This window comes from Zea mays, chromosome 4 (assembly GCF_902167145.1).
Source record: "Zea mays cultivar B73 chromosome 4, Zm-B73-REFERENCE-NAM-5.0, whole genome shotgun sequence".
In the NCBI taxonomy this organism is placed as follows: domain Eukaryota; kingdom Viridiplantae; phylum Streptophyta; class Magnoliopsida; order Poales; family Poaceae; genus Zea; species Zea mays.
In genome coordinates, this window is record NC_050099.1 from 142,032,207 (window position 1) to 142,104,295 (window position 72,089).

A 72,089-nucleotide genomic window follows, 5' to 3' on the forward strand; every position below is an offset into this window, starting at 1 on the left:
AGCTTTGAGTTGATGATCAAAGGCTCAAAGAAAATCATCGAGCTAGATGGCCCCTCCGCGCCCGAAGCGCAACCGGTTGCATTCAAGGCAACGGAGGAGAAAAAGGAGGAGTCTACGTCAAGTAGACAACCCATCGACGCCTCTAAGCTCGACAACGAGGAGATGGCGCTCATCATCAAGAGTTTCGGCCAAATCCTCAAGCAAACGAGGGGAAGGATTATAAGCCCCGCTCCAAGAAAGTGTGCTACAAATGTGGTAAGCCCGGTCATTTTATTGCATAATGTCCACTATCTAGTGACAGTGACAGGGGCGACGACAAGAAGGGCAAGAGGAGAGAAAAGAAAAGGTACTACAAGAAGAAGGGTGGTGATGCCCATGTGTGTCGCGAGTGGGACTCCGACGAGAGCTCCTCCGACTCCTCCTCCGACGATGTTGGGGACTTGTTCTCAAATGCTATGAATTAAGAACAAGGCAACATAGAATGTTAAATGTTATTGCCCTTCGTCCGTTGAAGCATTATTCCCTCAAGGATATAATGAGCTTTGGACGAAGGTTAAAGACGGTACAATTACGAAGGTTAAATCTTCATAATTGAACTCTCAGAGATTATATAAAGCAATGCGAGATATAAATCATTAAAGACAAGTAAATTATAAATAAAAGACATCATTTACATATTATATAAACATGATGTATTCAAATATTAGACGCATTTATACCTCTGCCTTGGCAAAGAATAATTCCCGAGTGATGCGATTGCAATTACAAGAATCCGTGAACAGTAAAGGAATAATGTTCACTATTTATAGGCACAGGACACAGCCTGTGAGAAATTACAATCATGCCCCTTATAAAAGTTTACAACATTGACTTAGACCTTTATGGACTAAAAGGTCATTCTATCTTTAAGTCGGTTCGACCCTTCATCTTCGGATATGTTGTAATACTGAAGCTTCATGAATGGTACCTTCGGCGTCACGTACGAGCAGCTTCAGCCGAAGCTGTCTCTTTCTGCAGGACCTTCGGCGACGAAGCATGGTCCCAACAGTAGCCCCTTCGTGGTGCTAGATCGTTTTTCGTAACGAGCTTGATCCGTGAAAAAAGTCTCTTAGGCTTCAGGAAGCCGAAGGTCCGAAAAACACCTTCCCTGAGCTCGTTGTCGAGAAACGATACAGTTTCCGAGCGCGTAGCGGTCCCACCCTGCAGGTTTACTATTTGGTCTCTACGGCCCACCGCGCAGCGGGTGTGAGCAGCTGTTTGCCTGGTGTAAAAATCCTGACGATTCACCTTCTTACCTGCAGTACTATATAAACAAACGGGTAGGTGTGAAGTTACCACAACATTCATTGCTATTGCACTGTTTTGCTACCAAAATTTTTAACCATAGCCGAAGCTTGACTCTCGCAATTAGACAAAGCTCCAGTTTAGAGCCTACTTCGTTAGAAGAAAAGCTTCGGGAGAGGAAGTTATTTAGTTCCCAAGAAATCTTTCAAGAATTTCAGAATTAAATGGCCAGAGTGCGCTCTACCGCTAGAGTTGAGCGTGAGGGAGGCGAAGCCGAAGGAGCGGAGACTGTTCCTATCTCCGAAGCAATGCGACGATCCGGATTGGTGACCTCGGAAGGAATCCCCACTGCCGAGACAGAACAGACTGTTGCCGATACAGAACAAGTTGCTGCCGAAGCGGAGGGAGGAGATATTAAGGAAGCTGCTTCCGATGATGATTACCATATCGCCGTACCGAGCAAGCCCAGCCATTTGGACTTCGGAAAGTCGACTGTCTCCAAGGCTGATTTCTCCAAAATGGTGAAGTCGGGCTATTTCAGTGAAAATGAGAAGAAGCTGCTTCGCTTCGGGGGGGAGGAAACTACCCCGAAGCCAGAAAAGGATGAAATAGTTATTTTCAAGAGTTTTCTGAAAGCTGGGTTGAGGTTTCCTTTGAATAGAATGATTTCTGATGTGCTGCAAAGGTTTGGGATCTATTTTCATCAGCTGACACCTAACGCCATTGTCAGGCTTAGTGTTTATATCTGGGCTCTCCGAAGCCAGGCGGTGGAGCCGTTCGCCGACAACTTCTGTCGAGTTCATGAGCTGCATTACCAGACTAAGGCCAGAAAAGATGGATTGCATGAAAATTTTGGTTGCTATAATTTTGCCTATCGGAAAACCACAAAGTTTCCTGTGATCAGCTACCGAAGCAAATGGCCGGCAGGCTGGAAGTCAGAATGGTTTTATGTCAAAGTTGATGAAGACAAAGAGAAGCTGGTACAGAGCCCTCTTGAACTGATCTTCGGAGAAACAAGACCCCGATGCAAAATGGCAGTAGAAGGTCCAACTTGGGCTGCACTGGCTGAATTCAAAATTATTGCAGAACATATTGGCACTAGAGATTTAGTGCAGGAATTTCTGGCCTTCAGGGTATTTCCAACTATGAAAGAGTGGACTATGCCGAAGCTTAAAGGGGAAAAGAAAGAGGGGGAACTTGTTCGGCTACCCTATTATTATAAGTTTAAGAAATATTTTAAAGCACCCTGCCAAGAATGGCTCGATACAATTGAAATAATGAGTAATGAAATTCTTGGAAATTACTCCAAAAAAGAGGACCAGCTGATGACAGCAGCCTTCGGCACTCGGCCGAAGCGAAGGCTGAACAGGGTGCTTGACGCTATAGGATTTGAATATGCTGATTATGGTCGACTGGGCGGGGATGCTGGAGGCCCGAAGCGAAAAAGAATTGCCAGCGCTACTGGCGAAGAGGTCGGCAAGGTAGCCAAAAAGAAAAAGAAAGATTCTGAAAAACTTAGCCCTGAAGAGTTAAACCCTGAGCCGAAGGTGGCCACTACAAGAAAGAGAAAAAGTGCATCTCCAGAGCCGGAAACGCTGGTTCGAGAAGAAGATACTCCTGCTACTCCTTCTGCTGTTGAAGTAGAAGAGATTATGAAGGTAATGACTGAACCTTTGCCTATCAGGCTAAGTCCGCTGGCACTGGAACTAACGAAGTTTTTTCAGAAGGACAAGGCAGCTTCGGCAGCAGAAAGTCCTGTGAAGCCGAAAAACGGAGAATTATTCAAGTGACAGATGTGATCCATCAGACGCCGCCAACGGCGACGGTGTCAAAAATTGTCTTTGCCGAGACTGCCGAAGCCGAAGGCGCCGCAACCGAAGCTACCGGAGTGGAAACCACTGAAGCTGAAACCGGCGAAGCCGAAGCTACCGGGGCCGAAGCCGGGACCACCGAAGAGTCGAACCTAGAAACCACACTTGAGGTTATTGACAATATACTCCTAAAAATGGCTGAAGAAGAAGCTGTTGTGGCTGCGGTGAACACGGCAACTGAAAAGGGGAAAGAGCATATTGATGAAATTTCGGAAGAAGGAGATTTTAACTTTTAAGATTTGCTTGGACAAGAGTTAACAGACGCCGAAAAAGAAGAGTTGAAAAATATGCCATATCTTGCGGATATAAATCAGGGGCTATGCTATTTGGTGGGGTCAACGAAGGGAAACTAAGATGCCTTCGGAACCGCACCGAGGCCAAAATTGTTAGAACCCTCTCCAAAAGCATTGGCTTGCCGAAGCTAGAAGCGGACATGTGCCGTTATCAACGACACCATATCGTCGGAAGCTTGCTTTATGCTAACTTCAAGGTAACGAATATTTTTGTTATTTTATTACTACTATTATTATCTTTTAGGTCATGTTCTAACGAAGATCGTTTCGACAGAGCATATTATTAAGCAAGGTTCTAAAAATGCAACAAGATCTGGAAGAAGAGAAAAACAAAGCCGTCATTCAAGATTTGGCTGAAAAAGTTGAAAATTACGAAGCTAATCTGAAAAAGAAAGACTTCAAAATCCAGGACCTTGAAATCATGGTCAAAGAGCACGAAGGTGCATTAGAAAAGAAAGATTTTGTTATTCAGACCATGGAGGGTTCTTTGGCTGAGGTCCAAACTGAGAATAGCAAGTTAAAGAATGAATTGCTCCGACAGTCAGAAAAATTCGAGCAAGAAAAGAAATATCTTGAAGCAAACCTGAAAACTGAAGTGGATAAAAATTCAAATTTGCAGAAATCCTTTAAAGAACTTCAGGAGAAATGCTTAAGCTTCGGCAGCCGATGCGTGTAGCGGCTGAAGGATGTGTTTCACTCTGTTGGAGCTAGCTCTGCGAAATTTACACCTTCAGCTGAAAATCTGCCCAGAACATTAGAATATATTGAAGGCGAAGTTGATGCCCTTGACGAAGTTATTGGTGGGCACGCCGACTTCTGCGCCCTGGTAGCTTCTCGGGGTACAACTACTGCTTTTTTGAAGGCTGGCTGCACACATGGAAACATTGTGAACAGACCAAACTTCAGCTTGTCAGCATCAGATCTGATAGATATCCCAAGCCTAGCCCGAAGCATTGGAAATAGATTCATGACCCAGATTTGGGTAAGTGGCGGGCGAAAAATGGCAGGTGACGAAGCTCGAAGCCATCTTAAGCCGGTAAGAAACTTATGTTTGTTACTTTTACCTTCTCCTTTGAAATTTGCACCTTTCTTATTCTGCTGTTTGGTATACACAGGATGACGAAGCTGAAGAATGACGAAGCTGAAGACGAAACCTAGGCTGAAGCTTAAAGTTGCTTACAATATGCTTTCCTGCAAAATTCTTGGAGAAACTCTTGTAATATAGCTATGGAACAACTCATGTAAATTTGTACATACCTTGTAATATATTCTATCTCCCTTATCCGCATTCAGTCTGCTTTGCTGTGGACGAAACTTCTCTTTTGAGCCGAAGGCGAAAAACACCTTCCCTTCTTTTCGTACACAACGAAGCATAAAAAAAATTTCCCTTCGAAGCTTTTCCTCATTTTCTGAAGCACTTGTCTTCTTTGTGTAGCATGATGATGATTCTATATATGTCTAGATGAATGTTTATGAATGCAAATGACATGATGACATGTACTGTGCAAATGAATATTAGGACACATGTTCAAAAACCATAAGCACAGCCCCTCATCCCCTCAAGAATGGCACAAATCTTTTTGCCGTTTACTTTTCGGCTTCACCGTTTACTTTTCGGTGTATCAGCGTTGACTTTTCGCTGTAAGCCTCCCTTGGGAGCTTCTTCGCCTTTTACTTTCAGCGGAATCAGCGTTTATTTTTCGCTGTAAGCCTCCCTTAGGAGCTTCTTCGCCTTTTACTTTCAGCGGAATCAGCGTTTATTTTTCGCTGTAGGCTCTGCATTCCCTTAGGAACGACTTTTGAGCTTCTCCCTGTTTCCTTTTCTTTTTTCCTTTGCGTTTACATTTACATTTTTGGGGGATGTCATTCTCATAGAATTGAAATAAGGAAAATTACATGTTATGGCCCCATTAAAAACCTTTCTCCCCCTTTGGAAAGGAAAAGGGTGCCACAAAAAAGAATATAAAAAATTACATCAAACTAAACATAATATCACCGAAGCTCATCCGCATTCCACGATCTAGGAATGTCGTTGCCGTCCATATCCTTCAATCTGTAGGAACCGGGTCTTGACGAAGATACTACTAAAAAGGGGCCTTCCAACTTCAGCTGTAGTTTGCCTACTGTCTCAGGATTGGCTACTCTTCGAAGTACCAAGTGTCCTGGTTCAATGTTCTTCAGCTTGACCTTTCTGTCACGCCATTTTATTGTTTCAGCTTGATATTTATTGATGTTTTCCACAGCTTGAAGTCTGATCCCTTCAATAGCATCTTTTTCTACAGAGCAATCAGCTTCGTTTTCGCCTTCTGCCGAAGCTACTGTCCTTATTGATCCTGTTTTGGCCTCTTCTGGGGTTATTGCTTCGTCACCGAACAATAGTTTAAAGGGTGTAAAGCCTGTTGATCTTGACATGGTTGTGTTATGACTCCACACCACTTTGATTAACTCGTCTGGCCACTTTCCCCTGGGCTGATTGAAGATTGACTTCATTATTCCTGTCATTATGATCCCATTGGCTCTTTCGACAAGTCCATTTGACTCTGGGTGTCGGACTGATGCAAAATGGATCTTCGTGTCGATTTGATCACAAAATTCTCTGAAGGCTTCAGAATCAAACTGTGTCCCATTATCTACAGTAATAGCCTTCGGCACTCCGAAGCGACAAACAATGTTTTGCCAGAAAAACTTTTGAATAGTAAATGAAGTTATTTTAGCTAAGGGCTTTGCCTCAATCCATTTGGAAAAATATTCCACTGCCACCACCACATATCTTAAGTTCCCCTGTGCTGGTGGTAATGGACCTAGCAAATCCAGACCCCACCTTTGCAACGGCCAAGTGGGTTGTATTAATTGAGTTAAAGACGAAGGTTGTTTTTGATCTCTTGCACATTTCTGACAACCTTCACACTTTTGAACTAAATCCGCTGCATCCGAAGCTGCCTTTGGCCAATAAAATCCTTGGCGAAAAACTTTCCCAAGCAAGGGCCTAGATCCAATGTGAGATCCACACAGACCTGCATGTATGTCCTTCATTAATTCTATGCCTTCGGATCTGGATAAACACTTGAGCAATGGGGAACAGACCCCACGCTTGTATAGCTCCCCTTCTATTATGACATATGGTCGAGCTCTTGCTTCTATTCTCCTGTTATAAGCTTCGTCGTCTGAAAGAAAATTACCCTGGAGGAAAGAGATGATCTCAGTTCTCCAATCTTCACTATAAACAGGGGATATGTTAAGGATTGCTCTTTCAAGAAGCTCGACCGAAGGTGCTTTTATTGTTTCAAAAAATACTTCCGAAGGTATAGGCAGCCCCTGGGCTGCTGACTTAGCCAATAGATCAGCGTATTCATTTTCTCCACGAGGAATATTTTTGACAGAGAAACCTTCGAAGGAAGCCTCAATCCTTCGGACTGTATCTAGATACTTTTCAAGCTTCGGGTCTCTTGCTTTGTAGCTCTTGTCAATATGACCAGAGATAACATGAGAATCAGTTTTAAGAATGGCCCTTCTGATTCCCATTGCCTTTAATTTCCGAAGACCCAAGAGCAGAGCTTCATACTCAGCGATGTTATTTGTGCAACTAAAATCAAGTCTTGCCGCATAACAAGTTTTAACTTTGGAAGGTGAAACCAACACAGCAGCCGCTCCTGCTCCGAAGGTTCCCCAAGACCCATCGCAAAACACTGTCCATGCTTCGGCATCTTTATTTGTTTCTTCCTCCTGATCCCCTGGCGTCCAGTCAGCAATAAAGTCTGCTAATGCCTGGGACTGAATCGAAGATCTATGAACATAATCAATACAAAATTCATTGAGCTCTGCAGCCCATTTTCCAATCCTTCCAGTAGCTTCTCGGTTTCTCATAATATCCTTCAGAGGTTGTGAAGAAGGAACAATTATGTTGTAAGCTTGAAAATAGTGCCGAAGTTTCCTGGAGGCCATCAAAACAGCATACAACACCTTCTCCAATTCTGTATAATTTCTCTTTGATAAACTAAGAACCTTGGATACAAAATATATTGGGGCCTGCCTCTTAACTTGACCTTCAAGCTTCTCCTGGACAAGTGCTGCACTTACCGCTGAGTGCGAGGCTGCCACATATAATAACAAAGGATCCCCTGGCGTAGGTGGAGTTAATGTTGTTAGATCTATCAAATACTGCTTCAGCTCTTCGAAGGCTTTCTGCTGGATTGGTCCCCATTGAAAGACTTCAGCTGACTTCAGCACTTCGAAGAATGGTAAGTTTCTCTCTGCTGATCTGGATATGAATCTATTGAGAGATGCCAGCCTTCCTGTCAATCTTTGAGCCCCCTTTTTTGTACTTGGTGGTTCCATTCGAAGTATAGCTTCGATTTTACTTGGGTTGGCCTCAATTCCCTTTGTTGAAACTAGGCAACCAAGAAATTTCCCCTTCTTTACTCTGAAGACACATTTTTCTGGATTCAGCTTTAGACCAGCCTGTCTAAAATTAGCGAAGGTCTCCTGTAAATCAGCAATGTGGTTATCTTGCTTCGTGCTTTTTACAATGATATCATCAACATAAGTTAGTACATTCCTGCCTATCTGAGAATGGAGAACCTTTGCTGTCATTCTGCTGAAGCTTCCTCCAGCATTTTTAAGCCCCTCGGGCATCCGAAGGTAGCAATATGTCCCACTAGGGGTTATGAAGCTGGTTTTCGGTTCATCCTCCTTCTTCATCCAGATTTGATGATAGCCTGAATAGCAATCCAGCAAACTCATAAGTTCTGATGAAGCTGCTGCATCGACTAAAGAATCTATCCTTGGCAATGGAAACTCGTCCTTCGGACAGGCCTTATTGAGGTCAGTAAAATCGATACACATTCTCCATTTACCATTGGCCTTCTTCACCATAACAGTGTTAGCCAACCATTCTGGGTATTTTACCTCTCTAATAACTCCGGCACTGAGGAGTCTTTTCACTTCATTCCGTGCACCTTCGGCCTTGTCATCAGACATCTTCCGAAGCCTCTGCTTCCTGGGTCTGAAGGATGGATCAACATTGAGCGAGTGCTCAATAACATCCCTGTTAACTCCGCAAAGATCATTAGCTGACCAAGCAAAAACATCTTTATTGTTGAACAAAAACCTTATCAAGGTTTTCTCCTGCTCTTTGGACAATTGAGATCCCAATAGCACCTTCTGCTCTGCTATATCCTCACATAAGAGCATGGGTTTCGGCTGGTCAGCCGAAGCAGCTTTTTCCCTTCTGAACTTGTATTGCTCACAAGCTTCAGTTCCATCTATATTATGGATTGCTTTTGAGTCTGTCCAATTTCCTTCGGCCCTTCTGGCAGCTTCTTGACTTCCATGAATAGCAATGGGCCCTTGGTCCGAAGGTATTTTCATGCAAAGATAAGCTGGATGCAGAATTGCTTCGAAAGCATTAAGAGTACCACGACCAATGATTGCATTGTAAGGGTATTCCATGTCAACAATATCAAACATGACTTGTTCAGTCCTTGTGTTGTTGATAAATCCGAAGGCCACTGACATTGAGATTTTGCCGAGTGCTACAATCTGCCTTCCTCCGAAGCCGCAAAGGGGATGTGTGGCATCAAGAATTTTATCTTCGGGCTCTTGCATCTGTCTGAAGGCTTTAGCAAATATGATATCAGCTGCACTGCCTGTATCAACCAAAACATTGTGGACCAGAAATCCTTTGATAACACAAGAGATAACCATAGCATCGTTGTGTGGGTAATCCTTGAGTTGAAGGTCCTCTTGGGAGAAGGTAATAGGAATGTGAGACCATCTTGACTTGATGAAGGGTCCTTGCACCCCGACATGCTGTACTCTTCTCTGTGCCTCCTTCTTATGCTTCTTGTTGGCTGGCTCTGAACATGAACCGCATGTTATCGGGAGTACTAGCTTCGGAGCCGAAGCAGCTCCAGCTTGATTGTTGAACGAAGCCATCAGCTCAAAAAAGTGGAAGTGAGTTCACCGGAGGTGGGCGCCAATGTTGGGGACTTGTTCTCAAATGCTATGAATTAAGAACAAGGCAACATAGAATGTTAAATGTTATTGCCCTTCGTCCGCTGAAGCATTATTCCCTCAAGGATATAATGAGCTTTGGACAAAGGTTAAAGACGGTACAATTACGAAGGTTAAATCTTCATAATTGAACTCTCAGAGATTATATAAAGCAATGCGAGATATAAATCATTAAAGACAAGTAAATTATAAATAAAAGACATCATTTACATATTATATAAACATGATGTATTCAAATATTAGACGCATTTATACCTCTGCCTTGGCAAAGAATAATTCCCGAGTGATGCGATTGCAATTACAAGAATCCGTGAACAGTAAAGGAATACTGTTCACTATTTATAGGCACAGGACACAACCTGTGAGGAATTACAATCATGCCCCTTATAAAAGTTTACAACATTGACTCAGACCTTTATGGACTAAAAGGTCATTCTATCTTTAAGTCGGTTCGACCCTTCATCTTCAGAAATGTTGTAATACCGAAGCTTCATGAATGGTACCTTCGGCGTCACGTACGAGCAGCTTCAGCTGAAGCTGTCTCTTTTTGCAGGACCTTCGGCGACGAAGCATGGTCCCAACAGACGAGGACGCCGCCAACATCGCCGTCACCAAGGGACTCCTCTTCCCCAACGTCGGCCATAAGTGCCTCATGACAAAGGACGGCAAAAAGAAGAAGGTGAAATCTAAATCCTCCACTAAATATGCATCCTCTAGTGATGAAGATAATGCTAGTGATGAGGAGGATAATTTGCGCATCCTTTTTGCCAACCTAAACATGCAACAAAAAGAAAAATTAAATGAACTAATTAGTGCTATTCATGAGAAGGATGAACTCTTGGACTCCCAAGAGGACTTCCTAATTAAGGAAACTAAGAAGCATGTTAAGGTTAAAAATGCTTATGCTCTAGAAGTAGAAAAATGTGAAAATTTATCTAATGAGCTAAGCACTTGCCATGATACTATTGTCAACCTTAGAAATGAAAATGCTAAATTAATTGCTAAGGTTGATTCTAATATTTGTGATGTTTCAATTCCCAATCTTAGAGATGATAATGTTAACTTGCTTGCTAAGATTAAAGAATTAAATAATTCTCTTGCTAGCCTTAGGATTGAAAATGAAAAATTGATTGCTAAAGCTAAAGAATTAGATGTTTGCAATGCTTCCATTTCCGATCTTAGAGATAACAATGATATTTTGCATACTAAGATTGTTGAACTTAATTCTTGCAAACCCTCTACATCTACAATTGAGCATGTTACTATTTGTACTAGATGTAGAGATATTAACATTGATGCTATTCATGATCATATGGCTTTAATTAAACAACAAAATGATCATATAGCAAAATTAGATGCTAAAATTGCCGAGCATGACTTAGAAAATGAAAAATTTAAATTTGCTAGAAGCATGCTCTATAGTGGGAGACGCCCTGGCATCAAGGATGGCATTGGCTTCCAAAAGGGGGACAATGTCAAACTTAATGCCCCTCCTAAAAGATTGTCTAACTTTGTTAAGGGCAAAGCTCCCATGCCTCAAGATAACGAGGGTTACATTTTGTACCCTGCCGGTTATCCCGAGAGCAAAATTAGGAGAATTCATTCTAGGAAGTCTCACTCTGGTCCTAATCATGCTTTTATGTATAAGGGTGAGACATCTAGTTCTAGGCAATCAACCCGTGCAAAATTGCCTAAGAAGAAAACTCCTGCTGCATCAAATGATCATAACATTTCATTTAAAACTTTTGATGCATCTTATGTGCTAACCAACAAATCATGCAAGGTAGTTGCCAAGTATGTTGGGGACAAACACAAGGGCACCAAGACTTGTGTTTGGGTACCCAAAGTTCTTGTATCTAATGCCAAAGGACCCAAAACCATTTGGGTACCTAAAATCAAGAACTAAACTTGTTTTGTAGGTTTATGCATCCGGGGGCTCAAGTTGGATCATCGACAGCGGGTGCACAAACCATATGACAGGGGAGAAGAAGATGTTCTCCTCCTACGAGAAAAACCAAGATCCCTAAAGAGCGATCACATTCGGGGATGGAAACCAAGGTTTGGTCAAAGGATTGGGTAAAATTGCTATATCTCCTGACCACTCCATTTCCAATGTTTTTCTTGTAGATTCTTTAGATTATAACTTGCTTTCAGTTTCTCAATTATGCAAAATGGGCTACAACTGTCTTTTTACGGATGTAGGTGTTACTGTCTTTAGAAGAAGTGATGATTCAATAGCATTTAAGGGAGTGTTAGAGGGTCAGCTATACTTAGTAGATTTTGATAGAGCTGAACTCGACACTTGCTTAATTGCTAAGACTAACATGGACTGGCTCTGGCATCGCCGACTAGCACATGTTGGAATGAAGAATCTTCACAAACTTCTAAAGGTAGAACACATTTTGGGACTAACAAATGTTTATTTTGAGAAAGACAAGATTTGTAGCGCATGTCAGGCAGGGAAGCAAGTTGGTGTTCATCATCCACACAAGAACATCATGACGACTGACAGGCCACTCGAGCTCCTACACATGGACCTATTCGGCCCGATAGCTTATATAAGCATCGGCGGGAGTAAGTACTGTCTAGTTATTGTGGATGATTATTCTCACTTCACTTGGGTGTTCTTTTTGCAGGAAAAATCTCATACCTAAGAGACCTTAAAGGGATTCTTGAGACGAGCTCAAAACGAGTTCAGCTTAAGGATCAAGAAAATAAGAAGCGACAACGGGACGGAGTTCAAGAACTCACAAATCGAAGGCTTCCTTGAGGAGGAGGGCATCAAGCATGAGTTCTCTTCTCCCTACACCCCACAACAAAATGGTGTAGTGGAGAGGAAGAATAGAACTCTATTGGACATGGCAAGAACCATGCTTGATGAGTACAAGACTTCGGATCGGTTTTGGGCCGAGGCGGTCAACACCGCCTGCTACGCCATCAACCGGTTGTATCTACACCGAATCCTCAAGAAGACATCGTATGAACTCCTAACCGGTAAAAAGCCCAATGTTTCATATTTTAGAGTCTTTGGTAGCAAATGCTTTATTCTTGTTAAAAGAGGTAGAAAATCAAAATTTGCTCCTAAGGTTGTAGAAGGCTTTTTACTAGGATATGATTTAAACACAAGGGCATATAGAGTCTTTAACAAGTCCTCTAGACAAGTTGAAGTTTCTTGTGACATTGTGTTTGATGAGACTAACGACTCTCAAGTAGAGCAAATTGATCTTGATGAGATAGGTGATGAAGAGGCTCCGTGCGTCACGCTAAGGAACATGTCCATTGGGGATGTGTGTCCTAAGGAATCCGAAGAGCCACCACATGCACAAGATCAACCATCTTCCTCCACACAGGCATCTCCACCAACTCAAGATGAGGATGGGGATCAAATTGATGAAGAAAAAGATCAAGATGTTGAGCCATCTCAAGAGGAGAGCAATGATCAAGGGGGAGATGCCCATGATCAAGATGAGGAAGATGAACAAGTTCCAAGACCGCCACACCCAAGAGTCCACCAAGCAATTCAACAAGATCACCCCGTGAACACCATCCTCGGCGATAATCAAAAGGGGGTAACTACTAGATCTCGTGTTGCTCATTTTTGTGAACATTACTCGTTTGTTTCCTCTATTGAGCCACACAGGATAGAGGAAGCACTTCAAGATTCGGATTGGGTGGTGGCGATGCAAGAGGAGCTCAACAATTTCACTAGAAATGAGGTATGGCATTTGGTTCCACGTCCTAATCAAAATGTTGTAGGAACCAAGTGGGTCTTCCGCAACAAGCAAGATGAGTATGGTGTGGTGACAAGGAACAAAGCCCGACTTGTGGCCAAGGGATACTCACAAGTCAAAGGTTTGGATTTCGGTGAAACCTATGCACCCGTAGCTAGGCTTGAGTCAATTCGCATATTACTTGCCTATGCTACTTACCATGGCTTCAAGCTTTATCAAATGGACGTGAAAAGTGCCTTCCTCAATGGACCAATCAAGGAGGAGGTCTATGTTGAGCAACCTCCCGGCTTTGAAGATAGTGAGTATCCTAATCATGTATATAAACTCTCTAAGGCGCTTTATGGGCTCAAGCAAGCCCCAAGAGCATGGTATGAATGCCTAAGAGATTTTCTTATCACTAATGCTTCAAAGTCGAAAAGGTCGATCCTACTTTATTTACTAAAACTCTTGACAATGATTTGTTTGTATGCCAAATTTATGTTGATGATATTATATTTGGGTCTACTAACGAATCTACATGTGAGGAATTTAGTAGGATCATGACACAAAAATTCGAGATGTCTATGATGGGGGAGTTGAAGTACTTCTTAGGATTTCAAGTGAAGCAACTCCAAGAGGGCACCATCATTAGCCAAACGAAGTATATTCAAGACATTCTAAACAAGTTTGGGATGAAGGATGCCAAACCCATCAAGACACCCATGGGAACCAATGGGCATCTCGACCTCGACACGGGAGGTAAATCCATCGATCAAAAGGTATACCGGTCGATGATAGGTTCTTTACTCTTTTTATGTGCTTCACGACCGGATATAATGCTTTCCGTATGCATGTGTGCAAGATTCCAAGCCGACCCTAAGGAAGCTCACCTTACGGCCGTAAAACGAATCTTGAGATATTTAGTTTATACTCCTAAGTTTGGGCTTTGGTACCCTCGGGGATCCACATTCGATTTAATTGGTTATTCGGATGCCGATTGGGCAGGGTGTAAAATAAATAGAAAGAGCACATCGGGGACTTGCCAGTTCTTGGGAAGGTCTCTGGTGTCTTAGGCTTCAAAGAAGCAAAATTCCGTAGCTCTTTCTACCGCCGAAGCCGAGTATATTGCCGCAGGCCATTGTTGCGCGTAATTGCTTTGGATGAGGCAAACCCTTAGGGACTACGGTTACAAATTAACCAAAGTTCCTCTTCTATGTGATAATGAGAGTGCAATCCGCATGGCGGATAATCCCGTTGAGCATAGCCGCACTAAACACATAGCCATTCGGTATCATTTTCTAAGGGATCACCAACAAAAGGGGGATATCGAGATTGCTTATATTAACACCAAGGAACAATTAGCCGATATCTTTACCAAGCCACTAGATGAACAAACTTTTAACAAACTTAGGCATGAGCTAAATATTCTTGATTCTAGGAATTTCTTTTGATGTCTTGCATACATAGCTCATTAATATACCTTTGATCATGTCTCTTTTATATGCTATGACTAATGTGTTTTCAAGTGAATTTCAAACCAAGTCATAGATTGAAAGGGATTTGGAGTCTTCGGCGAAGACAAAGGCTTCCACTCCACTCCATCGAATCACTCATTCTTCACCGTCGCTCCGAGCAACTCTCCAACTTTGGTATAATCTTCACTCATATTTTGTTTGCCAAAGGGGAGAAAGTAGTTACAAAGGGCTTATATTTCACTCAAAGTATCCGTTTTTGGCGATTCATGCCAAAGGGGGAGAAAGTATTAGCCCAAAGCAAAAGGACCGCACCACCACCAATTTTCAAAATTTAAAAAGGTCTTGAAATGATGAATTTTTCAATTGATATCTTATTTTTGATAGAATTTCAGATTGGATCACCCTCTTCAAAAACTAATATCTAAAACCCTCTTGAACACTAAGAGGAGGATTTTATTAAGGGGGGGGTTTGTTTAGTCAAAGGAAAAGCATTTGAAACAAGGGAGAAAATTTCAAATCCTGAAAATGCTTCTCAAAATCTTATTCATTTACCTTTGACTATTTGCAAAAGGACTTTGAAAAGAATTTACAAAAGAATTTGCAAAAACAAAACATATGGTGCAAGCGTGGTCCAAAATGTTAAAAATAAAAGAAACAATCCATGCATATCTTATAAGAATTTATATTGGCTCAATTCTAAGTAACCTTTGCACTTACAATTATGCAAACTAGTTCAATTATGCACTTCTATATTTTGCTTTGGTTTGTGTTGGCATCAATCACCAAAAGGGGGAGATTGAAAGGGAATTAGGCTTACACCTTTTTCCTAATTGATTTTGGTGGTTGAATTGCCCAACACAAATAATTGGACTAACTAGTTTGCTCTAGTCTATAAGTTTTACAGGTGCCAAAGGTTCACAATAAGCCAATAAAAAGACCAAGAAAGGGTTCAAACAAAGAGAGCAAAAGACATCCCAAAAGGCATCCTGGTCTGGCGCACCGGACTGTCCGGTGTACCACTGGACAGTGTCCAGTGCACCAGGGCACTCGAGGCTGAACTTGCCACCTTCAGGACAATGGGAGGCCGCTCCGCTATAATTCACCGGACTGTCCGGTGAAGCACTGAACAGTGTCCGGTGAAGCACCGGACTGTCCGGTGTGCCAGCGGAGCAACGACTACTTCGCGCGCAACGGTCGACTGCAACGTATTTAATGCGCGCCTGCGTGCGCAAAGGACAGAGCACGCGCAGTTGGCGCACCGGACAGTCTACAGGACCTGTCCGGTGCACCACCGGACAGCCCAGAGGCCCCACCTGTCAGAGCTCCAACGGTCGAACCCCAACGGTCTGCTGACGTGGCTGGAGCACCGGGCAGTGTCCGGTGGCGCACCGGACTATCCGGTGCGACATGCGACAGCAGCCTTCCAACGGCCATATTTTGGTGGTTGGGGCTATAAATACCCTAACCACCCTACATTCAAGGGCATCCAAGTTTTCCACCTTCAACACATTACAAGAGCTATAACATTCAATTCTAGACACTCCAAAGAGATCAAATCCTCTCCCAAGTCCAAAGACAACTCCAATCAATAGTGACTAGTGAGAGAGTGATATTTGTGTTTATTTGAGCTCTTGCGCTTGGATTGCTTCTTTTCTTTCTCATTCTTCTTGTGATCGAACTCAATTGTAACCAAGGCAAGAGACACCAATTGTGTGGTGGTCCTTGCGGGAACTTCGTGTTCCGTTTGATTGAGAAGAGAAGCTCATTCGGTCTAAGTGATCGTTTGAGAGAGGGAAAGGGTTGAAAGAGACCCGGTCTTTGTGACCACCTCAACGGAGAGTAGGTTTGCAAGAACCGAACCTCGGTAAAACAAATCATCGTGTCTCGCTCTTTATTTGCTCACGATTTGTTTTGCGCCCTCTCTCGGACTCGTTTATATTTCTAATGCTAACCCGGCTCGTAGTTGTGCTTAAGTTTATAAATTTCAGATTCGTCCTATTCACCTCCTCTAGGCGACTTTCAGTGTGACGTCGTCGTAAGAGCATCTCCAAGAGACTCTTCATTTTTTGCTCTCTATTTGACTCTCTATTTACATTTTCATAAAGATTATACTCTATATTAGCATCTCTATTCCAACATATTATCTATTTAGTTTGGCTAGCCAAATTTAGATATTGATGGAGCTTATTTGGAGAGTCGGATAGCTTGACGAGTCAGATTGCTAGTCTGTTGTAGAGTTATTTTATTGTTGAATAGCTACAATTTAGACTAGCGGACTATTTAGCTAGTTTGTTAGAGATGCTCTGACACTGACACTAGCAGTAAAAGGCTAAGAGCAAAGAGCTAAAGTCACTCTTCGTTGGTGTGCATCAGATAATTCCTCAAATGAAAAACTTCCCCGGGCCCATTAGACAGCCCACCGGCTGTGAGCTCGAGGCCGCCTCTTCCCCGCAGCCCCGCACCCACAATTTTCGTGACCACAAAAAAGTTCACTGCAATTGCTAAAAAAGAGAGGAAAATTTCATTGCAAAACCGTTGCGGTGAACACTCGAGCACCCCCGACCCCCGTTGCTGCGCTCCCGCGACATGGTTTCCATGGCGGCCGCCGCGGCGGCCGTGGGCGTGCTGCTGCCGTTCCCGTTCTACTACGTGCTGTGGACCCACCCGCAGCGGTGGGTGGACTTGTGCGGCCGCAGTGCCGACCCGTGCCGGCGGATGGCGCAGGTCTCGCACGCCATCAAGGCGCTTCAGCTCCTCGCGCTCGCCTCCGTCTCTTCATTCTCCTGGCCCCCGCCTCTGTACTGCCCCATCCTCCTCGCCGTCGGCCAGTATCTCAACTTCAGGTGAGTGACCGATTCGTCCTTGTCTGTCCCACTTTCCAGTTAGCGAGGCACTCTACATCATCCGTCCTGCGTTAAGCAATATTATTAGCTGCAGGATTTTATAATCTCTACAGCTTGCAACTGTTGTTGCAAATACACATTTGATTGAGAATCTCTTGTATTGTTGTCTGCCTGACTGAATTACGAATTGTAAGGAGTCCCTTGAATGAATTGAGCTACCGGCTATCTGAATGATAGATGGCCAAATATATATCTAAGCTCGCCTATACCTAAAGAAAAAAAATGCATACCAAGCATGACGTCTGTTGTTCATCTTAGGTGAATCAAACTAAGTGTATTCTGTTCAATGGTTCTTAGCGGTAGGAATCGGACAATTATCTTTTTCTCCCTTCTAACACTCATGGGTTTAGGGCTTTAGGCACACTGGTAGATTAGTGGAACACCGTCTCTTGGAATTTTTCTTGTCTTCATATAACCAATGGTTTGCGTCATGGTGCTATCTTCATTGATAGATTTTTATTTTAAATTTTGTCTCTATTAAATTGTTGATGAACCTTGAAAATGCTGATAAGATCATGTTGTAAGGCTTGGGGACTCAACTAACTGTTGTAACAGATGATTGCAAATTTGGGTTTTTTATCACGTATGGGTAACCTATTTGTTTCTTTTTTAAACAAGCAGGTTAATGCTGACCAATCTTAACACTGGTTACCTGTAGGTATCGTCTAGTGTAAGGTGTGAGTGGAGTTAGGCCCTGTTTGTTTCAGATTATAATCTCTCCAGATTATATAATCCAGCGCAAATAATCCAGTAGGTAAACAAACACCTAGATTATTGGTTCAGATTATATAATCTAAACCCCTGATTATGATAATCTCATAATCTCCTCAAGAGTAGCTTATTTAAGATTATTTTGGCAAAAGACCCACTACACATGGTTATGTAAATAGAAATTACAATATATGTCATCCTTTTTTTCTCACCTCAAATAAACAAATAAGGGTATTGTTGTCTTTATGAATAATCTACATTGTATAATCTAAACTACCAAACAACTACATGTAGATTATAATATATCTAGATTATAATCTGGATTATATAATTTAGATTATAATCCAGATTATATGATCTATAACCTGAAACAAACAGGCCCTATGTGGTATGCCGAATGTGTAACATTAAGTAAATTCATTGCTTGCTTATTTCTGTACGCGTTGAACTTGAAATCTCTTCCCTGAAGTTTCAGTTGTGATTGTTGATTTAGTTTAAGTGCAAAACGATGGTAGTGCTGAGGTGAACGATTAGGAGAGAGGTAAATAGATTGGTGCGCTCAGAATGAGTGGAGCTAAATGGCTTGCTAGTGGTTACAAAGGTGAAATAGACTTCCAGCCATAACACTTGTTGAATAATGATAAACAAGAGTAGCAGAAAATCTTGCTATGTGAGCTAGTATAAAGAAGATCCTGATATCTTCGTATGCATTCCATTCTATCAATATTGTAATACTTCTACACTACATGGACATAGTACTATAATGAGGGAGTTCATAGTCATCGAAGCTTTGAAGTTTGTTTGTGTTCCAGTGTGTATATGCTGCTAGCAGTAGCAGCCATTATATTATATATGTTCTGCTATGTTTCAGATTGGCCATGATAGTGCATGGAATTTGAATCTTTATCCCTGATATGCCATCACGGTGTCTAAAAAGACATTGGTAGAACACAGATGAAATTACTACTATTCTGTATCGAACACATGCAAGCTGGATTAGGTCAGAGATGGATAGCACCAAAGATCGGGCCTCCAGTAAATGTCGTGCTGACACTGCTGCATGGGTCTGGTTGTTGTGGTCACAGAACTGGTAGAGTTAGATGGCTGGCTAAGGGTAACAAAAGTGAAAATTAATTTCAGTGGCACGATTAGTTAGAAAAATGATAAGCACATGTAGCAAAAAATCTTGTCATTTGAACTACTACAAGAAGATCATGATCCATTCATGCACATTATGTTTTGTCAGTCTTCCATACTACTTGTAGACCGTGTGGAAATTGTACTGTGTTGCCCTGCTTTCTTTATAGTATTGTGAGGACGTGAGGGAGTTCATAGTGCATCCTGTCTCTAAAGATTGTATTCCGGTTTATACGTGCTGTTCACAGTATCGGCCTATGCCTGTTCTGCTATTCTGAAATTGGCCACCATATTGTTTTTCATTGTCTGGTTACTTAGCACTCATGTCTTGTTAGAGTTGCAACTAAAATTTTACCTAGCCGGAAAGAGCCAGCACTGTGTTCAACGTTATCAAGGACGCACAGTTCATTGCTTTTGTTCCTCAAACCTTCGTTTCTTTTCAGGGTGTATCAGCTGCTTGGTGAGCCAGGTACCTACTACGGCGTTCGATTCGGAAAGACGATCCCGTGGGTGACAGAGTTTCCCTTTGGTTACATCAAAGACCCACAGTATGTTGGGAGCATGCTTAGCCTCGTGGCGCTTCTGTGCTGGGTTCCGCTTCAGTACGTGTTGCTGTGGTGCCTTGGCTATGTTTTCATGATGTGGGTCGAACACAAGGAAGACTCAGCCAGTCGTGCCAAGGTCATCTCCTAGTTACTTGGTTATTGCAGCTGATAGTTTCCTACTGGTGTCCTAGTGACATTGCATAAACATTCTTTCAAAAAAATTGGTGCATGATTGCTGAGATGTGACCTGCCGTGATTTCGTACATTATATCAAAGTACTGTGGCAACCTCTATTCTTGAGTAATTCATGTCAAGCAGTATTGGTTATGGACTTCAGATGTAGCTTATTGGCTACGAGATCATCTTGTACCCTGGGCAAATGTGCAAATGTTGTTGTCTGAGTCCGAGAAATCTCACTAGGCTAAGTGTTCAACCTCTAGCGCTGGTGTGCACAGGGCTGAGCTTGCCGGGCGGCCCAAACCCCCGCCTTGGTTTGGCCTGTCACGACATGTAGCGAATCAGGACTGTGCCAGCCTGCCTCGATCATCGGGCCGTGCCTAGATCTAAGGCGTGGCACTTCGAGCTAGACCTGGCATGGTCCCTTTTTATTTTTTTCCATCTTTTTCATACAAATATATGCTATACTTGAATATAGAGTATAAAATATAAAAAAACATATGTTTTTATTGGTTATCTAGATATAAATAAATGTTTAGAGATAAAAGCTATGGTTTAAACCCTTGTACATGTATATTTTTAATATGTTTTTGTCATTTAAACGCTCCTTAGGCCCAGTAGGTCATAGGCTGGCCAGGCACGGTTATTAAACTAGGTGGCCGAGGAGGGGGGGGGGGGTTATTTTGCATCGCCCGAGTACCGGCATGACGAATCCACCTTCTAACCTCAAAAGAATCATTTTTATACGAAATCGGATGAAAATAAGTAAGAGTCTTCGTTGGATCAATTAGTAGTAGTTATTAGCTGGGGCTTAGTCCAAAGTACATGAGTTTTGCAAGTTAGTTTTCTAACAACTAGTTGAATGTTTTGGCAAAAAAAAAAAAACTTAGCCCAGTTAGTCTTGCAAGTTTTGATTTCATCCTCTAAACTTCAGAGCTCATCGCCTTTAGAATAGTTTAGCTCACTTTTGAGCTCTAAACCTCTAATATGAGGTGGACTAAAGTATAAGAGTAATTTTGCTGTACATTTTAGAGGTCGAAAGTTTATAAATGAGAGATCCAAACAATTCTTTGAACTAAAATTTGGTTATCTAACAATTATCCCTATACATTAACCATGCTTTAAAACTGTAGCTCATAATAAATCTATAATTTTGTAGTTCTGAGCTTTTTCACTTAAATCCCTTCAGATGCTTAAAAAGGTTGATACAAACATTCAACAAATATTAAGCGTCACGGCTTTCCATATTAGTGATAGCACTGTTTTTCCATACAAGTTGGATAGAGATGCAAATTTATTGAAAACTGTAGCTCCGATCTATAACATTTTATTTTGTGTTTTTTCCCTTGTGAAGCCATTAGAGCATCTCCAACAATGCCTCAAACTAGTGTCTTAAATTGAAATATGGAGCTCTACACAGGAAAAACTACTCCAACAGTGCCCAATTTTATAAAATTTTGTCAAAAAACTATAGGGCACCCTCTCAAGTGATTCAAATATACTACACCGTAGTGAGCTGTCCTATAATCTAGATTTGAGGCTTTACTGTTGGAGCGGGGTGTTTTGTTGGTGCCCTAAATTCTATAAAATATACTTATTTTCAAATTATAGGGCATTTTTATAGGTCACATTGTTGGAGATGCTCTTAGCATGCTTAAATTATCGATACGATCTTTCAGTAGTATATATGGAATGTACAGATAACTTGCCGCGCCAAACAACTGTAGCTAGTATACGTGTTCCCTCAAAAAAGGAAGTATATATTGCTTACCAAATATATACTACTAACTTCGATTTTTTGTTGATAAAAAATATCGGAAGTACACAAATACACGGATCGGGCTTACGGATATACGGAGTATACAAATACTACTAATTTCGATTTTTTGTTGACAAAAAAGGAAGTATATCCCTGGATCGGACTTACGGATGGGAATCGATACGCCTACGCAGATTTCCTACTAGCTGGGCTGGCCGCTGGTCTATAAAATACTATATGGTAATGGGATGTCGTCCTTACAATTGTTTCCCAACCCCGTATACTATTACTACCAATCTCGATCGATCGGGCGCACCATGGCTGCTCGCTACACCTACACCTACGGCGACGGCCCGGGCGGGAGCTCCTGCTTAAGGATCGGGCTGACCGCGCTGCCGTGCTCCGGCGTGGCGCTCCGCCTCAGCGCCGTCATCGACTGCACCCCGGGCAAGGACCGCATGCCGCCGGTCACCGTCGACTTCCTCAAGAACCTGCCGCTGCAGCAGAGAGAGGCCGAGGCCCCGGCAGCCGTCGCCGCCCAGGTGACGACGGGCCGCTTCACGTGCAGCAGCGGCGACTTCCTCCTCGTCAGCCAGATCCAGCGGGTGGAGGCGATGGTCGCGGCCGCGGGGCTGCCCCGGGAGTGCGCTCTCAGCGTGGAGGAGTTCTTCCGCCTGTCCGCCTCCAACGCCGTTAACACGTTCTACAAGGCGATGGCGATCACCGTGGAGGCGGGCGCGCTCGGGAGCATCGTCGTGGACGAGCACCAGCACGAGCACGAGGAGCTGCCGCCCGGCGCCGTCGTCGGGGAGTGCGCCATATGCTACAATGAGTATCTGGTCGGCGGAGCCACGTCCGTGAAGCTGCTGTGCGGCCACACGTTCCACCGCAGGTGCATGGACCGCTGGACGGCCGTGAACCGGACGTGCCCCTACTGTCGGGCGCCGGTGCCGGAGGAGAAGCAGGACTGCTGGGACGAGGACGATTATTGCGACGACTCGGTGTCGGAGTACGACGAGGAGGACGACGGCGCCTCGACGGTGCCCGGCCGACCGCAGTAGCCAGGAATTCACGGCCTCTCCGCCTTACTCGACTTGGAGAAGAACATCAGTGTCCCAACTTTTGTTCATACTTGGAGAAGAACATCAGTGTCTAAGGCCTTTTCAGGAAAAAAAGAAACATGAGCTAGTTTAATTAGTTTGATGCTTGTTGCGCGGCTGAAATATTTCTACTGCACGGAAGGCCGTCTATCGGTACTGTTATAGTATATTTGATAGTCTAGATATTATGTCTAGTACACTACCATCGATATATATGTTAAAGTATATTCTGTATTCTATATATTGAGTCTCTTGACTGTCTTATGTATCCGTACTTGTCTTATCTCCTAGACTCCTACGTCACGTGGTTGTATCCGTACTTGTCTTATCTTCTACGTCACGTGGTCTTAAGTTTGAATCCGCGACTAATAAATTAAGTGAGTGTTTAAATGCACTATAAATAATAGTTAACTGTTAAAATTAGCTGAAGACATTCAAACAGTCTAGCTAATAGTTTAGCTATTAGCAATTTTAGCAAATTATCTAATAGTTAGCTAGCTATTTGTTAGTTAGCTAATTCTGCTATCATTTTTTTAGCCAACTAAGGCCCCGTTTCAATCTCACGGGATAAATTTTAGCTTCTTGCTAAACTTTAGTCATATAAATTTAAGTGCTAAAGTTTAGCTCCTTAGGATGTTTGGACTACTCTAATAAAATCTAGCACATTGTAATAAAAAGACACTCATGCCCCTAACGTGGAGAGAGAGAATAGGGTTAGAGGGTATGGATGGAAAATGGGGTTTCGTGACTCACGTTTAGCTCTTTTTAGCACCCCTTGAGCAGCTTATGAGATAATATGTGCTAAATTTTTATCACACCACCATTAGCTCTCCTGTTTAGATCACCAAATGGCTAAAAGTAGCTAAAAAAGCTGCTAAAGTTTATCTCATGAGATTAAAACAGGGCCTAAATATAAGCTCTAGTATATTCAAACACCCCCTAAGGTCTAAGAGCGCCTCAACATATTAGCACCTCAACGTCTTTGGCTACACTTAATACCTAGTACCTCGACAACAACTCCACATGGTGCCTACCCATAAAGGATATTGATGTCTCGATTTCACTTCCAATCGCCTCATTGCCTTTCGACTATAGATGGCCAAGTGCACTATGCTAAATAGACCGTATAAGGGATGCTAAATAGACCGTAAAAGGGAAATGAAGTTTGATTCATCAAGATTTGTTTTGGTGCTTGATGGCCATCACAATCATTTGAGTTAACTAGTTTGCTAAGTGTTTGATAACAGATCTATAGGATTGACAATTTAGATTCTAAGTCAGAAACAACTCAAAACCAGCAAAAAGGTATACTTTGGAGAAGATAAACTATTTGTAGTTCATTATCTTGGGTAAGTTCTAATCATCCCTATGGACCTATTTAAACCAACCAAAGATGGAAAGCTTAGATTTCAGTTCTGACACTTTTGGAGCTAAGTGTGAGCCAAATTTGGAATATGAGTTAGTGGAAATAAAATAATCAAGTTTCATGTCTAAGATTGGTTGGATAATCTATAGATATGTTTGTCTAAGTCATAGGAACACCCAAAAACACAGTCAAATCAAATTGAAGAATAATTACTCATAAGTCTGTTATCCTATATAGCATCGGACCAGTGCATCGGACCGAGTACGTAGAGAGATCGTAATTGGCTTTGGTCGGTTTAACTAGGTGAAAGTCGCCTAGAGGGGGGTGAATAGGCAAATATGAAATTTATAAACTTTAAGCACAACTACAAGCTGGGGTTAGCGTTAGAAATAAAGTCAAGTCCGAAAGAGAGGGCAAAAACAAATCAACCAAAGAAATATAGTGGATGACACGGTGATTTGTTTTACCGAGGTTCGGTTCTTGCAAACCTACTCCCCGTTGAGGTGGTCACAAAGACTGGGTTTCTTTCAACCCTTTCCCTCTCTCAAACGGTCACCTAGACCAGGTGAGCTTTTCTCTTCAATCAAATGGGTCACTTAGACCTCACAAGGACCACCACAACTTGGTGTCTCTTGCTTTGATTACAAAGGTGTTGAGAACAAGAATGGAGGAAGAAGAAAAGCGATCCAAGCGGCAAGAACTCAAATGAACACGAAAATCTCTCTCTCACAAGTCACTAAGTGTTTGGAGTGGTGTTGGACTTTGGAGAGGATTTGATCTCTTGTTTGTGTCTTGGAATGAAGTCTAGAGCTCTTGTATTGAATGCAAATTGCTGGAAACTTGGATGCCTTGAATGGTGGTGGTTGGGGGTATTTATAGCCCCATACATCAAACCAACCGTTGGGGTTGGGCTGCTGTCGATGGGCGCACCGGACAGTCCGGTACCCCACCGGACACTATCCGGTGCGCCAGCCACGTCACCCAACCGTTAGGGTTCTGACGGTTTCGACCGTTGGAGCTCTGACATCTTGGTGCACCGGACAGGCACTGTTCACTGTCCGGTGCGCCACTGGCGCCTGCTCTGACTTCTGCCGCGAACTGTAGCTCTGTCAGGGCACTGTGCAGTCGACCGTTGCGCGAATAGCCGTTGCTCCACTTGGTGCACCGGACAGTCCGGTGGCACACCATGCAGTCCGGTGAATTATAGCGGAGTGCTCCTGGAGAAACCCGAAGGTGAAGAGTTGGAGGTCGATCCACCCTGGTGCACCAGACAGTCCGGTGCGCCAGACCAGGGTTCTCTTCGGTTTCTTTTGCTCCTTTCTTTTGAACCCTAATTTAGATCTTTGTATTGGTTTGTGTTAAACCTTTGGCACCTGTAGAACATATAATCTAGAGCAAACTAGTTAGTCCAATTATTTGTGTTGGACAATTCAACCACCAAAATCATTTAGGAAAAGGTTTGACCTTATTTTCCTTTCACTAGGGCCTTGTTGTACCACCTATCGGGCTATATCTCTTTATATTATACTAATAAATATGGTGAACTGGCCCAAACTAAATGTGTTTGCCCTCAACAACACCCACTTGACATCATCCCATTTATTTTTCCACCAAAACCAACTCACACTAAAGTAGAAAACTTCACAGTAGAGTTGTTCTATCTCAATTTTGGAACGGAGCTACTCCAAGGTAAAGCAGAGTTGCTTTAACTAAATTTTGAAATAGAGCTACTCTAAGGTAAAGCAGAGCTATGCCAAACAGGCACTAAATCCAATCCAACCAAATTTAGCACGTCAAACCATAATTTCAAAACATAAATTAGTGTGTTTGGTTGCGGGATAGAGACAACTGGGATAGCTATGCCCCAGCGTCCCATCTCGCTCGTCCAATTATGACAGACAGTTGGAGAAGGTCCTATGCTAACCCTAACTCTGAATCAAACAACCTTATTTAAAGATAGTCTCATTCCGCCCTATCGAATAAAGCGTAGGCAAAGAAGATTGATAAAAATGGCGGAGTTAGCTTATACGAATTTATCCAAATCCATTGTTCTGTATGGTACTTCTATTACAATAACTGAGCACATTGATACCATGTTCGCTATAGCTTGCTGCAACTTCTATATTATTTTATCACTATAAATTACAGCTGCAGGGCAAGCTGTGAGCCGTGAATGAAAATTGGTGTCACTATTGAAAACTTCAGGACATCGTATCGAACGCCAGCGGCTTCAACTGTTAGGCCTTGTTTGGTTATTGATATTACATGTGTATTGGAGTATATTGGGTAGGATTGAGATATATTTTGATTTATTATATATTTAAACCGGCTCAATCCCACCTAATATATGTGAATTATTACCAAAACGAACAAGCCCTTAGGGTCTGTTCGGTTGTACCGGAATGAGTTAGGATTCATTCCAGCTCATCAAAATCTATATAAATTAGAGAAGTAATCCGGCTAGGAATTAATCCGGTGCTCCAATCCGAAACAACCGAACAGGGTCTTAAGGCTTGTTCGTTTGTATCGGATTGGTGGATCGGAACGATTCCTAACCGGATTGCTTCTCTAATTTATATAAACTTTAATTAGCTGGAACGATCCCAAGTGTAATCCGACAGAAACGAACAAGGCCTTATTGTGCAAGAAACCGGGTGTAAACCTGCGACTACCACGGGTGTAAACCTGCGACTACCACCGGGCGCTCGGACGGCCCAGGCCAGGCCGCGGCAACCGACAGCTCCAAGCGGATCGCACAACCAATGCGCACAAGTATAGCATAGGGCCTACTAGGGTTGTCGGGGAAACAGACAGGAAAAATTGAAGATTGGGTTCGGTAACAATCTGTTAGAATTAATATATGCACTGGTCTCAAGCTTCATCAGCAGCAAACGTACAGATAAGGCTCATTGTATCTGTGAGAACAGTGCCCCACTTGGAGCACATGTAACACCGCGCACATTCAGATTAACAGATGATAGGAGCACTAGAAAAGGAGGAATGGCCGACCGAAGAATTAAATCTGTTGTACAACAGGGCGAGATCCGGATACTGCTGCTAGCTGTGGACTCTTCTGCAACGTCTGGACACCAGAACAGCTGCATGTAGTAGCAACGGCTGTTCCACAGCTTTAGCGACGACGTTTGCCGTCGTAGTCATCCTCTTCTTCGTCAGAGTCACCTTTCTCACGGAATCTAGGATTCTTCTCCTGTAAACGAAATGTCGAATGTTTCATGATCATCTCTGGTCCACAGAGGCATAATAAGGGGCCGTGGCATAACAAGGAACAGTGCTAATACCGCTGGATCAGAGTCCGGTGCTCTCTTGGACTCCTCTGGTGCTGACCGGTCATCGTTCCGGTAGCGTTTCCGCTGGTAATCTGGAGACTCCTATCGTGTTAGTGGGCAAAAATAAACAAACAAAAGAACAATTTTGACATGTGTTTACCTCCTCTGTCATTCCTATGAGAATCTCCATGTCCTCTCTTCCGCTCACTTCTCTCATCTGCACATTAAAATAAGATAGCAAATTTATGTCCCTACATATGGTTCAGGTTCAAGCATATTTAAAGATAAGAATAGAATGTGCAAAATCTACTTAAATGACTATGACCGGCAAACTAATGATCGGAATGGTTGTGAAACATGCTGCAAAGAATTGAATCGTCAAAATCATGGTCCTGACAGCAAGTGAAACACCCCAACTTATGCAAGTTCACTACATCACAAAAGTAAACTGGTGAACTAAAAGAGGAGTTAAAGTGTCCACCTAGTGGTTGCCAATAGGGTAAAAGAGAGATTGGACTGTGTAAAGAATGCTATGCAGAGGTAAGAGGAGTAACAGCCTAACACAACTGAAAAAATGGTAAAATTGTTTCAGATATTCCAGCAAACATGACATATTGAATCAACCAAAGTTGTTACTAAACAAACCCCTAAGAACTCAATCAAAGACCAAAATCATAGGTGTCACAAAACAAATGTGAATTTATGGGAATTGGTTCTCGAAAGAACATAATCCAAATAAATCAAACTTACAGGGAGGTGGTGCATTCGGTTGAAAAGATCCACCATAGTCAACTAATTCTCGCTGTGCTTCTAGTTCCCTCAGAACCATCTTACCGTAACCACCTCTTCGTTTGATTCATTAAGGAAACTTGGGAACTCCTGAGAGCAGTTGTTGAACAAAGGGAACATGCAAAGGCACACCAGAATCAAAATTGCAACAGTAAAGACAACAAGCACAGAGAAACATGTCATTATGCAAAAGGGTCTCTAGCCTAGTGGTTAAGGGCTTCCATGTAGCACATCCAGGTCCTAGGTTTGATCCCCCTCGGGGCGAATTTTTAAGCTTGGTTAAAAAAATTCCCTCGTGCCCCATCCGCTATCGGGTTACGATGCCCTGTGCGCCACCCTCCGGTTGGGCCGTTGCAGAGTGGACAACTGACGCTGGCCTGTTAGTAATAGGGGGCCAAGGTTCGGGGATTTTCTCGGCCAGAACCATTGTTTCGGTCTCTTCTTAATATAATACCGGGAGGGCGGTCTTTCTCTCACCGGCCGAGTTTTAACATGTCATTTTATAGGTGAACTTAAGATGACACATGGAGGTCTGGAGCATGTATGGAAACATGTTATGACTTTCTATGTTCTATATAGCACCAAATTAGAATGGAGTAAACTGTAATAGAATAGCATCAAAGGATATCAGGATCATAATCTGTACGGTACTCATCTCTGACCTATGAAAGAAACAAACAATATATAAGCATAAAGCATGTAGAAACCCATGTATATTTGTTAGAATAAGACCAAGGCACTACTTGTCCACCACTTCGTCCACGGCCCCACTGTCTGCCTTCTTCAAAGCCCCAATCGAAATCAACGCGGATTGGACGATCGTCAAGCATCGTTCCACTAATGTATTTGACAGCATCTTCAGCATCCTCCCTAGAGTAGTACCTGGAAAGAGAGAATCAAATTGCATAGGCGTAAGTATGGCCATTAAAGCAACAGATACTAACAGTCAAACCAGACTAATGCAGTATTCTTGCAATGCACAGATACATGCGTGCACAGCAGAATTCCTTTTTTCAAAATTGACAGCTGATGAATGTGTAGCTCCTATGAACCTAACAGAATAGCGAGTTTGTCCAGAACAAGACAGACTGACACACTGCACCCAACAAAACATTTTGCATCTCTAAATTCAATAAGCTATGCTCTGGTTACAAATTAAAAAAACGATGATTCTCATCTTATGAATATAGAATGAAACACATGAACCACATCAAACTAAACATGGAAACAAAAACATAGAAACCTTGCAAGCAGAGAAAAAAGCAGACTAACTGCATAGTTGTTATCGGTTTAGCAAAACTTAAGCATAAATAACATCATATTCTCATTGTAACCCTTGATCTCTCACTCTATAAATAAGGAATCAATCATAATTGCAACAACCCAATAACTCCTAAGGAAAATTTACACTCAGACTATAATAAAATGTGCATACCTAAATATCAGTGCCCATGAACTCACATCCTAGGCTTCTGGTGAAGGGCTCAGAACCAAGCACAGAAAACAGCTGTGGTACAAGCTTTTACATATAAAAATTCCCAAATGGCCACTGAAATCACCAGTTTGGAACATTATATGTTACTAAATTTCAACTCTCATCAAAATTGACAAACTATACCACACCCTCACTAGAGTGCAAAAATCAACAGTGACCATAGGAGCAGTTGAAGATAATTGTTTAGGGGTGGGCGGCAAGATAAGAGATAAATACATATACACTATGATGAAATGCAGCATACAGCAGAGGCAAGCGCCGTCGCCCATGGCGTTCTGCTGCGGGGTTGCCCTGTCCGTACCCATTGCTTTTCCATAGATATGCATGTACCACACCACTGCAGAGAGCTAATAAATGTATGTCATGTCGCTAGCTAGCTAAGTGCCATGTCCATCAGTCATTGCATCATATACACGTCGTTGCGCTCATAATCGTCATCAATGATCAAGCTAGTACTCAGCTCTTTACTCCACCTCCTCCCCCCCCCCCCCCCCCTCAACAAGCAGTTGGGCTCCATCCAATCTATTGCAATATCCTGAGGAATGTACATGCTGAGATAGCACAGTTCTCTATTCATGTTCTAGGCATCTCACATGTTCCTGGCAGCAAATAAAATTTCACGAAGCAATGTCCAATTGCAACTAGCAGATGAACAACTCACACTACTGAGGAAACAAATCAATACATAAACAGGTCTGGAACCCATCTACTCAGCGTCTAATTGCATCAAACTACATTCCAGCAGAACAATTGGGACTATCTCCCCTTCTAATTAAACTAGGGCGAAGGTTATGTTCCTGTAGATTGAAGGAAACTACAGCACCGAATCCAAAATCAAAGAGCCAATTAACGCGACGTATCAAGGAAGGGAAGAGGCCCGCACAGTACAAAGCAGAAACCGCATGGGGTCTTGGAGTTCTTGTCGAGCCCCATGATGATCTTCTTGATCTCGCCGGCGCGGGAGAAGAGCTCGTAGGCCTGCTCCTCCGTGGTGTAGAAGGACATATTACCGATGTACAGCGTTGTCGACGCAAGCAGCGCCGCCTCATACTCCTCCTGCGTCCCCTTGAACCGGCGGTCCCTGTACGCCGAGAGCTTGCTGGGGTCCTGGAGGCAGCAGGGGAAGCTGCGTCAGCACCGCGAGGCGAGGGGATCCGATGCTCGGGGAATTAGGGTTTTGGGATCCGTACCTTGAAAAGGGACGCCATTGCGGGCTGCGGCGGCGGCCGGGCGTGCTAGGTCGAACTCTCCGTTCAGCAGTTGAGGGGGCTTGGCTCGACCGTAGAACCGCCGGGCGTGGGAATTTTGGTCGAACTCTCCCGTTCAAGTCCCAACCAACTCCGTATTCGTATTTGTTCAAATCAAATTTTAATGGCAATTTTAATATTGGTTTTTAGTATTTTTTTACCAACAAAACCGTAAAATATACTATACTATCCATAAAAAATATTTGATAAAATCATTTAAAACTTAAATTTTATTACTAATTACAAATAATTTTAGATTGAATAAATATACTAAAAGATGATGTACACCGTTTAAAATGTTAAAAATTATTTATATAATAAATAAATAATTGTGTTAATCTTATATTACTAGTGATATAAAATGATAAAATTTTAATTAATATTAAAAAGACTAATTTTAAATACATTAGATATATGGGATTTTTAATCTAAAATACAAATATAGCTTGTATAAAAGTATATTTAGAGTCTATAATACAAATATACCTGGTATAATAATTTTAAAATAATATAATATTCAACTAAGATTCATAAACATTCAACTACAAATCACCACTTTATACTATATAGATTAATTTATTTATCATTTTTGTTTAAATTTTGGTACACACATTTATATAGGGTATTTATCAGCACCCTTGGGTGCGGATTCCCTACGTGCTATAGTCAAACTAGATCTGCGTAGAAAGGACAGGCTACAGACTCCATTCTCGATATGGTTCAAGACGACAAGACCCCACTGCGGAGTCAGCAGAATACATGACTGGGACCCCTACCACGCGGAAGCGCAATGGGCCCCTCGCCACTTAGGCCTTCGAAAAGGCACCCTCCTGAAATGGCTCTCGCGAGCCCGCTGGCAAGCTTCGGTTGCACCATGTGGCCTCCTTGCCACCCGTGGGGTCCGACGACACCACATGCCCCTAGGGTCCCGCCAGGGCCCTCGGACCCCTTAGGAGGCTTCTGGACCCCTAGTGTAGGCCCCTCAAGCTCCTGCTCCATCGGCTATTGCGTGAGACACGGTAGCCCCAACACCCAGGCTCTAGGCACACCACATGTATTCTAGATGCCCCTCGACGGCCTCGGACGGGAGGGCTCTAGAGGCACCACATGGGCCTGGGGTTTGATGTTCGTGGTGGGCTCTAGGCGTGCCATGCACCCGAACCACCCATACCACATACCTGGTCGGGCCTTGTTCAGTTAGGGGTGGATTGAGGGGGATTGAAGGGGATTAAACCCCCTAGAATAGGAGGGCATTTAATCCCCTTCAATCCCCCTCAATCCACCCCTAACTGAACAAGCCCTTAAGGATTGGTTGAGTCAGAAGACTCATGACATTTTTGTAACCACTATGTGTCCATCGTCTCCTCATAATGAGGACCCAACATTTCTGGTTGTGGCAATAGTATGTCACTATAGCGACACATGCGAGGTGCTATGCGTCCTACCACGTGATATTCGTCTAGAGGGGGGTGAATAGGAAGCACCTGAAAATTCAATACTTAAACAAAAACTTGACCTGATTAAGTTTTTGAATGATAGAGAATATAGTCTAAGTGAGGGGAAATAGTTTTCTTTCACTTGTTGCTCTTATAAGTGCCAAAATAAGATCGGAGAGCAACACAAGCGAGTTAGAATTACATCGAGGCAAGAGAACTTAGAAGTGGGGAGAGAGGAACAAATTACAATAGAAAGTAACGACACACAAGCATGTGATTTTTTAACCGAGGTTTGGCTCCGAAGAACCTATATCCTCGTTGTGTTGTCCTACAGGACTAGGTCTCTCTCGACCTTCTCAAGTGATCCACCGATCAACTTGAGCCCTTGGATCCACTAGATAGAGATAGAGACAAAGTCTTCGCAAGACACTCCATAAAAAGTATAGAGTCTCTTGCTAGCCTTTACAACAAAATATCACTCACACAAGAGCAAGTACACAACACCAAGAAATTATATCACAAGAGCACACCCTCTCTAAATCACTATCTCAACTCAAATGGGTGCTTGGATCTCTTTAGAAAGAATTGGTGGTGTTGCACAAATGCTTTGGAATGATGCTTAGCTCTAAGAGTGATTGGTGACTCTAGTAGGCTAGTTATTTGGGTATTTATAGCCCCAAATCTAAAAAATCCATTGAGAGAACTACAAAAAATTGCTCTTTTGCACTAGCGGGCCGAGTATTGTAGCATAATCTTCGAGATCCTAATTGGTGTTGTCGGTGTTTTGAATTGAGGGTCCTAACCAACTAGTGTATTTGTGCTACATGTCCCGATCTAGATGGATGATGCAAGAAGACACAAGATTTATCCTGGTTCGGGCAGTAGAAGGCCCTACTTCCAACGTGGGGGGAAGAGTATTATCTTGCACCTAAGTGCTCATAGTAGGGGGTACAAGCTGGTCGAGAGAGGGAGTGGATCCCAAGTCTCTGTGAGTGATTGAGGCTAGTGCCATTTATCGAAAGTGGAGGGCGAACGATCAAGTCTTGTCCACTGTCCTCTAGAGGCCCTAGACTCCTCCTTTTATAGCCTTAAGGAGGGAGTCTAGGAGTACAAGGGTTGTCGTAGTGTTTGAGTGGTGGCGAACTCGAGCCCCTGTAGTGATGGATTATGGGGAGGCTACACTAGCGCAAAACAAAATTTTTGACCCCATAAAATTAGAAACCACCACAGTTATAGATCATGGAATTACCACTAGACGCGTAGGGCAGTGGAAGACGTCTTAATGTAGACGGACGCGTCGAGCAGTGTTGTGCAGTCGTCGACGACCTTCACGTCCTCGTGTGGTTCATCCTAGTGCTCCAGATGCAGCACCTCTGAGGTATCCACATGTATAGGGAGGAAGCGCCGCGTTCCGAACTGCTAGGTTCACGATGGCGGCTAGGTGAGGGCGAGGGGCGGTCGGCTACTCGTTTAATGGTGGCGAATTAGGGTTACCTTAACCGCGCTCATGCTCCTCATTATATAGTTGTTCAGGTGAGCTTCTAACTTCTAGGCCCATCAGTAACCCTAAAGCCCTGTTTAATTTTGGATCTAATCCGAGTTTGGCTTCCTTCCCCTTAAGTGTGTGACCCTATAGGTTCACGTACATATAAACATGGCCCAAGTACTCTTACTTGGCCCAATAATTGACAGTGGCCTGTAGCAAGACATGTCAACTCCTATATGCACGTAAAGATCATATCAGATGAACCATTGCAATGTTACGTACATGTTGTTCCCTTTGTCTCATGATATTTGGTCTGGCTCTAATCTGACCTCTCTTTCTTGATACTATGAATTAGAATCCTTTCATTGGTTAACACTTAACCCTAGCACGACCATGCATTTCTTGATCCAATCACTCGAGGGGCCTAGAGATATCTCTCTCAAGAAGAGAGGGACAAATTCCATCTTGACTGACCATGCCTCACAGCATGCTTCCTAACACACCCAAAACTACTTTTATAACTACCCATTTATGAAGTAGCGTTTGATAGTCCCTAAGTAAGTCAATTCACATCTTGAGAACATGCGACAATCTCAGGTCTAAGAATACAATATACATGTTGCAAAAAGAGAACTATATTACAATATCTCATGTTGGGTTAGTCCAGCCTCATGTCATACATGCGCCCACATTATTAGTTTAACATCTCCATGTCCATGACCTGTGAAATGTAGTCATCAACTAATACATGTGCTAGTCATCGACTCTGACTAGGGACATCATTTAGAATAACCATACAAGTAAAGAATCTCACAAACAGTTCACATAATTGCTAATAAATACAAGGTGTCTTTCATGGATATTCAATTAAGCAATATATATCATGGATACAAAGAAATATGCTCATCTCTATGATTATCTCTAGGGCATATTTCTAACATGTAGAAGTATGGCCACTGGGATGGCCCCTGTCCTGGTTGTTGCCTTTGTTTAGGAGGAGGATGTCCCCTCCTATATCCCGTATTTTGACCAAATAGAGAGCCGAGGCCAGGGTCGGGGGCTCGGATGTGTACCCGAGCCCATCTTGTGGACGAGACGACTGAGACATAGTGGTTGAAATAGCGATCAGTATGGCAAAAAGTGCATGGTAATCCGACCCATGTGTCATGCGGAATGGTGTAAAGCGGACCTGACACCAACCCTGTGGTTTCTGTAGCCATCCCGGTGTCATCGGTTTTTGCGGGAGGGTTGGTGGCGTTGGGCGTTCTACTGTTGATGTCGTGGGCCGAGGCCATGCTTGGGCAAGATGGAGACTTCTCCCAAGGCCAAGGCCGGACTGTGCATGGGCGCACAGCCATGCTGGGAGTGGTCAGAACAGTAGTCGGAGTGGTACCCCACAGGATTCATGGGGAGTTGGTGGCATTAAATGTGCCATTGCCAGGACAGTTTGGCCGAGACTGAGCTTGGGTGAGGCCGAGGCGGACCTCGAGTGAGGCAGAGTTTCCTCCTGAGGCTGAGGCTGTGCCTAGACATCGTATGTCCCGTCCAGAGTTGTTGAGAATAGTGACAAAAGCGGGGAAGTAGTGCCCGATATTCTTGGGAGTGCATCATTGTGGGTGGTGAAAGTGATGGGACCATGGTCCCATCATCCTTTGTTGACTACGACATCATTGGCAGAGCAGGTGTTCGTACCGGTCGCATTTAATCCACTCGTTTTGAGGTTCCTGAGAACTTTGGCCGAGGCCAGGCTCGAAGCTAGGCCATTGCCCGAGATGTCCTCGGGTGAGGCAAATTTTTCTTTCCATCTAAGGGGGCTCCTCGGGCGAGTCGAGGGTCCACGCGGGCGCATCCTTCCACCCGAGGATGGGCTCGGGTGAGGCGTAGTTTTGGACAGTCGTCAAGTGGGGTATCAAGCAAATCGTGATTCGACCATGCGTGACCTCAGGGAGCGCGTTTTATGCCTTATGATTCCCTGGTACTCGGGTGTCAGGTATGCTTAGGGGCATAATCTGGGTACCCCTAATTATGGTACCTGACAGTAGCCCCCGAGCCTCCAAGGGAGTTCATGCACTTGCTTGGAGGTTCTACCGAACTCTCATAGGTGCGTTGTTTAGCCCTTTTTGGAAGGTAGTAGATTTGTTCTGATGGGTGCACACGAGCGCACTCGTCGGGTGTAGCAACCAAGGCCTCAAGGGGGGTGGTTACTCCTCTGAGGTCTTTATATTTCTCTCCGCGAATCTTGTTGATCTGTCCATTACATGTGACCTAGCCGCAGCCTAGTTGGAAAGGCAGCCCCCAAGTTTCTGCATTGGTTTGTTGGTGCTACCAACAATTTTGCCATAGTGTAGGTGCAAGGGCAGCTCCTAAGCCTCTGCACAGGGCTAGAGGGCAATCAGGGAATGCCTTGACTTTTGATGATATGCCTCTTCGTCGCCTTTCCACAAGGAGGAAGAGGGGGAAAGCACCATGCTACCCTCAATAGGCAACGAGCATGATGTCTCTTGTGATCTATTAGCGAGTGATCCGAGTAGAGGCTCGAGCCCCGTTTGATAGGGGCTGGCTAGCGGTCTGGAACGCGCCCCAATATACCTGTGGGTGATTCATCGATCCTAGACCAATTCGATAGGATCCGAGAGCTCGATGCCTCCCTCCGATGGGATACCATTACGAATCGTTCTCACGGGTCTCGAATATGTCCTAGGGTACCTTGTTATTGTAGCTCGAGCCTCGACCATGTACGGACGTACCCTTGGTAATCCCTGACTCTATGCTCTAGGGCGGTTATCAAACCCTACCGAGGGACAAGCTTCGAACCCCTGATCAGTAAAGGGCTCGAAGTCGTGTACTCTAGGGCGGTTGTCGAACCCCGCCAAGGGGCCAACCTTTGAACCCTTGATCAGTAAGGGGCTCAGGGCCTGTTTCCTTCGTTGGGAAGGAAATCTAAAGAGATATCCCTTTCCCATCACCTGTGGACAAGCAGCTTGCTAAAAAGCGACTTCTAGGATTCACTGTAGTGCCAAAATGGACTGCTTGCTCGAGCAAACAAGCAGCTTGCTAAACAGAGTGCCGAAGCAGCGGGTCTTCAGGCCCTCTACTCAAAGCTGAGGGACGAGGCTGCCTTGACGCGACGAGAAGCGGCTCCTCTAGGCGAGAGGGTTTGTGATCTGGAGGAGGACCTTAAGAGGCTATCCAGCAAACGAGAGAGGTTCCAACATCAAGCCGAGGAAGCCTCTTCTTGAGCAGGGACCCTTGCCAAGTAACTCGAGGCTCAGCAGACCGAGGCTCAGCAATGGAAGGCTCGGGCGGGAGGTATGCATTTTTCTACCTGTGTTTTGTCTGCCTGGGCTACTTCGGTTGTGCTTACTGTTTTGTTTGGTTTGTTTTAGAGTTTGAGCGGGACCTCCATACCTCTATTGAGACGTCTCAGACGCTCTCCTGAGCTGTCGACAAGAAGAGCACCGCGTACGACGCCCTGTCCGATGCGGTTGCCGCCTTCGGTTAGGCCTTCGGGAGCGAGGACATCGCCTAAGGCATTTCCCCACAGAGTCGCATGCTTGCCCTAAGTGGCCACATGCGGAGCGAACTCCGCGAGGCTTTACACACGAGAGTGAAGCGGGCGCTAGCCGTTATTGTAACACCTCTGGTGTTACTGTCACTAAAATTTGAGCATAACATCATGAGCATTAACATATCATGTGTTTGTTACACTTAGAGTGCATTTAGTAGGCAAAAATTTCAAACAAGTTGTATTGATGTGACTTGGTATGTGAGTAACCCTAGGGTAGAGTACTTAACCCTAAACTAGGCTTATGAGTGAAAATGAAGCCCAAATAAGTTAAACTCATTAGAAATGATCATAAGATATCACATTTAATGGACTTGGGTAGCACCAAAACCCTAAAGTGTTAAAAACTCTGAAAAGACCCCTAGAAAAACCTAGATTGGAACCCTAGGGGGCTAAGTGTAAATTTGGTGCACTTTTGGACCAAAGTGCAAAATACCAAAGTAATACAACACCACAAACTATGTATTTCTGCTTGTTGCCTAAGTGTAAAACGCTTGATGATAAGCGCCATCTCATCTTCGTTGAGCCCGACAGCCTCCACTTGTGCTACCTTGCTTGGTAGCGCCTCCTTGTTGCTTGTTGCCTTGAGCGCAACGGGCTGTGGCTCATAGACGGGTAGTGGACCGTTCAAGGCGTCATCCACATATCATGCCTCCTTTACCATCATGCGCCTGCTCACGAATTTTCCGAGTATCTCCTCGGGCTCATCTTTGTGTACCTGGGATTTTCACGAATAAGATTCACAAGATGGGGGTCAATAACTGTAAAGGACCTGAGCATGAGTCGGACGACGTCGTGGTCCATCCATCTTGTGCTTCCATAGCTTCTAATCTTGTTGACCAGGGTCTTGAGCCTGTTGTAGGTTTGTGTTGGCTCTTCTCCCCTGATCATGGCAAATCTTCCCAACTCGCCTTCCACCAACTCCATTTTGGTGATCATTGTAGCATCGTTTCCCTCATGTGAGATCTTGAGGGTGTCCCAAATTTTCTTGGCGTTGTCCAAGCCACTTACTTTATTGTATCCATCCCTGCAAAGCGAAGCTAACAAGACAGTAGTAGCTTGGGCATTCTTATGAATTTGTTCATTAATGAATACAGGGTTATCAGTGCTATCAAAATGCATCCCATATTCCACTATTTCCCAAATGCTAGGATGGAGAGAAAATAGATGACTATGCATTTTATGACTCCAAAATGAGTAGTCCTCTCAATCAAAGTGTGGAGGTTTTCCTAGTGGAATAGAAAGTAAATGTGCATTCGAATTGTACGGCATGCGAGAATAGTCAAAAGAGTAATTTTGATTAACCGTTTTTTCTTTGACGAAGAATTGTCATCGTCGTCGTCTCTTGGTGAAGAAGAAGATGCATCGCTGTCGTAGTAGATGATCTTCTTGATGCGCCTCTTCTTCTTCCCATCCTTCTTCTTGTGACTCGAGCCTGAGTTAGTGGGCTTGTCATCTCTTGGCTCGTTGAAGATGGACTCCTTATCCTTGTCGTTGACCACCATCCCCTTTCCCTTAGGATCCATCTCTTCGGGCGATTAGTCCCTTACGTGAAGAGTACAGCTCTAATACCAATTGAGAGCACCTAGAGGGGGTGAATAGGTGATCCTGTAAAAATCAAACACTAATAGCCATAAAACTTAGTTATGAGTGTTAGTATGGCTAAATAGCTTGAAGTGAGTTCTTGTGAACACAAACAATCACAGAGAGATCAACACAAGACACACGATTTTTATCCCGTGGTTCAGCCAAGTAACACTTGCCTACTTCCACATTGTGGCGTCCCAATGGACGAGGGTTGCACTCAACCCCTTTCAAGTGATCCGATGATCAACTTGAATACCACGATATTTTCCTTAGAGTATTTTCCCATTTGCGAGGAATCTCCACAACTTGGAGTCTCTCGCCCTTACAATTGAGATCACAATGAAGGCACAGAGTAAGGTTGGGAGAAGCAACACACGCAAGACTCAAATACGCAGCACACCCACGCACACAAGTGAAGACTCGAGCTCAAATGACAACACAGGGAGTTTGCAACTCGAATGGAGCTCAAATCTCTAACACAACAAAGCAAATGCGCGGAAGCAGAGTCTGGATGCCTTAGAATACTTAGTGAATGCTTGGGTAACTCCTCCATGTGCCTAGGGGTCTCTTTTATAGCCCCAAGGCAGCTAGGAGCCGTTGAAGACCAACAAGGAAGGCTATCCTTGCCTTCTGTCGAGTGGCGCACCGGACAGTCCGGTGCCCCTCGCCGACCGTTGGAGCTGCCACACGTCGTGCGAAGATTGCGCGGCCGACCATTGGCGCAGGCGACCGTTGGCTCACCGGACAGTCCGGTGAATTATAGCCACACCACCCCTTTGCTTTTCCCGAGGGCGACTATATCGCCGCGGATGACTCACCGGACAGTCCGGTGCACCACCGGACGGTCTGGTGAATTATAGTCGTACGCCGCCGTCGAGTCCCAAGAGCGGCCTTTTCACGCGGACCAGCCTGGCGCACCGGACACTGTCTGGTGTGAAAGGATCACGATGCCCAAGAGGGGGGTGAATTGGGCTTTTCTAAAAATCAACACTAATTAAAACCTAAGCAAGAGCTAAACAAGAGACAAACTTCACCCCAACAACTAGCACTAAGATAATAATACTAGAAATACAACAATGCTAAGACAATACTTCAAATACTTGCTAAACAAATACACAATGTAAAGTGCTCGAATTAAGTGCGGAATGTAAAGCAAGGTTTAGAAGACTCCTCCAATTTTTCTCGAGGTATCGAAGAGTCGGCACTCTCCACTAGTCCTCGTTGGAGCACCCGCGCAAGGGTATCGCTCCCCCTTGGTCCTCGCAAGAACCAAGTGCTCACTATGAGATGATCCTTTGCCACTCCGGCGCGGTGGATCCATCGAGACCGCTTACAAACTTGAGTTGGGTCACCAACAAGATCTTCACGGTGATCACCGAGCTCCCAACGCCACCAAGCCGTCTAGGTGATGCCGATCACCAAGAGTAACAAGCCGTAGACTTTCACTTGACCAAGAGAAGCCTAATGCAAGTGGTGTGTGCTCTAGGTGGCTCTCGCTAGCGCTAATGAGGAACAAATGCGGGATTAAGATTCTCTAATCTCCTCACTAGGCTTTTGGTGCTTGCAATGCTCTAGCAATGTGCTGGAATTAATGTGGGGTGCAAGACATTGAATATGGTGGGTGGAGGGGGTATAAATAGCCCTCACCCACCAACTAGTCGTTACAGGCATTTTACTGCGCACTGGCGCACCGGACAGTCCGGTGCGCCACCGGTGCGCCAACGGTCGTTTCCAACGGCTAGTTCTGACAGTTAGCCGTTGGACTCATGGCACACCGGACAATGAACAGTCACTGTCCGGTGCACTGTCTGGTGCGCCACTATAATTCACTTCTGAAACAGGCGCGCTCGGGTTTTGCTGCCCGGGGAGGCCTTCCCCTGGGCCAGCCTGGCCCACCTGGCAGATGGTGCACCGGACAGTCCGGTGCCCTAGGGCCAAAAACCCTATCTCTTGTTTTTCAGCTGATTTTCAAATCGGTTTTCGTTCTAACTTGTGAGTGAGTTCTAGAGTGACACCTAGCACTGTATGTGAGTGTGATTGTGCACCAACACTACACTAGAACTCTCTTGGTCAAACTACTCATCGACAACCCCTCTTTATAGTACGGCTAAAAGAGAATAAAAGACCTAACTAAATCACGAGTGTCCACATCTCCTTGACACTCGGACTCCGTAGTCCTTCACCTTTTGTTTCGTCGTTTTAGCCGTCGCTTCGAGTTCTTATCTCTGGGATTGTTTTCACCGTTGTAGCACTTCTACCTGTAATGCGACCTAACTTACCATTTGTCTTTACAAAACACATGTTAGTCACATATAACATTACGTTGTCATTAATCACTAAAACCAACCAGGGGCCTAGATGCTTTCAATCTCCCCCTTTTTGGTGATTGATGACAACCCTACAAGATTTGTGAGAGTAGTTTGTTTTGAAATTTCTGTCAATTGAAAAGATGGTTAGTTATACTCAGTAATCTTTGACAGAAAGAACGTGTACCATAATAATAAGAATGAGCGCATACACATCGTAAGTTTCTTGTTCATATAAAAGTAAAATTAAATCAATGAATCAAGAACTAGAAGACTGGTGATAAATATAAGGTGAAAACATAATACACACAGTCAATCATAAGCGTCGAGAGTATATATAGAGTTTGTGAGCCAAAAGCACCAAGCTAGTACAGAGAGTAACAAGTACATATATTACATCAAAATGACTCTCTACTAACTCTCTAACTCCCCCTAGCTCTCACAACTCATATCTCTCCCCCTTTGGCGTCAAACACCAAAAGGGTACCCGAACCTACACATTTGAAGCGGGAGGAGGCGGCGAGGGAGCATCCGGTCGCGGTCGAGGCAGCAGAGCGAACGCCAGCTGGGGGTCAGAGTCAGTGTCGGATCTAGGATCTGCTGTAGAAGCTAGAGCTGGTACTGACTCGGACTGAGGCCGCACTACAGAAGCTGCCGGAACTGAAGTGGTCACAGACACCGTCACAACAGTAGTGGTAACAGCAGAAGCTAGTGGCACTGGCGGCTGAGGGTAGACAGAGCTGAGAACTGGTGACGTGAAAGCCAGGGTGACCGGCCGGAGCGGAGAGGAAGAAGGACCAATAGAAGGAAGAGGGGGTCCTGACTGAATCGCTGGCACAACAGGAGCCTGAAGCGGAGGGGGTGGTGCAGACTGAACCGGGGGAACCGAGACACCAGAATGCTGTAGCATAAGAGCCATGAATGCCCTGCTCTCAGCCCGATCCTGAAGAATCTGCTGCTAAAGAGAATCCTGCCTGTCTTGTATGGTCTGAAACATCAAGAGCATCCTCTCGGATAATCGGGTCTGCTCGGCTGCCAAGTGAGCCTACTGCTGAGTGAGAGACTGGAGAATCGAAGCAATAGCAGGGTCAATAGCCAGAGGGGCAGCAGGGGTAGCACTAGAACTCCCAGCCTCAAGATCCTGTGAGCGTGGAGGCATAGGAGGCGGAGGCGGAGGTGGAATCCCAAAATCATCATCATCATCATCATCAACAACTGCTGCATCCTGAGCTTCGAACTGATGAAGAGCAGCATCCTCGGCCTGAGTGTCAAAAACTAGAGCAGAAGCTGGCACAGGATCCTCAGGCGCTGGACGGTAGGACCCAAAGACAAGGCGTGAGGCCTCAAGTGTGCCCTGGAACTGTGGAGGCCGAATCAGCTGCGCAAAAATGTGACACAGGTAGTGAGCATATGGCAACTGTCGACGAGCACGCATGCCATCCAAAACGGTGTCCTCGATCTCACAAATAAGGAAATCCACAACGTCAAACTCAGAGTGAGAGACGAGGGCACCAAGGAGCCAGAGCTGGATATGTGTGGTAGCCTCCCTATATCCCATCCGCGGCAGAAGTGTCCGTCTCATAAGCTGAAATAGGAACTTTGCTGCTGTAGTGAAATCTGTCGGTGAGCGTTGCGACCCATCTGAGAAGGGCGGTCGGAACAGAGCCGCGACGTGAGCTGTACCCGGAGCCACACCGCCGTGAGGGCGACGAGGAGGGTCAGAGGTGCCGTAGCATAAGCTGTGAAGTCGAGTCGACGACTCGCGAAATCCAAAGAGCTGGCGAATCTGGCTGGCAGAAATAGTGACATCCTCTCGCTCAAAACGAAACCTCATCCAGTGGTGATCTGGGTCTATCCATACAATCGCGTAGAAAACTCGGACCCACTCCTCAACATACCTGCCGCTGGTAGACAAAAGAGTCAGAAGACCAGGCAGATATGAGAGGTGCACCTCAGAGTCAGCACCGACAGCTAGCAGAAAGGCTGGAAGGTCCAAAAGCTGATGCACTCGCAGAGCAATCTGTGCAGACATCTGTGCCCTGAAGAAGGATTCCTGAATCCTGGTGCTGAAGAGGTCAACTGCAGCAGGGTCCCTCTGAGCCGGTAACTAAGACTCCATGGGTACGTATCTGAACCTACGTACCTGTGCCGCTGTAGCACGCTGAAGGTCAAACAACCGGGGATCTGCAGCCAGAGGTCGCACCTCAGTCTCATCGCGCTCCCGGAAGCGAGCAGGTGGGATAGGAGGAGCGGAAACAAGAGCGGGAGGAGGAGTAGTGGAAGCTGGTGTAGTGGAGGTGGTGGATGGCGCAACAGGGGTGACAGGAGCAGGCAAAGTTGGTGGTGGAGTGGAAGCTGAAGCAGTGGTGGTAGTGGAGGAGCGAGGCTGGGAGGCGAGACGACGAACTCGGTACGCAATTTGATCTGAAGGAGTCTGAGGCTGATCTCCTAGCTCGGCCTGCTCAGCGGCTGCTGCCGCTGCTCGGCCTGCTCTGTCCATACGCTGCTCTTGCGGCCTTCCTGCTGCTCCAAGTATATTGTTTTGCCCTTGACCTGCCTGAAGGGGCGACGAGGATCCTCATCATCGCCTCCCCCTGGCGCCGACACATTCTTCGTGCGCGACATCCTGACCTGACGACTGCAAATGAGAGAGAGAGGCTAAGCACAGGTCAATAATATCCGATAGAATATCAAAGGAGGAGATGTCTACCTGGAAAACTCACACGACAGGTGGAAATCCAGGCAGGACAGGAGACGGCCCACGGGCAGGCAAGGTCACTGAAATTACAGAAGAGGTGAGCACATATTAGTCACATAGTCATAAGTATATGAAATGTGAATAAATACATACACAGAGAAATATGGCACAGAAAACGAGAGATAAGGCGACCAAGAGGTCAAACGACGTGAAAACGGCGTTTGAACGATAAAAAGTGCCATAGGAGGTTTGGAATTCGAATTGAGGCACGAAATGATGTGGAATTGAGTCGATACTTCACAAATAGGTTTATATGGGTGAATAAGAGTGAAGTGTGTGCTTGGTTTGAATTTAGGCGAAGAAAATGAAATTCGGGCACTCGGCTCGGAAACGATCGCTCGAAACGAGGAATTTGGTGAAATTAAAGCCTGGAATATTGGATTGACGTGAAATTTGGCGAATATGTTACTGGAGGTATTGTGAAGGTGCATGAAAAATTTGGGGTCAATCAGAGCATTTTTGGCTAGTTTGGACATTTCACCGAACACGTGACGTGCGAAGTTCTAGGGTTTTGGAGAAATGGCTATTAGAGGCTGTGAAACCCTCCCTAAGGAGCTAGAAACCTGCAGGGATACACAATGGGCACAGAGCAACATTTCTCACCACATGAATTCACAGAATTGGATAGGAAATTGAGTTGGGCACAAAGGGGTGGAAAGGGTGTTCACTGTCCAGAGAAATGGAGAGAGAGAGGGAAGATAGTGGAGGGAGGTGCTCACCAGAGAAGAGGAGGCAGAGGAGCCTACGCAGGAGAGGGTCATGGGAGCACGACGCCGTCGATCACCGCCAGTGAGCAGAGGGAGGGGTGATCGCTAGGGGAGCTGAGGAGAGGCAGAGAACAGAGAATGAAAGGCCTCTGGCTCAGCTCGGGCTGGAGGCCGATTTTTTTAAAACACGATATGGGCGCACCGGACAGACTACAGTGCCTGTCCGGTGCACACCGGACAGTTGCCTGTCCGGTGCACACCGGACAGCGCACAGTAGCTGTCCGGTGAGCCACCGGACAGCGCAAGGAAAAAAGGATTTGAAGCGCGCGGCTGCTGGTGCACCGGACATTGCACAGTGCAGTGTCCGGTGCACACCGGACTGTCCGATGAGCCCAGACAGAGGGAAGATTTGAAATTTTTTATTTTTTCTATCTAATTTCCAACCAAACCAAATCCCAACTTATAATCACACAAAATAACACTTGTTGGGACAGGTATTGGTACCCTCATATATTTTCTCATAATTTTCAAAATATTTTGCCATAGGCTAGATAATTTTTAGAGAAAATAGGCAAATGGTGAAATTTGCATTTTGGCTTGCACTAGGGGTTTTCAGAGTGATTTGAGTTTTGAATACTCCCCCTAAGTGCAGAACCTCATGCATATTTCAAGAACCAACAATTGCATAAAAAAGTAAGAATTTAAGTGCTAAAAGCTTAAAACTAAGACTTGTCAAGTTTGACACGAGTTAAGCTTTTTCACTCGCTTTGTTGGCGGTTATCTCAACTAGGTTAGACAAGCCCTAGATGCAATACAAGAAATTTAAACATGCAATGCAAGCTTGACAACACCATTTGACATCTTACATAAAATTTCTGAGATCAAGAATATTTAGTTCATTTCTCAACATGCAAAAGCGGGTCTTATCAAGTGGCTTAGTGAAAATATCTGCTAATTGATCTTCCGACCTCACTCCTTCTAAAATGATATCTCCTTTAGCAACATGATCTCTAAGGAAGTGATGACAGATATCAATGTGCTTGGTGCGAGAGTGTTGTACAAGGTTATTAGCAATTTTAACAACACTCTCATTATCACACAATAAAGGTACCTTTTCTAGAACTACGCCATAGTCTAGAAGAGTTTGTTTCATATATAAAATTTGTGTGCAACAAGCACCTGCGGCAATGTATTCCGCTTCGGCAGTTGACAAGGCAACACTATTTTGCTTTTTGGATGTCCATGAAACTAGTGATCTACCAAGCAGATGGCATCCCCCAGAAGTACTTTTCCTATCAATTTTGCAACCAGCATAATTCGAATCGAAATAGCCAATTAAATCAAAAGTAGCTCCTTTGGGATACCACAGACCAACGCTTGTGGTGTGCCTGAGATACCTAAGAATTCTCTTGACAGCGCGAAGATGAGCTTTCTTAGGATTAGATTGAAATCTAGCACACATGCAGACACTAAACATAATATCGGGCCTAGATGCGGTAAGGTACAATAAACTACCAATCATAGAACGGTAGAGAGTTTGATTAACCGAGTTACCTCCCTCATCTAAGTCGAGATGTCCATTTGTTAGCATGGGGGTCTTGATTGGTTTGCACTTCTCCATGTTGAACCTTTTCAACAAGTCTTTGGTATACTTCTCTTGTGAGAGAAAGTTACCATCTTTCATTTGCTTGACTTGAAAGCCGAGGAAGTATGTTAGCTCACCAATCATTGACATCTCGAACTCCTTCGACATCAACTCACCAAATTCCTTGCAATGATAGTCATTTGTCGAGCCAAAGATTATATCATCAACATATACTTGACAAATGAAAATATCACCATTATGTTTCTTTGTGAATAGAGTTGTGTCGACGGTCCCGATCTTGAAGCCCTTTTGGATGAGGAAGTCGCAAAGGCGCTCATACCAAGCCCTTGGAGCTTGCTTTAGCCCATATAGCGCCTTGGACAACCTGTAAGCATGGTTAGGATATCTAGGGTCTTCAAATCCAGGTGGTTGCTCAACATATACAAGTTCATTTATGAAGCCATCTAAAAATGCACTTTTTACATCCATTTGATAAAGTTTTATATCATAACATGATGCATATGCAAGTAGGATACGGATGGCTTCCAGTCGAGCAACCGGTGCAAAGGTCTCTCCAAAATCTAAGCATTCAACTTGAGAGAATCCCTTTGCAACAAGTCTTGCCTTGTTCCTTACAATCACACCTTGATCATCTTGTTTGTTTCTGAACACCCACTTTGTTCCAATGATTCTTGCATCTTGTGGGGGCTTCTCCAGGGTCCAAACTTCGTTACGGGTGAAGTTGTTAAGTTCTTCATGCATGGCATTCACCCAGTCCGGATCCTGTAGCGCCTCATCTATACAAGTAGGCTCAACACAAGAAACAAAGGAGTGATGTTCAATAAAAGAAGCATGTCTATGTGATCGAGTAATAACCCCTTGTGAAGGACTCCCGATGATTTGGTTTTGAGGATGAGCTTGAAGTAGTGATGAGTTTCTCCTGTCAACCACTTGGGAAGAAGATCCTAGAGCATCAACATCTTCGGCTTGTACCCTTGCTTGTTCATGAGAGACAAATGTATCTTCATTTGCATGCCTCTCATCTTTTTCATCATCTTGTGGTATATTTGATGAAGAAGGCCTGTCAATGTTTTGCACCCCTTCTTCATCTTCTTTTGGTTTGATAGGTCCAATTGGCATGTTCTTCATTGCTTCCCTAAGTGGCTCATCACCTACATCATCAAGATTTTCAAGTGCTCCTTGGGAGCCATTAGTCGCATCAAATTCCACATCATATGTTTCTTCTACCACGCCAGTGGCATGGTTGAATACTCGATATGCTTTGGACTTTAATGAATAACCCAAAAGAAAACCAATATCACAACGTCTTTGAAACTTCCCTAGATGATGGCGTTTCTTGTAGATGTAGCATTTGCACCCAAACACCCGGAAGAAGGAGACGTCTGGCTTTTTCCCATTTAGCAGTTCATAGGGAGTCTTCGCAAGTAGCCGGTGAGGAAATAGCCTGTTTGATGCATAACATGCGGTGTTGACAGCTTCGGCCCAAAACCTCTCCGGTGTGTTATACTCATCAATCATTGTTCTTGCAAGTGTGATCAAGGTCCTGTTTTTTCTTTCAACAACTCCATTTTGTTGAGGTGTGTATGTTGCAGATACTTCATGCTTGATCCAATTTCATCACAGTACTCATGAATGTTGGTGTTGTCAAATTCTTTGCCATTATCACTTCTAATCTTCTTGATCTTGCAATCAAATTCATTTTGAGCTTTCTTGGCAAACTTCTTGAATATAGATGCAACTTCAGATTTGTCATGGAGAAAGAACACACAAGTGTATCTTGAGAAATCATCAACAATCACTAGACAGTAGAGGTTGCCGCCATCACTTACATAATTTGTAGGTCCAAATAAATCCATATGAAGTAGTTCCAGTGGCCTTGATGTTGACATGAAAGCTTTAGTAGGATGTGTATTAGCAACTTGCTTCCCATGTTGACATCACTACATGGCTTGTCTTTTTCAAACACCACATCCTTTAATCCTCTAACCATGTCTTTCTTTAATACCTTCTTGAGTGTGATCATCCCAACATGTGCAAGCCTCCTATGCCAAAGCCATCCAAGTGAAGCTTTGGTGAAGAGGCAAGTTCTTAAGTCTGCATCTTCTGAAGTGAAATCCACTAAGTAGAGATTGTTGTATCTAAATCCCTTGAACACCATTGATTCATCATCCATCTTTGATACAATAACCTCTGTTGGAGTGAATAAGCATTAAAGTCCAAGATCACAGAGTTGACCCACTGATAATAAATTGAAGCTCAAAGGTGCAACCAAGAGAACATTTGAAATTGATAAGTCATTTGAAATTGCCACCTTGCCAAGTCCTTGCACTTTCCCTTTTGAATTGTCTCCAAATGTGATTTTGTCTTGTCCATCAACATTCTCATCAAGTGAGGTGAACATCCGTGGGTTGCCTGTCATATGTTGTGTGCATCCACTGTCAATAACCCAATGGCTCCCACCGGTCTTGTAGTTCACCTACATCCACAGACAAATCAAGCTTGAGTTTTGAGGGCCCTATATTGCATAGGACCAGTGACTCTCTCAATCAAGGACTTTGCAACCCAAATTTGTCTAGGTCTACTCTTGTTTGGTGGACCTAGGAATGTAACTTTGACCTTCATTTCCACACTCAAAGCATTTGATAGGCTTGTGAGTTTGCTTTGGCTTGTATTGAGTAGTATCTTTCTTTTGCACAAAAGCATTGTATCCAATACCACTCTTGTTGTTTTTCATGACAGTGTTCATAAGCAACTCATTTTGGAGGTATTGGCCCTTGTTGAACTTTTGCACACTTGTTGCAAGATGTTCATTTTCACTCTTAAGTTTCTTGACCTCATTTTTAAGCCTTTCATTATCCACTGCCAACTCGTTGTTGAAATCATTGTTCTCAATAGCAACCTCATGTGATGATTTGAGTCAAGGAGAGCAAACTAGTCTACATGCTGAATTGACTGAAAAAGTTGAAGGACTACGGAGTCCGAGTGTCAAGGAGATGTGGACACTCGTGATTTAGTTAGGTCTTTTATTCTCTTTTAGCCATACTATAAAGAGGGGTTGTCGATGAGTAGTTTGACCAAGAGAGTTCTAGTGTAGTGTTGGTGCACAATCACACTCACATATAGTGCTAGGTGTCACTCTAGAACTCACTCACAAGTTAGAACGAAAACCGATTTGAAAATCAGCTGAAAAACAAGAGATAGGAATTCTGGCCCTGGGGCACCGGACTGTCTGGTGCACCATCTGCCAGGTGGGCCAGGCTGGCCTAGGGGAAGGCCTCCCCGGGCAGCAAAACCCGAGCGCGCCTGTTTCAGAAGTGAATTATAGTGGCGCACCGGACAGTGCACCGGACTGTCCGGTGTGCACCGGACAGTGACTGTTCACTGTCCGGTGTGCCATGAGTCCAACGGCTAACTGTCAGAACTAGCCGTTGGAAACGACCGTTGGCGCACCGGTGGCGCACCTGACTGTCCGGTGCGCCAGTGCGCAATAAAATGCCTGTAACAGCTAGTTGGTGGGTGAGGGCTATTTATACCCCCTCCACCCACCATATTCAATGTCTTGCACCCCACATTAATTCCAGCATATTGCTAGAGCATTGCAAGCACCAAAAGCCTAGTGAGGAGATTAGAGAATCTTAATCCCGCATTTGTTCCTCATTAGCGCTAGCGAGAGCCACCTAGAGCACACACCACTTGCATTAGACTTCTCTTGGTCAAGCGAAAGTCTACGGCTTGTTACTCTTGGTGATCGGCATCACCTAGACGGCTTGGTGGAGTTGGGAGCTCGGTGATCACCGTGAAGATCTTGTTGGTGACCCGACTCAAGTTTGTAAGCGGTCTCGAGGGATCCACCGCGCCGGAGTGGCAAAGGATCATCTCGTAGTGAGCACTTGGTTCTTGCGAGGACCAAGGGGGAGCGATACCCTTGCGCGGGTGCTCCAACGAGGACTAGTGGAGAGTGCCGACTCTTCGATACCTCGGGAAAAATTGGAGGAGTCTTCTAAACCTTGCTTTACATTCCGCACTTAATTCGAGCACTTTACATTGTGTATTTGTTTAGCAAGTATTTGAAGTATTGTCTTAGCATTGTTGTATTTCTAGTATTATTATCTTAGTGCTAGTTGTTGGGGTGAAGTTGGGCTCTTGTTTAGCTCTTGCTTAGGTTTTAATTAGTGTTGATTTTTAGAAAAGCCCAATTCACCCCCCTCTTGGGCATCGTGATCCTTTCACACCGGACAGTGTCTGGTGCGCCAGGCTGGTCCGCGTGAAAAGGCCGCTCTTCGGACTCGACGACGGCGTACGGCTATAATTCACCGGACCGTCCGGTGGTGCATCGGACTGTCCGGTGAGTCATCTGCGGCAAACTAGTTGCCCTCGAGAAAAGCAAAGGGGCGACGTGGCTATAATTCACCAGACTGTCCGGTGGTGCACCGGACTGTCCGGTGAGCCAACGGTCGCCTGCGCCAATGGTCGACCGCGCAATCTTCACGCGACGCGTGGCAGCTCCAACGGTCGGCGAGGGGCACCGGACTATCCGATGTGCACCGGATAGTGTCCGATGCGCCAACCGGCCCGAAACTGCAACGGTCATCTGTGTCCGATTTGGAAGGCAATCGCGCACCGGACCATCTACAGGACCTGTCCGGTGGCGCACCGGACTGTCCGGTGCGCCACTCGACAGAGGGCAAGGATAGCCTTCCTTGTTGGTCTTCAACGGCTCCTAGCTGCCTTGGGGCTATAAAAGGAACCCCTAGGCGCATGGAGGAGTTACCCAAGCATTCACTAAGTATTCTAAGGCATCCAGACTCTGCTCCCGCGCATTTGCTTTGTTGTGTTAGAGATTTGAGCTCCATTCGAGTTGCGAACTCCCTGTGTTGTCATTTGAGCTCGAGTCTTCACTTGTGCGCGTGGGTGTGCTGCGTATTTGAGTCTTGCGTGTGTTGCTTCTCCCAACCTTACTCTGTGCCTTCATTGTGATCTCAATTGTAAGGGCGAGAGACTCCAAGTTGTGGAGATTCCTCGCAAATGGGAAAATACTCTAAGGAAAATACCGTGGTATTCAAGTTGATCATCGGATCACTTGAAAGGGGTTGAGTGCAACCCTCGTCCATTGGGACGCCACAACGTGGAAGTAGGCAAGTGTTACTTGGCCGAACCACAGGATAAAAATCGCGTGTCTTGTGTTGATCTCTCTGTGATTGTTTGTGTTCACAAGAACTCGCTTCAAGCTATTTAGCCGTACTAACACTCATAACTAAGTTTTGTGGCTATTAGTGTTTGATTTTTACAGGATCACCTATTCACCCCCCCTCTAGGTGCTCTCAATTGGTATAAGAGCTGTACTCTTCACGTAAGGGACTAATCACCCGAAGAGATGGATCCTAAGGGAAAGGGGATGGTGGTCAACGACAAGGAGAAGGAGTCCATCTTCAACGAGCCAAGAGATGACAAGCCCACTAACTCAGGCTCGAGTCACAAGAAAAAGGACGGGAAGAAGAAGAGGCACATCAAGAAGATCATCTACTACGACAGCGATGCATCTTCTTCTTCACCAAGAGACGACGACGATGACGATTCTTCGTCAAAGAAAAAACGGTTAATCAAAATTACTCTTTTGACTATTCTCGCATACCGTACAATTCGAATGCACATTTACTTTCTATTCCACTAGGAAAACCTCCACACTTTGATTGAGAGGACTACTCATTTTGGAGTCATAAAATGTGTAGTCATCTATTTTCTCTCCATCCTAGCATTTGGGAAATAGTGGAATATGGGATGCATTTTGATAGCACTGATAACCCTGTATTCATTAATGAACAAATTCATAAGAATGCCCAAGCTACTACTGTCTTGTTAGCTTCGCTTTGCAGGGATGAATACAATAAAGTAAGTGGCTTGGACAATGCCAAGAAAACTTGGGACACCCTCAAGATCTCACATTAGGGAAACGATGCTACAATGATCACCAAAATGGAGTTGGTGGAAGGCGAGTTGGGAAGATTTGCCATGATCAGGGGAGAAGAGCCAACACAAACCTACAATAGGCTCAAGACCCTGGTCAACAAGATTAGAAGCTATGGAAGCACAAGATGGACGGACCACGACGTCGTCCGACTCATGCTCAGGTCCTTTACAGTTATTGACCCCCATCTTGTGAATCTTATTCGTGAAAATCCCAGGTACACAAAGATGACGCCCGAGGAGATACTCGGAAAATTCGTGAGCAGGCGCATAATGGTAAAGGAGGCACGATATGTGGATGACGCCTTGAACGGTTCACTACCCGTCTACGAGCCACAGCCCGTTGCGCTCAAGGCAACAAGCAGCAAGGAGGCGCTACCAAGCAAGGTAGCACAAGTGGAGGCTGCCGGGCTCAACAAAGATGAGATGGCGCTTATCATCAAGCGTTTTAAGACCGCACTTAAAGGATGCAAGGAGTACCCCAACAAGAATAAAACAAGGAGAAAGCGCTCCTGCTTCAAATGCGGTAAGACTAGTCATTTTATTGCTCAATGTCCCGATAATGAAAATGACCAGGGACAAGAAAGACATGGGAAGAAGGAGAAGAAGAAAAGCTATAGGAAGGCGAAAGGCGAGGCTCATCTTGGAAAAGGATGGGATTCCGACTGCTCCTCATCCGACTTCGACGATGAGGGACTGGCGGTCTCGGCCTTCGGCAAGTCTTCGCTCTTCCCCAACGAATGCCACACTTGCCTCATGGCCAAGGAGAAGAAGGTAAGTGTTCGAGATTCCCCTAAGTACTCTACTTCTAGTGATATGGATTCCTCCAATGATGAAGTAGATTACTCTAGTCTATTTAAAGGTTTAGATAGAGCCAAAGTAGAAAAAATTAATGAATTAATCGATGCTCTAAATGAAAAGGATAGATTATTAGAAAAACAAGAGGATATTTTATATGAGGAACATGACAAATTTGTTAGTGTGCAAAAATCCCTTGCCTTAGAAATTAAGAGAAATGAAATGTTATCATCTGAATTGTCTGTTTGCCATGAATCAATCTCTAGTTTAAAGAGTTTAAATGATGAACTAAATGCTAAGCTAGAGGAAGTTAATAAATCTAGTTCCTGTGTAGAACATGTTGTCATTTGCAAGAGATGCAAGGACTTTGATGTTAATTCTTGTGATGAACACCTTATTTCTATTGCTAAACTAAATGATGAGGTGTCAAGTCTTAATGCTCAACTTAAGACTTGCAAAATTGATTTTGATAAGTTGAAATTTGCTAGGGATGCCTACACCGTTGGAAGACACCCCTCAATTAAGGATGGGCTTGGTTTTTGAAAGGAAGCCAAGAACTTAACAAGCCAAAGGGCTCCCATTCCCAACAAGGATAAAGGGAAGGCCCCTATGGCTAGTAGTACTCAAAGGAATCATGCTTTCATTTATAATAGGAAAATTGCTAGTCATTCCAATTATAATAGGAGTTATGATCATGATGCTTTTGATTCACACGCTATGTTTGCCTCTAGTTCTACTTTTGTTCACGGTAGAAGTAGGCCTAGGAGAAATCATGTTGTGCATCATGTGCCTAGGAAAGTGTGTAATGAATCTACTACTGTTTTCCATGCTTGCAACACTTCTTTTGTTCTTTCATGTAAGAATGCAAAAGTAGTGGCTAGGAAATTGGGATCCAAATATAAGGGAGACAAAACTTGCATATGGGTTCCAAAAACTATTGTGACTAACCTTGTAGGACCCAACAAGAGTTGGGTACCTAAAACCCAAGCTTAAATTCCTTGCAGGTTTATGCATCCAGGGGCTCTAGCTGGATAATCGACAACGGATGCACAAACCACATGACGGGGGAGAAGAAGATGTTCACCTCCTACGTCAAGAACAAGGACTCCCAGGATACAATCATATTTGGAGATGGGAATCAAGGCAAGGTCAAAGGTTTGGGAAAGATAGCCATCACTAGCGAGCACTCTATTTCAAATGTATTTTTAGTAGAGTCATTAGGATACAACCTCCTGTCTGTAAGTCAATTGTGCTACATGGGCTACAATTGTTTGTTTACAAATGTTGATGTATCTGTCTTTAGAAGGAGTGATGGTTCATTAGCATTTAAGGGTGTATTAGACGGCAAGCTCTATTTAGTTGATTTTTGAAAGAGAATGCCGATCTAGATGCATGCTTAATGGCTAAGACTAGTATGGGCTGGCTCTGGCATCGCCGTTTAGCACATGTTGGGATGAAGAACCTTCATAAGCTTCTAAAGGGAGATCATGTGTTAGGACTAACCAATGTCTGTTTTGAGAAAGATAGACCTTGTGCAGCTTGTCAGGCAGGGAAACAGATGGGAAGCACTCATCACAGTAAGAATGTGATGACAACATCAAGACCACTGGAGCTTCTTCACATGGACCTGTTCGGACCCGTCGCCTACCTTAGCATCGGGGGAAGTAAGTACGGTCTTGTAATTGTTGAAGACTTTTCCCGCTTCACTTGGGTGTTCTTTTTGCAAGATAAATCAGAAACCCAAGGACCCTAAAGCGCTTTCTAAGGAGGGCTCAAAACGAATTTGAGCTCAAGGTGAAAAATATAAGAAGTGACAACGGGTCCGAGTTCAAGAATCTGCAAGTGGAGGAGTATCTTGAGGAAGAAGGCGTCAAGCACGAGTTCTCCGCTCCCTACACACCACAACAAAACGGTGTGGTAGAGAGGAAGAACAGGACACTTATCGACATGGCGAGAACGATGCTTGGAGAATTCAAGATGCTCGAGCGGTTTTGGTTGGAAGCTGTGAACACAGCTTGCTACGCCATAAACCGGCTCTACCTACATCGCCTTCTCAATAAGACCTCGTATGAACTCCTTACTGGTAACAAACCCAACGTTTCTTACTTTCGTGTATTTGGGAGCAAATGTTACATTCTGGTGAAGAAAGGTAGACATTCTAAATTTGCCCCCAAGGGAGTAGAAGGGTTTTTACTAGGGTATGACTCAAATACAAAGGCGTATAGAGTCTTCAACAAATCATCAGGTTTGGTTGAAGTCTCTAGCGATGTTGTATTTGATGAGACTAATGGCTCTCCAAGAGAGCAAGTTGATCTTGATGACATAGATGAAGATGATGTTCCTGAAAGGGAAATAGGGTCAAACATTTTCCTAAATGATTTTGGTGGTTGAATTGCCCAACACAAATTATTGGACTAACTAGTTTTGCTCTAAATTATGAGTTCTACAGGTGCCAAAGGTTCAACACAAACCAATAAAAGTCCAAGAAAGGGTTCAAATAAAAAGGAGCAAATAAAACCGAAGGCTGCCCTGGTCTGGCGCACTGGACTGTCCGGTGCACCACCGGACAGTGTCCGGTGCACCACCGGACAGTGTCCGGTGCACCAGGGAGAATTCTCTCCAACTGCTAAGCTTCGAGTTTAAAAAATGGCTCTCCGCTATAATTCACCGGACTGTCCGGTGTAGCACCGGACTGTCTGGTGTGCCAGCGGAGCAACGACTAACTGCGCCAATGGTCGTCTGCAAAAGTCTACAGTGAACAGTGCAACTACGCGCGTAGAGTCAGAGCAGGCGCCATATGGTGCACCGGACAGTGAACATGACCTGTCCGGTGCACCACCAGACTGTCCAATGGCCCACATGTCAGAAGCTCCAACGGTCGAACCCTAATGGTTGGGTGACGTGGCTGGTGCACCGGACAGTGTCCGGTGGCGCACCGGACTGTCCAGTGCGCCCGTCGACAGCAGAGTTCCCCAACGGCCATTTTGGTGGTTGGGGCTATAAATACCCCCAACCACCACTCTTCAAGGCACCCAAGCATTCACTACTCCTCATTCAATACAAGAGCAATACACAACACTCCAAGACACAAATCAAAGCCTCCGATCAAATCAAAGTCCACAATTCAACTCTAGTTTTTAGGACTTGTGAGAAGATCGACTTGTGTTCTTTTGTTGTTCTTGTTGCTTGGTTGGCTTTCTTCTTTCTCTCATTCTTACTCTCAAAGCCTTGTAAGCAAAGCAAGAGACACCAATTGTGTGGTGGTCCTTGTGGGGGACTAAGCGTCCCGTTTGATTGAGAAGAGAAGCTCACTCGGTCTAGGTGACCGTTTGAGAGAGGGAAAGGGTTGAAAGAGACCCGGTCTTTGTGACCACCTCAACGGAGAGTAGGTTTGCAAGAACCGAACCTCGGTAAAACAAATCACCGTGTCATCCGCTCTTTTTCGCTTGTGATTTGTTTTCACCCTCTCTTTCGGACTCGATTATATTTCTAACGCTAACCTCGGTTTGTAGTTGTGCTTAAACTTTATAAATTTCAGATTTGCCTATTCATCTCCCTCTAGGTGACTTTCAATTGGTATCAGAGCCCGGTACTTCATTAAGAGCCTAACCGCTCAAAGTTATGTCGGGAGTTCACACCAAGAAGGAGATGGTGACCGGCGAGAAGCCCGCCACAAGCCACGGGAAGGCTCCATCGGGGGAGTCCGACAACAAGAGGGAGGAACCACCTCCCCGCGTCAAGTCGCACCGGAGTGGTGATAAGAAGAAGAAGATGAAGAATGTGGTCTACTATGAGATCGACTCTTCGTCGCCATCCACCTCCAGCTCCGACGCGTCGTCCGTCACTTCTAAGCGCCATGAGCGCAAGAAGTTTAGTAAGATCCCCTTACACTATCCTTGCATTTCCAAACGCACTCCTTTACTTTCCGTCCCACTAGGCAAACCACCAGTTTTTGACAGTGAAGATTATTGTATGTGGAGTGATAAAATGAGACACCATCTAACCTCACTCCACGCTAGCATTTGGGACATTGTTGAATTTGGAGCGCAGAAACCATCCGTGGGGGATGAAGGCTATGATTCAGATGAGGTAGCCCAAATCCGGCACTTCAACTCCCAAGCCACCACTATACTCCTCGCCTCTCTAAGTCGAGAGGAGTATAATAAGGTGCAAGGGTTGAAGAGTGCCAAAGAGATTTGGGACGTGCTCAAGACCGCTCACGAAGGAGATGAGGTGACCAAGATCACCAAGCGGGAAACAATCGATGGGGAGCTCGGTCGCTTCATGCTTCATCAAGGGGAGGAGCCACAAGCAATGTACAACCGGCTCAAGACCTTGGTGAACCAAGTGCGCAACCTCGGGAGTACCAAATGGGATGACCATAAAATGGTCAAGGTTATTCTTAGATCACTCGTTTTCCTTAACCCTACTCAAGTTCAATTAATTCGTGGTGATCCAAGATATAAACTAATGTCTCCCCAGGAAGTGATAGGAAAATTTGTGAGCTTTGAATTGATGATCAAAGGCTCCAAGAAAATCATCGAGCAAGGCGCCTCCTCCACACCCAAAATGCAACCCGTCACATTCAAGGCGACGGAGGAGAAGAAAGAAGAGTCTACATCAAGTAGACTCCCCATTGACGCCTCCAAGCTCGACAACGAGGAGATGGCGCTCATCATGAAGAGCTTTCGCCAAATCCTCAAGCAAAGGAGGGGGAAGGACTACAAGCCCCGCTCCAAGAAAGTTTGCTACAAGTGTGGTAAGCCCGGTCATTTTATTGCAAAATGTCCATTATCTAGTGACAGTGATAGGGGCGATGACAAGAAGGGAAAGAGGAGAGAAAAGAAGAAATACTACAAGAAGAAGGGCGGCGATGCCCATGTTTGTCGGGAGTGGGACTCCGATGAGAGCTCCACCGACTCCTCCTCCGACGAGAACGCCGCCAACATCGTCATCAACAAGGGTCTCCTCTTCCCCAACGTCGGCCACAAGTGCCTCATGGCAAGGGATGGCAAAAAAGGTAAAATCTAGAGCCTCCACTAAGTATGCAACATCTAGTGATGAGGATAACTCTAGTGATGATGAGGATAATTTGCTTGCTCTTTTTGCCAACCTCAATATGCAACAAAAGGAAAAATTAAATGAATTAATAGGAGCTATTCATGAGAAGGATGAACTCTTGGATAGCCAAGAGGACTTCCTAATTAAAGAAAATAAGAAGCATGTTAAGGTTAAAAATGCTTATGCTCGGGAAGTAGAAAAATGTGAAAAATTGACTAGTGAGCTAAGTACTTGCCATGATGTTATCTCAAACCTTAGAAATGAAAATGCAAAATTAATTGCTAAGGTTGAGAAGTTAGATATTTGTGATGATTCAATTGTTAGTCTTAGAAATAATAATGATAGTTTGATTACTAAGATTGACAAATTGAATGCATCTCTTTCTAGCCTTAAAAATGAGAATGAAAAATTAATTGCTAAGGCTAAAGATTTAAATGTTTGCAATGTTTCTATTTCCAATCTTAGAGATGAGAATGCTATTTTACATGCTAAGATTGTTGAATTAAATACTTGCAAACCCTCTACATCTACCGTTGAGCATGTTACTATTTGCACTAGATGTAGAGATATTAATGTTGATGCTATTCATGATCACCTAGCTTTAATTAAAAAATAAAATGATCACATAGCTCAACTTAGTGCTAAGATTAATGAGCATGACTTAGAAAATGAAAAATTTAAATTTGCTAGAAGCCCTGGCATAGTGGGAGACGCCCTGGCATTAAGGATGACATTGGCTTCGAACATGGAGACAATGTCAAGCTTAATGTCCCTAAGAAATTATCTAACTTTGTTAAGGGCAAAGCTCCCATGGCTCAAGATAACGAGGGTTACATTTTATACCCTGCCGGTTATCCCGAGCACAAAATTAGGAGAATTCTTTCTAGGAAGTCTTACTCTGGCTCTCATCATGCTTTTATGTATAAGAGTGAGGCATCTAGTTCTAGGCAATCCACTCATGCTAAATTGCCTAAAAAGAAAAATCTCCTATTGCATCAAATGAGCCTAACATTTCATTTAGGACTTTTGATGCTTCATATGTTTTAACTAACAAATCAGGCAAATTGGTTGCCAAATATGTTGGGACCTGTTGGGGGCCTTCGGCTTCCGAAGGTCCTCAAAAACATGATTTAACAATGTTTCTGGAGTATAATGTGTGAACAGGTATCTTCGGACTTGAATCAGAAAGGGAGAAGCTCAAAAGATACGAAGGTTGACACAGTGCCGAAGCTGTGAAGCAGGAAAGCTTCGGCATGTTCGCAGAAAGGGGAACCGACTTAAAGATGAAAAGGCCATTTAGACCTCGATAGAATGCTATAGAATTATCACCAAATGTAAAGGGCATGTATGTAATTTTGTATGGGTTGTACCCCGTGCCTATAAATAGGTGAACAGTACCCCCGTACTGTTCACGCTGACTTGGCATTTGCTTTTGCGTCACACTTGTATTTTCATCTCCTTCCAAGCCGAAGGTACATTTATAATTCAATATTGTTTCTATTTCTTTATGATGAGTTAATAAAGTTAAATGAATAATGTTATATGATTATTCACGCTATCTTTTATGTTTCATATGCTTCGTCTTTTACTAATGTATATTGTAGTGATGAAGGTTAATCCTTCATGACCTTCGTCCGGAGATCGTTATATCCTAAGGGAAATAATGCTTCGAAGGACGAAGGATCTTAATGTTTAATATTTTCTGTGTTGCCTTGTTCTTAACTCATAGCATTTGAGAACAAGTCCCCAACATTGGCGCCCACCTCCGGTGAACTCACTTCCACTTCGAGTCTTCGTGAACACCTTCGGAAGCTATAGACCTTCGCTATGGCGCCGAAGAAAGCTTCAGCGGCTGGGGCTGCAGCACTACAACCGCTGGACCACAACCAGGAGACCGTCTCTCTTCGGGAGGCCAGAAGCCAGAAGAGAAAAGCTGTTAGCCCGACGCTTGAGGAAGAAGAGCTAGACCAAGAAATCAGAGAGATGGAGATGCTACATCAACAAGTGCAGAGGAAGAAGGAGAAGATGGCCCGCCTAGCTGAGTTGCAAAGGCAAATTGACGAAGCTTCTGAGGAAGTTCGCCATCTCACTCACGATGAGCAGAACAGAAGGCCTCATCAGAAAGACCTCCATCAGGAGGGCTTCGTCAACGAAGACGACTGGTATGATAATTTCCATCAGGGAAATTTTGTTTTTGATGATGCTTCTCCTCTGTCTGCTGAGCTGCAGGCTACACCTTGGCCTCCATCCTATAAGCCACCCCAGCTCCCCATGTTTGACGGCCACTCCGACCCGAAGCAATTCTTGATGAGCTACGAAGCAACAGTGTCTTCGTACGGGGGCAACGCTGCAATCATGGCGAAGTCTTTCGTCATGGCCGTCAGGAATGTTGCTCAGACCTGGTATTCCTCCCTTCGGCCAGGAACAATCACTTCATGGCAGAAGCTGAAGGATATGTTACTGACCAGCTTTCAAGGATTTCAAACGAAGCCGGTTACAGCTCAAGCCCTCTTCCAGTGTATTCAGGATCACGAAGAATACCTTCAGGCGTATGTCCGAAGGTTCTTACGATTGAGGGCGCAGGCACCAACGGTGCCCAATGAAATCGTTATCGAAGCCATGATCAAGGGGCTCCGTCCTGGACCTGCAGCTCAATACTTTGCTCGGAAGCCTCCTCAGACCTTGGAGAAATTGCTCCAAAAGATGGATGAGTACATTCGTGCTGACAATGACTTTCGCCAAAGAAGGGAGGAGGCCTTCAGATTTTCTGAGATGACCAGGGGCTTCGGAGGAAGATACTACCCGAGGCATGTCCGTTCCATTCACAACACTCAGAATGATGATAAGGGGAGTCAGCAAAACAGGCCGCAGTGCTCCTCACAGGCTTCGGGGCAACAACAAACTTTCTTTCGGCCACCAGCTCCAAGAGGCAGAGGCGCCAGGGGCTTCGGCGGAAGATTCGGAGATCACCCAAGGAGACTGTTTTGCCTATTCTGTGGAGAGGGCAAGGGCCACACCACTAGGACGTGCCATGTTACAATCCAGAAGCAAAAGGAACTAGCCGAAGCTGCATCTCAACAAGCTCAGTCGAAGCAGGTTATGCATACTGCTTCGTTTCATCCGCCTTATGTCCCACAATACATAGACAACCACCCTGCGGCTTCTGTAGTTTCGGCAAGTCAACCTCAAGCTTCCTGGCAGCAGCTTCCGCCTCCACCTCCATTGCAGCAAGGTCAACAGCCAGAAGGGAGTCAATACGCTCCACATCAGAGGGACTTCAGAGAACAGTCCGAAGCTCGCACAGTCAACAGCACTGTGCCAGAGTCGAAGCACATTTATTGACATATCCTACCTTTGATAGCAGTCTTTTCTATTCAGTTTTATTTTCTGTGAAGCAAAAAACATTGATAGTTTTCATGTAATAATTTCGTTGTTTCCCACGAGGAAAATCTATTTGCTCCACAGGCCTAAGTTGCTGAAGCCTAAAACTTTTTCCGTTACCAAGGAGGACCTTCGGATTAAAAATCCTTCGGAGTAACAGAAAGTCGTTCTAAGGAACGCAGAGTAAGTTTATGAAGTCACAAAAAGCCGTTCCAAAGGGAGCGCAGTGTAAGTTTTCTGCTCAGAAGTCGTTCCTAAAGGAATGCAGAGCCTACAGCGAAAAGTCAACGCTGATACCGCCTAAGTAAAAGGCGAAGAAGCTCCTAAGGGAGGCTTACAGCGAAAAGTCAACGCTGATACCGCCTAAGTAAGAGGCGAAGAAGCTCCTAAGGGAGGCTTACAGCGAAAAGTCAACGCTGATACCGTCTAAGTAAAAGACGAAGAAGCTCCAAAGACGTTCCCAAGGGAATGCAGAGCTTACGAATATATTTTATGTGTATCTCCGGAACAAATGTCACATGCATAACATAACATCATCACATCATTTTGCATAGCATAAGCATCATACATCATATTGCATTTGGCAAGAGAAGGAGATACTCTCAACCTTCGAAAGGATGCTTTGAGAAAGTGACATCGAAATTGTACAGCTTCGGAATACAGCTTCGGAGAATATTTTTACGAAACATGGGCGAGCTTTATCAGATCAATATCGAAGTTGTATAGCTTCGGAGTATAGCTTCGAAGAATGTTTTGACGAAGCATGGATGTGATTCATCAGAATAATTTTAACGGAGAATGCCTTCTTCACGAAGCATGAAAAGAAGGGAAGGTGTTTTTTCGCCAAAGGCTCAAAAATGGTATGTATTTAATGTTTCATGCATCGTAAAGAATTCAATAATGAAAGGAGACTTGTATATTACATTCAAATGTACAAAGTGTTACATAGATTACACTTTAAATGATTTTTCCAAATAGCATCTAATCTTCTCTCAATACTTCTTCGGCGGCCTCATTTAGAAGTTGGTCAACAACCTTGTCCAAGATAGTTTCGGCCATTTGTTTAATTTCTTCGTCGACATTTGATCCAGCAGTTTCTGAGGGAAGAGAACATTTCTTCGTTACTTTTGCAAACCTTGAGCAAAGTTTGGAATAAAAATTACAACACAATAAGAGCGACTAATTGGTACCTAATTGCCTTTCGGGCTCTGTACTCCTTTCGGCAGCTTCTGCCACTTTTCTGGCGTCATGAATGCCTTTTTCGCTCCTTTGGATGATCTCTTGCGCCATTCCTCGGCCGCCGTCGTTCCAGATATCAGTAAAAAATTTGCCACCAACCACGCTTGCTTCGGCCGAGGGGTCCTTGACGTCTTCGGAAGATAAGGTAGCTTCGGATTGAGCTAAAAATTTTACATGCCCGCAACCTTTCTTCTCTAAGACAGAAGCAATTCCTCTGGCGCCCGAAAAAGCGCATATGTCGCCACGACTGTTCAGAATCTCTTCGAAGGCCTCTGCTTCGTGGCTAATCCATTCCAGCGGACCTTCGGGATTGCCTCGAGAGAAATTCTCTTCGCTGGAAAAGGCGCCTACGCTGGCGAAGCTGGATTTAATTTTATTCACACATTCTACAGATTTGACATAGCATTTCCCCTGAGATGTGCGAAGCTCCTTAACTTTTGATTCCAATTTGTTGACCATAAAATCACTAAGTTCTCGTTTCGTTTCCTCAAGCGCGCGCTCCTCTTTAGCTCTAGCCAGCTGTTTCTGAAGATCTTTAATCTCGCGTTTTTGAGCTTCGGCCTGGGCCTTTGAAGCAGCTTCGTCTTTTTTCACTTTATCTACCAGTGTAAGCAGAATTTTATCTTTTTCCAAAGCTTCGTTTCTCAGTCTGATAACTTCGGAGCGTAAATTATTAAACGCAATGTCATAGCTTTCATCTTCGGCGCTCTTTTGGGCTCTTAGTGCGTTGCTTAGGATCAGGCCCTATACGAAAAAGAATTCATATAAGAAAAAAGGAATGAGTTGCGTAAAAATAAGGGGGTTTTTCAAGTGTTTAATTCCTATACCTTCAGGCTGTTGTACGCAAGACTGTCTGCGAGATCTTCTTTCGTCATGGCGCTTAATCCAGATTCAAGCTTCGGGAAACCAATACTTCTGGCCATTTCTCGGCAGACAGATAGCTCTTTGTTGTCAGGCAGGCAGTATAAGAAGTCATCTTCATTCGTTCCATTGAATATTATTGCCCCCTTCGGATATTTTAGTTCCTTTGCATAATGGATGGCTTCATGAGTTTCTTCTTCAGATAGCTTCTTCCCCGAAGCATGTCGTATCATGTAATCACGCGTGCTGGCAGGTGCTTCGGGGATGGCGGTGTCAGTTTCTTCAACTAATACTGGTTCTGGAATTTTTATTGCTTCGGCTTCAAAAGGTTGCTCCTTGTAGGGCTCTGAAGGCCCAGCTTCAGCTTCAACTTGTTGAGCCGAAGCTTCAGTAGAAGCTTCAGCAACTTCAACACTCTTTTTTGGAATTGTGCTTGAAGACTTAATTGTCTCCAAGACGTCTAGTACATTTACCATTCTTTTCCTTTTTGGGGTCACTGATGGCCCCTTTTGGTTTTTTGCTGTCCCAATGATTGCTGTAGGACTCAAAACTTCTGATGTTTTGGAGCCCTCAGTTGCTTCTCTTACCTCCTCAATTTTTTCTGTGAGCGGCGCTTCGGTTTTCTCTTTTGTTTCTGACAACAAAATGTTTGATTGTTCTGATTCTATCTTTGGTGGCACTTCGGCCGTTTCTGCGATCTCTGGCAACAAGGCTGGCTCGATTAGTTTTTCAGCTTCGGTGGCTGAAGAAGTTTTCCCGGTAAACTCCGACACCGAAGCTGGTTCAATATAACGCGGCCGTTGCGTAAGAACCTTTATCTTTTTCCTTTTCGGTTCTGGCTCGCTAGGAGCAGCTGCAGCTTCTTCTTTTGCAGAGATTGTGTTTTTTCTCTTCTGCCTTCGAATGGGATAGCAGTAATCAGGGTAGACAAACCCAATGGCATCAAATACCCGATTCAGTCTCTTCTTTTTTCGGCCTCCGAAGGCTGCTGACATTGCATTATCTTCAGCCTTCGAGTAGGTCCCGAGTAGCTCATCACTTAAATTGTCAATGCTTTTCAACCACTCATCATCTGGCTCAATAAATTTATCTCCAAATTTGAAGGTGTACTTCAGTCTCACAAGCTCACCTTCGTCGGCCTCTTTTATGGTTTCTTGTGGCATTTCCCATTTCTCAGCAAGCGGCCACACCCTGAAGGCGATATGTTCTTGTACTAAGTCCCTTGTTCCTATAAAAGAGCAGACAACGCCGAAGGCTCTTTGGCACTCTTCGGCGGCTTCGTTCATTTCAACCTTCGGCCTCCGAAGGCCGAAGCTTTGCCAAATAGGACGCATAATTATACCTTTGATGTCTTCTCGTGCTGATAAGTCATTCTTCACATAAAACCATTCTGTCATCCAATCCCCGGGCCATCTCTTCCGAAAGGTTGGTACGGGACAGCTTGCCCCGGACCGAGAAACGAAGCTGTAGCAGCCAAAGTTGTTATGGTACTGTTCTTTGCCCCAAGGCTTTGTTTCATATAATAATTCATGAACATTACAAAAGCTTCTTGCGTCAGGCTTCAGACCTTGACTCCTCGCGGCCCACACGAAGATATTTAGCCTTATAATTGCCTCGGGAGTAAGTTGATGAAGATAGACTTCGAAGATTTTCAACACCTCCACGACGAAGCTGCTCAAGGGGAATCGCAATCCAGCTTTCAAAAAGCTTCGGTACACCACAACTTCATTTTCTTCAGGGTGTGGACAAGTTTTTTCCCCTTCGTCCGCCCTCACAATGGACAGATCCCGGAAATACCTTCCTCTCATATTAACAAGATGATTCTCTTTGATAGTTGATTTACCATAAACTGAATGGCTTGGTCGCCAGGGGCGATCTTCGGAGTCTTCGCCACCGCTGTCCATATCATAACTTTCACTGTCACCAGTATCTTCAGACAGCCCCTCCAGAATTTCCTTGGTAATCTTTTCTGTGTTGGACTTCGACATCGCTATAAGAAACCCTAGGTTCTTCTCTTCATCAAGACTCAGCTTCATCTCAGCAGCAGCCTTCTTAGCAGCTTCAGACATCTTCGGAAGCGCTAAAAAACTGTTTTTAAAAGCCGAAGCTTCAAAGCTAAAAACTTAGCAGATCACAGTGCACAAGAGCTAAAAAATGAGTGAGCAGGAGTGGTTGGCCAGAAAGCGTGCAAAATAAGTTTGCGGTATGGCCGTATTTATACGCTTGATGCGTTGAAAGTTGAAAGACCCCACTTGTCATTGAATGTTGCTATTCTAGCAAAGGGAAGGTGTTTTTTCGGACCTTCGGCATAAAGCCTTCGTTCATATCGCAATCTGAATTTATTATTTCAAACAAATTAATATTGCGAGGGGCTACTGTTGGGGGCCTTCGGCTTCCGAAGGTCCTCAAAAACATGATTTAACAATGTTTCTGGAGTATAATGTGTGAACAGGTATCTTCGGACTTGAATCAGAAAGGGAGAAGCTCAAAAGATACGAAGGTTGACACAGTGCCGAAGCTGTGAAGCAGGAAAGCTTCGGCATGTTCGCAGAAAGGGGAACCGACTTAAAGATGAAAAGGCCATTTAGACCTCGATAGAATGCTATAGAATTATCACCAAATGTAAAGGGCATGTATGTAATTTTGTATGGGTTGTACCCCGTGCCTATAAATAGGTGAACAGTACCCCCGTACTGTTCACGCTGACTTGGCATTTGCTTTTGCGTCACACTTGTATTTTCATCTCCTTCCAAGCCGAAGGTACATTTATAATTCAATATTGTTTCTATTTCTTTATGATGAGTTAATAAAGTTAAATGAATAATGTTATATGATTATTCACGCTATCTTTTATGTTTCATATGCTTCGTCTTTTACTAATGTATATTGTAGTGATGAAGGTTAATCCTTCATGACCTTCGTCCGGAGATCGTTATATCCTAAGGGAAATAATGCTTCGAAGGACGAAGGATCTTAATGTTTAATATTTTCTGTGTTGCCTTGTTCTTAACTCATAGCATTTGAGAACAAGTCCCCAACAGGACCAAACACAAGGGCTCAAAGACTTGTGTTTGGGTACCCAAGGTGCTTGTTTCTAATATGAAAGGACCCAAGACCGTTTGGGTACCTAAGAACAAGGCCTAAATTTGTTTTGTAGGTTTATGCATCCGGGGGCTCAAGTTGGATAATTGATAGCGGGTGCACAAACCACATGACAGGGGAGAAAAGGATGTTCTCCTCCTATGAGAAAAACCATGATCCCCAAAGAGCTATCACATTCGGGGATGGAAATCAAGGTTTGGTCAAAGGACTGGGTAAAATTGCTATATCTCCTGACCATTCTATTTCCAATGTTTTTCTTGTAGATTCTTTAGATTACAACTTGCTTTCTGTTTCTCAATTATGCAAAATGGGCTACAATTGTCTTTTTACAGATATAGGTGTTACTGTCTTTAGAAGAAGTGATGATTCAGTAGCATTTAAGGGAGTGTTAGAGGGGCAACTATACTTAGTTGATTTTAATAGAGCTGAACTCGACACTTGCTTAATTGCTAAGACTAACATGGGTTGGCTCTGGCACCGCCGACTAGCCCACGTTGGGATGAAGAATCTTCATAAGCTTCTAAAGGGAGAGCACATTTTGGGACTAACCAATGTTCATTTTCAGAAAGACAGGATTTGTAGCGCAAGTCAAGCAGGGAAGCAAGTTGGTGTTCATCATCCACACAAGAACATCATGACGACTGACAGGCCGCTCGAGCTACTTCACATGGACCTATTTGGCCCGATAGCTTACATAAGCATCGACGGGAGTAAGTACTGTCTAGTTATTGTGGATGATTATTCTCGCTTCACTTGGGTGTTCTTTTTGCAGGATAAATCTCAAACCCAAGAGACCTTAAAGGGATTCTTGAGACAGGCTCAAAATGAGTTCGACTTAAGGATCAAAAAGATTAGAAGCGACAACGGGACGAAGTTCAAGAACTCACAAATAGAAGGCTTTCTTGAGGAGGAGGGCATCAAGCATGAGTTCTCTTCTCCTTACACGTCACAACAAAATGGTGTAGTGGAGAGGAAGAATAGAACTCTACTTGACATGGCAAGGACCATGCTTGATGAGTACAAGACTTCGGACCGGTTTTGGGCGGAAGCAATCAACACCGCTTGCTACGCTATCAACCGTCTCTATCTTCACCGAATCCTCAAGAAAACATCATATGAACTCCTCACCAGTAAAAAGCCCAATGTTTCATATTTTAGAGTCTTTGGTAGCAAATGTTTCATTCTTGTTAAAAGAGGTAGAAAATCTAAATTTGCTCCTAAGGCTGTAGAAGGCTTTTTACTTGGTTATGATTCAAACACAAGGGCATATAGAGTCTTTAACAAGTCCGCTGGACTAGTTGAAGTTTCTTGTGACATTGTGTTTGATGAGACTAATGGCTCTCAAGTAGAGAAAGTTGATCTTGATGAGCTAGATGATGAAGAGGCTCCGTGCATCGCGCTAAGAAACATGTCCATTGGGGATGTGTGTCCCAAGGAATCCGAAGAGCCTCCACAAGCACAAGATCAACCATCTTCCTCAATGCAAGCTTCTCCACCAACTCAAGATGAGGATCAAGCTCAAGATGATGGAAATGAAGATCAAGAAGAGCCACCTCAAGAGGAGGACAATGATCAAGGGGGAGATGCCAATGATCAAGACAAGGAAGATGATGAGGGTCCAAGACCGCCACACCCAAGAGTCCATCAAGCGATACATCGAGATCACCCCGTGAACTCCATCCTTGGCAATATTCATAAGGGGGTAAATACTCGATCTCGTGTTGCTCATTTTTGTGAACATTACTCCTTTGTGTCTTCTATTCAGCCGTACAGGGTGGAAGACGCATTAAGGGATTCAGATTGGGTGTTGGCAATGCAAGAGGAGCTCAACAACTTCACGAGGAATGAGGTTTGGCATCTTGTTCCACGTCCTAATCAAAATGTTGTAGGAACCAAGTGGGTCTTCCGCAACAAGCAAGATGAGCATGATGTGGTGACAAGGAACAAAGCCCGACTTGTGGCCAAGGGATATTCACAAGTCGAATGTTTGGATTTCGGTGAAACCTATGCACCCGTAGCTAGGCTTGAGTCAATTCGTATATTACTTGCCTATGCTACTTACCATGGCTTCAAGCTCTATCAAATGGATGTGAAGAGTGCCTTCCTCAATGGACCAATCAAGGAGGAGGTCTATGTTGAGCAACCTCCTGGCTTTGAAGATAGTGAGTATCCTAACCATGTATATAAACTCTCTAATGCGCTTTATGGGCTCAAGCAAGCCCCAAGAGCATGGTATGAATGCCTAAGAGATTTTCTTATAGCTAATGGCTTCAAAGTCAGAAAAGCCAATCCTACTCTCTTTACTAAAACAATTGCAAATGATTTGTTTGTATGCCAAATTTATGTTGATGATATCATATTTGGGTCTACTAACAAATCTACTTGTGAAGAGTTTAGTAGGATAATGGTTCAAAAATTCAAGATGTCAATGATGGGGGAGTTGAAGTACTTCTTAGGATTTCAAGTCAAGCAACTCCAAGAGGGCACCTTCATCAGCCAAACGAAGTACATTCATGACATACTCACCAAGTTTGGGATGAAGGATGTCAAGCCCATCAAGACACCCATGGGAACCAATGGGCATCTCGACCTCGACACGAGAGGTAAATCTATAGATCAAAAGGTATACCGGTCGATGATAGGATCTTTACTTTATTTATGTGCATCTCGACCATATATTATGCTTTCCGTATGCATGTGTGCAAGATTCCAAGCCGATCCTAAGGAAGTTCACCTTAGGGCCGTAAAACGAATCTTGAGATATTTAGTTCATACTCCTAAGTTTGGCCTTTGGTATCCCAAGGGATCCACATTTGATTTAATAGGATATTCATATGCTGATTGGGCAGGGTGTAAAATTGATAGAAAGAGCACATCAGGGACTTGTCAGTTCTTGGGAAGATCCCTGGTGTCTTGGGCTTCAAAGAAGCAAAATTCTGTAGCTCTTTCTACCGTCGAAGCCGAGTACATTGCCATAGGCCATTGTTGCGCGCAATTACTTTGGATGAGGCAAACCCTTAGGGACTATGGTTATAAATTAACCAAAGTTCCTCTTCTATGTGATAATGAGAGTGCAATCCGCATGGCGGATAATCCCGTTGAGCACAGCCGCACTAAACACATAGTCATTCGGTATCACTTTTTGAGGGATCACCAACAAAGGGGGGATATCGAGATTGCATATGTTAGCACCAAAGAACAATTAGCCGATATCTTTACCAAGCCATTAGATGAGAAAACCTTTACCAAACTTAGGCATGAGCTAAACATTCTTGATTCTAGGAACTTTGATTGATTTCTTGCACACATAGCTTATTAATATACCTTTGGTCACCTCTCTTTCATGTGCTATGACTAATGTGTTTTTCAAGTGTATTTCATGCTAAGTCATAGATTGAAAGGGAAATGGAGTCTTCGACGAAGACAAGGCTTCCACTCCACTCCATCGAATTATTCATCCTTCGCCGTCACTCCGCATCGCTCTCCAATTTGGTATAATCTTCACTCATATATTATTTGCCAAAGGGAGAGAAAGTAAAGGGCTTATATTTCACTCACAAGTTTCCGTTTTTGGCGATTCATGCCAAAGGGGGAGGAAGTATTAGCCCAAAGCAAAAGGACCGCACCACCACCAATTTCAAAAAGTAGTCTTTCAAATTTGTATTAAAAGAAGGTTTTTCAATTGGTATCTTATTTTTGATAGAATTTTCAAATTGGTATAAACCCTTTCAAATTAATATCTAAAACTCTCTTGAACACTAAGAGGAGAATTTCATTGAGGGGGAGTTTTGTTTAGTCAAAGGAAAAGCATTTGAAACAGGGGGAGAAAATTTCAAATCTTGAAGATGCTTCTCAAAATCATACTCATATACCTTTGACTATTTGCAAAAAGACTTTAAAAAGAATTTCCAAAATATTTGCAAAAACAAAACAAGTGGTGTAAGCGTGGTCCAAAATGGTAAAATAGAAGAAAGCATCCATGCATATCTTATGAAATGTAAATTGGTTTAATTCCAAGAAACCTTTGCACTTACCTTATGCAAACTAGTTCAATTCTGCACTTATATATTTGCTTTGGTTTGTGTTGGCACCAATCACCAAAAAGGGGGAGATTGAAAGGGAAATAGGGTCAAACCTTTTCCTAAATGATTTTGGTGGTTGAATTGCCCAACACAAATTATTGGACTAACTAGTTTTGCTCTAGATTATAAGTTCTACAGGTGCCAAAGGTTCAACACAAACCAATAAAAGTCCAAGAAAGGGTTCAAATAAAAAGGAGCAAAGAAAACCGAAGGCTGCCCTGGTCTGGCGCACCGGACAGTGTCCGGTGGACCAGGGAGAATTCTCTCCAACTGCTAAGCTTCGGGTTTCAAAAAATGGCTCTCCGCTATAATTCACCGGACTGTCCGGTGTAGCACCGAACTGTCCGGTGTGCCAGCGGAGCAATGGCTAACTGCGCCAATGGTCGTCTGCAAAAGTCTACAGTGAATAGTGCAACTGCGCGCGCAGAGTCAGAGCAGGCGCCAGATGGCGCACCGGACAGTGAGCAGGACCTGTCCGGTGCACCACCGGACTGTCCGGTGGCCCACATGTCAGAAGCTCCAACGGTCGAACCCTAATGGTTGGGTGACGTGGCTAGCGCACCGGACAGTGTCCGGTGGCGCACCGGACTGTCCGGTGTGCCCATCGACAGCAGAGTTCCCCAACGACCATTTTGGTGGTTGGGGCTATAAATACCCCCAACCACCACTCTTCAAGGCACCCAAGCATTCACTACTCCTCATTCAATACAAGAGCAATACACAACACTCCAAGACACAAATCAAAGCCTCTGATCAAATCAAAGTCCACAATTCAACTCTAGTTTTTAGGACTTGTGAGAAGATCGACTTGTGTTCTTTTGTTGTTCTTGTTGCTTGGTTGGCTTTCTTCTTTCTCTCATTCTTACTCTCAAAGCCTTGTAAGCAAAGCAAGAGACACCAATTGTGTGGTGGTCCTTGTGTGGACTAAGTATCCTGTTTGATTGAGAAGAGAAGCTCACTTGGTCTAGGTGACCGTTTGAGAGAGGGAA

The 72,089-nt window shown here is 44.2% G+C and overlaps 3 protein-coding genes across 4 annotated transcripts; 2 read left to right on the top strand and 1 right to left on the bottom strand.

Annotated features, from left to right (window-relative positions):
* Positions 1-17,109: 17,109 nt before the first annotated feature.
* On the top strand, positions 17,110-20,245 carry LOC100276493 (Phosphatidyl-N-methylethanolamine N-methyltransferase). The gene is given in 2 exon segments (NM_001150267.1): positions 17,110-17,488; positions 19,840-20,245. Coding segments are annotated over 2 exon segments (507 nt in total). The 5' UTR covers positions 17,110-17,231; the 3' UTR covers positions 20,090-20,245.
* A 1,825-nt stretch (positions 20,246-22,070) lies between these two features.
* LOC103653755 (E3 ubiquitin-protein ligase MPSR1) lies at positions 22,071-23,218 on the top strand. Its single transcript, XM_008680569.3, has one exon. The coding sequence runs from the start codon at positions 22,126-22,128 to the stop codon at positions 22,936-22,938; it is 813 nt and encodes a 270-aa protein (XP_008678791.3). The 5' UTR covers positions 22,071-22,125; the 3' UTR covers positions 22,939-23,218.
* Positions 23,219-27,170: 3,952 nt separating this feature from the next.
* On the bottom strand, positions 27,171-31,277 carry LOC100280855 (uncharacterized). 2 transcript variants are annotated; one of them, XM_035966884.1, is made up of 9 exons: positions 31,105-31,277; positions 30,798-31,021; positions 30,159-30,251; positions 29,163-29,301; positions 29,048-29,081; positions 28,381-28,479; positions 27,791-27,847; positions 27,643-27,722; positions 27,171-27,551 (listed from the first exon to the last, which is right to left on the bottom strand). In XM_035966884.1, exons 1-9 carry the CDS (start codon positions 31,120-31,122, stop codon positions 27,474-27,476), a joined length of 822 nt encoding a protein of 273 aa, XP_035822777.1. In that variant the 5' UTR covers positions 31,123-31,277; the 3' UTR covers positions 27,171-27,473. The 2 variants fall into 2 exon arrangements, with proteins under 2 accessions (XP_035822777.1, NP_001147247.1); NM_001153775.1 differs by lacking the exon at positions 30,159-30,251 and having other exon boundaries at positions 27,176-27,551; positions 31,105-31,239.
* Positions 31,278-72,089: the final 40,812 nt, after the last annotated feature.

Excerpts from the sequence above, each read along its gene's own strand:
- LOC103653755 (XM_008680569.3), top strand. The coding sequence starts at position 22,126 with ATGTCGTCCTTACAATTGTTTCCCAACCCCGTATACTATTACTACCAA.
- LOC100280855 (XM_035966884.1), bottom strand. Across the intron at positions 27,848-28,380 it reads ACCGAATGCACCACCTCCCT|ATGAGAGAAGTGAGCGGAAG; the intron begins GTAAGTTTGATT and ends TTTAATGTGCAG. Across the intron at positions 27,723-27,790 it reads TCATAGGAATGACAGAGGAG|ATTACCAGCGGAAACGCTAC; the intron begins GTAAACACATGT and ends AGGAGTCTCCAG.